The sequence below is a fragment of the Pinus tabuliformis genome, chromosome 2_2 (genome assembly GCF_031772625.1).
Source record: "Pinus tabuliformis cultivar Carrire ecotype Pingquan chromosome 2_2, CPIR1, whole genome shotgun sequence".
In the NCBI taxonomy this organism is placed as follows: Eukaryota; Viridiplantae; Streptophyta; class Pinopsida; order Pinales; family Pinaceae; genus Pinus; species Pinus tabuliformis.
In genome coordinates, this window is record NC_142300.1 from 40,449,845 (window position 1) to 40,521,933 (window position 72,089).

At 37.1% G+C, this 72,089-nt stretch overlaps 1 protein-coding gene across 1 annotated transcript; it reads right to left on the reverse strand.

Moving 5' to 3' along the window:
* Window positions 1-3,602: 3,602 nt before the first annotated feature.
* LOC149191396 (glucose-6-phosphate/phosphate translocator 2, chloroplastic-like) lies at window positions 3,603-5,820 on the reverse strand. The gene is made up of 5 exons (XM_089404204.1): window positions 5,076-5,820; window positions 4,735-4,960; window positions 4,382-4,610; window positions 4,018-4,231; window positions 3,603-3,919 (listed from the first exon to the last, which is right to left on the reverse strand). The coding sequence occupies exons 1-5, from the start codon at window positions 5,718-5,720 to the stop codon at window positions 3,908-3,910; spliced, it is 1,326 nt and encodes a 441-aa protein (XP_089260330.1). The 5' UTR covers window positions 5,721-5,820; the 3' UTR covers window positions 3,603-3,907.
* Between the last annotated feature and the right edge of the window lie 66,269 nt (window positions 5,821-72,089).

A 72,089-nucleotide genomic window follows, 5' to 3' on the forward strand; every position in this document is an offset into this window, starting at 1 on the left:
TCTAAAGGTAAGGAGTACGGTTTAATCCATACTAGTACCGAAGTGAAGTTTTCTCATTCTAGCATGAAGTTCATCGTCCATGGCTGCATATAGAGACCAGCAGTTGCAAAGAAGTATGGTCCTCCTTCAAAAATCATGTCTCTGTCTTCCATCTTCATAAACACCACAGTGAAAGAACCTTTGGATCCAATATGTATATTTAAACCCCCTTGGGTTTCCAGTTGTATTTCATCCAGGTGTACAACGCTTTCTTTGATGGCTAGATTCCCATAAATTTGCATATGATGGCATAGTTTGCCATGTGATCCCTGTGCGCTTGCAGAGTTGGATCATTCAGAATAACCCGAGGTTTAGTTATGGTCTTGGGTTTACAGGGCCCCATCTTGGCTCTGTTCTCTGTTCCCTGACCTCTGTCTTCCTCTTTCTCTTCCTGATGGTCTTCTTCGTGGGCCCCTTGATTTGCATGGCTTTTGATGCCTTCCGCCTTTTGAGTTTCGATGTTTTTTGTCTTGACCTCCAAGGGTTGTGGAGGTTTTTTCTTTTTGCCTCCTATTCCTTTGTTTGCTACCATATTACTATAGGAGGGAGTGGAACTCCCTCCTCCCTGTGCCTCCATGGGTGCCTATTGCCCTCTGTCACTCGCTTAGTTAAACCCTAAAACTCTCTGCGGAGCAAGCTCGCCCAAAAAGATATATAATTCTTAAAAACATAAGAATTTTTTTTTATTTTCAATTGCTTTATATAATATATACAAGTCTCCTTTGTCTTGGAAACACCTCTCTCTCTCTCTCTCTCTCTCTCTCTCTCTCTCTCTCTATATATATATATATATATAAAATATTTCATTTTAAAGATATATATATATACATATATATATATATATATATATATATAATGAAATATTATATATATATATATATATATATATATATATATATAATGAAATATTTTATCGGTGGTCCACACTGAATTTTCTTATGTTATTAATATTTTTTAAATGTTACATATCAAACTTATGACAAGCAATGAAGGAATGACACATCTCCTTTAATTTAATTATAAATAATCATTTGGTACATGGTAAGCATTTTACATCAAAATATCCATGAAATATTTAGTACTAGTCAAGATACAGACTTGCTCTTTATGTCAAATATAGTTATGCCCTATATATATATATATATATATATATATATGAGATTGTTTTCTTCTTCTAAAGTAATGATCCAATGACTAAGCAAGAGCCAAGATGTACAAAGTGAGAACTCATTGGGGGCCGCCTATGCCTAGCTAAGCATGTTATTTTGGGGAATCATACAAGAGCGGTGAGGATATTTATAGCCCTCCTCAGCCACTTTGTCTACATTTACTTACATACATATAAGATTTTGATTACAACTTGAGTAATGGTTATTTTGGCATGTAACATTGATAAGTCATATTAGTGGTCCACAATATTGTCACAAAATCTATTGACAAATAAACAATATCTTTTATATTTAGTTATTATTATTATGTTTGTCTATTTTGAGATAGAGATTCCATAATTTTAATTATTTCTCAATGACTAATAGATGGATGATAAGGATTTACTCCTTACTGCATATTTATGAAATATTTTTGTAATTAATAATAAAAATTGAAGTTATAATTTAATTATTATTATTATTTATTTTAATAATGTAAGAGATATCATAATGTAAATGATTTTTATTTCTGTCATGGATTAATGTTTATTAATATCTATCAACCATTTAATTAGCATCATTGCATTAATTATTTTTTCTCTCATTAAATGTAAAAATATGCTTATTGGTAAAACAATCAATTAAGAATAAAAAGTAATATAATCAATATTATTTATTGTGTGTCATCTCCCTCAATATAAAGTAATCATATAGAATTCTTAAAAACATAAGATTTTTTATTTATTTTTTCAATTGCTTTATATAATATATACAGGTCTCCTTTGTCTTGGAAGCACCTCTCTCTCTCTCTCTCTCTCTCTCTCTCTCTCTCTCTATATATATATATATATATAATGAAATATTTTATCGGTGATCCACACTGAATTTTATTTTGTTATTAATATTTTTTAAATGTCACATATCAAATTTATGACAAGCAATGAGGGAATGACACATATCCTTTAATTTAACTATAAATTATCAATTGGTACATGGTAAGCATTTTACATCAAAATATCCATGAAATATTTACTACTAGTCAAGATAGAGACTTGATATTTATGTCAAATATAGTTATAACCCTTTTAACACACACACACACGAGATTGTTTCTTCTTCTAAAGTAATGATCCAATGACTAAGCAAGAGCCAAGATGTACAAAGTGAAAACTTGTTGGGGGTCGCCTACGCCTAATCAATAAAAGCTAAGCAGGTTATTTTGGGGAATCATACAAGGGCGCTGAGGAAGTTTATAGCCCTCCTCAACCACTTTGTCTACATTTACTTACATACATATAAGATTTTTATTACAACTTGAGTTATGGTTTTTTTGGCATGTAGCATTGATAACTCATAGTAGTGGTCCACAATATTGTCAGAAAGTCTATTTACAAATAAAAAATATGTTTTATACTTAATTATTATTATTATTATTATTAAGTGTGTCTATTTTGAAATAAAGATTCCATAATTTTAAGTTATTTATCAATGACTAATAGATGGGTGATAAGGATTTAATCTTTACTACATATTTATGAAACATTTTTGTAATTAATAATAACTAGTGAAGTTATAATTTAGTTATTATTATTATTTACTTTTATAATGTAAGAGATATCATAATTTAAATGTTTTTTATTCCTATCATGGATTAATGTTTATTAATATCTATCAACCATTTAATTAGCATCATTGCACTAATTATTTTTCCCTCATTAAATCTAAAAATATACTCATTGTTAAAACAATAAATAAAGAATAATAAGTAATATAAATCAATATTAATTATTGTGTGTCATCTCCCTCAATATAAAGTAATCATATAGAATTCTTGAAAACATAATGGCATTTCAATCTCAGTTATCATTAAGCTGTCAAATATCCATTTTTATAAGATATCAATTATCATTAAGCTATTTTATTTTATAAAATATCAATTATGGTTAAGCTATTTTATTTTATATTTTATTTAAATAGGATTAATCCTTAATTTCTTTTAAATTGTTTTATGTTTTTCTTGTATATATTTTTCTAATATTTCAATGTACATTATTAATTATTTTAACCTGTGTCTTTTATTAAATATAAATTTATTAATGTAGTTTCACTTAAAATTATAATTAAATTGTATTATTATTAATATAAATACATTTTTATAAAATAAATTTACAAATAAGAAAGTATATTTATCATAAAAATAATATTCGGATTTTAAAAAATTGAATAAAAAATAAATTAACATTATTATTATTATGAAAATAATATTTTTTTTATTTTTATTTAAATTTTTATACGTAAATTGATAAAACTTGTAGTATATATTAATGAAACTGAACAGGAAAAAAACACATTATTACTAAAATCATAATAATATTTTCTCAATATTAAAAGTCATTTTCTCCAAAAACATCAAAGTTAAGAAAAAAAAAATAATATTATAATTAAGAAAAAATAAAATCCACCATGGAAATTTGGAACATATGTGAGGACAACGCAAGGGGCACATTTGGAACATCTGTGAGGACAACACAAGGGTCACAATGGAGTCGAACATGGAAATGACCTCACAATCAAAGAAATGGCCTCACAGAAACTTGAAGTCCACCGTGGAAATGACCTCATTGGACTTGGACGTCCTTCCATCTCATTTTGAAACCTGTGAGTCCATCGTGGAAATGACCTCATTTCGAAAAAAGCATTGTCTTTTTATATCAACTCCCTCATTGCTTTGCCTGCAAATGGAAATTGAAGTTAATAAGTCTTATGATTGTTTTCCATTTACCAGGATAAAATATGCATGATTAAGAAGAATATATACATAATATGATACCTGTGAATAGAGGAATGTCCCCAAAATGGCCACAGTTGCCCCTACAGCGCTGATGGGGTTGAGTGGTGTGTGAAAGATAATGATGGATGAAACAATCACGGAAACCCTTTTCATTGTGTTGCCTATGCTGAATGTTAATGGCGATATTTCGTTGAGGGACATGTATGAAACTTGGTTGTACAGATGGTAGAACACACTTTGAGCAACAACCCACCTGGTAAAGTCAAGTCAATGGTTGGTTAGAAGAATGATCAAAATATTACGGTGCCAGAGAAACTATCGGCTACATTTCGCATATAATGTAATGTCATGTCATGTGAGGGAAGGGAAGGAAAAAGAAAACATAGAATATAAGTGAGTTTACCATGCAAATTGAGGTCCAATGGTGTGCAGAGCATTGTGCCATCCCGTGGCCCACAGCCTGGGACCCTCCACAGCAAATGCAAAGGGTGTTAAAATAGCCAGCGAGAGCATAGAGAGACATGCATAGTAGTTCATTCCCCCCACTGACTTCCCCTTCCCCTCCATGCCTTTCTTGGAGAATATGTTTCGGAATACAAATGCGAGGTTGGATATCATGGCACCCATAAATCCTGCAATTATGCAAACATTTTCAGTCAATCCTCTTTGCTCAGCTTAATTATGCAGGCCAGAGCGAAACGCTATGAATTAATAAGATTTGTGTGCGAGTTTTGCTGAAACCAATTAACAACTTACCTATAAGGTTGAAATTGAGCTCCGTGGCCGCAGCGAGAGAACAGCCCCCTACGATGGGTAACAGAGACAGGTAGACAGGCAGTGGAAAATGTTGTCCCAGGAGGCACCGTGACACGACTATACTAAACGCTGGTTCTGCGCTCTTGATGACGTGGGTGAAGGAAACAGCAACCTTCGACATGCTCACTGTGGCTGCTACGTGTCCTATGGTGTGCGCAATGGCAACCTGTACCAAACATATATATATTTTTTGTTTGTTATAAATAGCAATTTAGCACCAACCTCGAATGTTAAAAATTCAAGCAATTAATGAGTAGAGAGATGAGGGGGTTACAACTTACAGGGATCAAAGCCTTCCAGAACTGGAGATCAGTTTCCGGAGCCTCCACCACTCTGGTTGCCCAGGTAGCGAGCATGATGGCTGAACCAGCAGCGAGGGATAGGGTGGAGGTTAACCATGGGTATGGGAAGACATTGAGGACTTTCTTGTTGTAGATATTGAAAACCACATTGAGAGCCCACCAAGTAGCAAAGTAAAAGGCAATCTTCAATCTCTGAGCAGAAGATTCGCTTTCATCTTCTTCTTGCTGCAGAAGCAATTGATGTACAATGTTATCTGATCTATTGCCTTCGTACGCCTTAGCTTCAATCATTAATCCGCTGTGCTCTCTGTCTGTCTTGGATGGTGTAAAACCCAGACCCTTAACGGATCTATTGGCTTCGTACGCCTTAGCTTCAATCATTAATCTGCTGTGCTCTCTGTGTGTCTTGGATGGTGTAAGACCCAGACGCTTAACGGAATCGATCTTCAGATGGGCGCAGCAGAAATCAGGTTTTTCCCTGATCCCTTGGGCATGCGAGTCATGTGGACCCTGCAATCTCCACTTTCCTGGGCTCGAAGTTGTTGTTGACAAACTGTACCGAGGAAGGCTAAGGCTGTTTACGCGGTTAGTCAAGGGTTTTGTGACATATGAATTCATATTCATTGAATGTTCGTGCTAAGGAACTAGGTAAATGAATAATCTAACAATTCAATAGAAGTTACAGAAAAGAAGAGCTCAGCTAATCGAAATCGAAATTGAATGCATAAGAGCTCAGCCCTTGTAATGTATATATAGATGATCAGTGGGTCCGGTTGATATTGAAATTGGAAAGGAATAGGAATGGCAGAAAATCACGGGGATTGGAGCGTGGAGTTATGTGGCGGAAGGCGGCAAAAGGGAGAAGGGTCTATGAATGAGACATATTAGAATTGTATGGGATTTTGATTAGGCCATATGACAACAAAATAATGATCGTGTTCAAAGGCGGTAGGTTTTGTTGGAAGATGGACCGTAGAATTATAAGGTGACAACGTTGCTGCAGAAGAAACAATGAAGATAACGTGCACCGTTGAGAGTGTCCATAGCCCACGCGGTTCGACCAGGTTCCACGTGGGTGGACTGTGTATCATTCCCATCGGTCGATTCGGGAGCCGCGCCTTCAAACTTTCCAACACCATTGCATTCCCCTTTCCTTTCCAACTCACAAGATATTTTTACAGCTCCAGCAATGAAAAACCGATGTATACATGCACGTTTATCATATTTTCCCAATTTATGTATACATTTCAAATAAAAGATGTCATGCAAAAACACCTGACATACACGTTTTTCTTTTCTAATTTCCCCAATATTGGTATTGTGTCGAAGTTCAATCGATGTAGATATTTAGTTTTTGAATTAAATGTTGCTTGTTAACATTTTAAACTTTTAAATTTAGTCATGAGAGGGGAACTTAAAGCGAGCTTATTTTTTTTTTCCAAAATAGGAAAAAAAAATACTTTTTATTAAATTGAAGAGAAAGTACATATGCGTGTGAGAAGAATTATTCTCGATCATCATCTCATGAAACCTAAAGGCCAAAAATCTAGACCTTTCCACAACAGATTGACAGTTACATATAACGTTTCACTTGGGAGAAACACAACTTTTGGAAAAACAGGGGACTTTGATAAAAAATTGCATTGGAAAAAAGAACACTTATATCAAAAAAATGCATAGAGAGTAATCAACCCAAGAGCTAGAAAGGGTATCTAGATCGCAAAGTGACTCGTCCCCTATAAAATGTTATGACCAAAACACTAGAAGAAGATCCAATCAGGGTCCGATTAGCATCCATCCTTTGATAGTCGATCTACTTCACCATTTTGGTTCTAATAGATATGGGAAATAGATATGAAGTTGAACTCTTTCATTAGGGACCCTGTTTTGAGTTTCCAGGTAGCAAGCACCCAAGAATTCAAGGAACCCCTCTCATTTTCCCATTCAATGATAGATTTGGAGTTTCCAAATATAATTAGTGTACTCAAGCCAAGCCAGATAGCACAGTGCACTACACCCTAGAGTGCAAGTAGCTTAGCACGCTTGTTGGACCTATTGCCACAATGTCGGTTGAAACAGAATGAGCGTGCTGGCCCTAAGTGAAACGCCATGTCACATCCTCAGAGACCAAAAGAAGAAGCCCCATCAAAAAAACCAACAGGAAACTCAGCCCATATGTTGAGGGGAGGGGGAGGACACTTGGGGATGGGAGACGATGAGGATGAAAACTCCCGATAGTAAGATAAGATACTACAGCTGGTTCACAAAATATCAGGCTTCACTTGCTAAAAAATAAGAGCATTCCTAGACCACCATATGCCCCAGATGATGAGGAAGACCAATGTCCGGAGGTGTTTATGATCCACTATCCAACTGCCAAGGAAAGAAACAATGTCTGAGTGATCCCAATCTATAGGAGTGTCGATCAAGTGAAGCACCTGTGTCCAAACCAAAGTTGCAAAAGGGCAGTGGATAAAAAGATGATTGGCATCCTCACCATGAGATTGACAAAGGCGACATTTTCTTGGTCCATGGTAGCCTCTGCTTGGTCCCATCTGGTTATATGGTGAAAGCCACCATTGGAAATGTCTCATATTTGTGTTGGTTACAAAACATACACAAATGAGTGCGGCAACTCTTTAGGGCAGCAAGTGCGTAAGCTTTGTGAGACAACAGATGTAATATGCACAAGGAACTTCCATAGCTGGTGAAGGAGAACGAGCCTCTGGTTAGAAAAGTTATAGTACTATCCTAAAGGGGGACATGTGAACAAAGAGAAAGGCTTGTTGATTACCTGCTAATTTGTCCACGTAATAAACAACAATCATGGAAACATAACTACACTTATTCAATAATAACCATATCTAAGTAATGAAATAGTTCATTAGCCTTAGTATGTAATTAAACCAACATATACCATAAACATAACAAGAATAGTCCTACTACATTCATGATACATGTATGGAGAAGTGTCGGCTCGTAGAGATTCTAATTGTGAATGGAAGATCCCAAGTACATTGTTACATAAATGAAACACTAGATCCAATAGTCGAACATGAAGCCACAACTTGCTTCTCCAAAGAATGATATATCTCCTATGTAGTACAAGAGAAGCCAAGGAAAGACTCCAAGAATCCAAGCCTTTAGCTTGAGTTATGAGGAACTATTTATAACAAATGAAAATGACCTTTGGGTCTCCTCATGATTCTTCAACTCCTATGACCTTTCATATACATGAATTTTTTCATTCCATGTGTGGCTATTCGCATTCCACATGTGTCCCTTGGACTGCATTACATACAACTTATTACAAAAGAAAAATTACATATGAGACGGTGGCTATGTGAGACAAAATTAATAATACGACAAAGTCTTATCAAATTGACAAGTCATTTGCTTCCTCATGGAGCTCATTGGTGATGTATGTGTGCCATTCTCTGAACTCTGTTGAGATGACTTTGACCCAAATTGGCAAGTTTGTTGCATACTGCATCTTCACCTCCAGTGCCTCTGTCAATATGGTCTTGGAGCTTGATTGGACAATATTCCATAGCCATGACAATTTCATGTGGCCTTTGACTGGTGTGATCACATATGGTAGAATAACGTCTTTGGTGATTTCCAATCCTTCCTATTTTGATGCTTGCTTGATCTATTCTTTTTACTGCCTTATTTCCTAGAAGATGATTTCCCTGCCCCTTATTTCTTCAAGTGTTCCTACTGAAGGCATCCCATGTTTCTGTGCTAGAGACTCGAAACCATTGTGCAGGTGACTATATGCTGCAATAATGTTAGTCGTCCATTCTCCAAGATGGTTATAATTCTGATGGTGGAGTCTCAACTGCACTTAGTCCATTTCGACAATAATCCTATCCTTTCTAACCAACTGTGGCACAACATTTGGATATTTGGAATCCCATTCCTGAAGTTGATCAATTGATTTTCTTGCCACATTCAAGAGCTTCAAGACTTCTCATGCTTTCTTCTGAATGCCAATGAGAGGATCCACCACTTTTTCTATGAGTATCATCTCATCATATAATCATGCCATGATGTCCTCCATTGTACCTAGTTCCTCCTGCATGGTTGACTGCAATTCTACTATATTAAATTTATGTGAAGATAACCATTGATTTTCCATAGCAAGGTGTTTCACCTGTTGCTTCACTACAACTAACTCTCTTATTAATATAGATTTATCATTCATTAGATATTCAGAGTTGTCTTACGCTGTTGTAGAAAATAAACATTCACCGCCATGATTTCCCTAGGATTCCTAGTTCTTGTATTGACAGTTATCACCTTCTCTATCGATATTGAGAACGAGTTCTAAGGATCATTTATGAAATATTTGTAAGTTCTTCTTCTTCCTCCTAGGAACACCTTTGTTGTTCCTCTTATTGTCTCCTTCTTTATTCTTCTTCTTCCTATTTCTTTCTAAGCACCTAGAAAGAAAAGATTGCTTCTTTCTGAGTAATTGAAGGGAAGATGTGAAGAGACTGCTAGAAAAAAAATTAGTGCCAAATGAAAATCACATTGGATCTCTTCAGATTTTATCATGTTAGACTTCTTCAACTTATGAGGTAGTAGGAACTTTCTCAGCTCCAACTCCTCTAGAATAAGGGGTGTAGAATTATGTTCAATGAAACACTACTCATGGAACTCTGCATCCACCTTATACCTAGAATGTTTCTCTTCCCATATCTCTATCTTGGGCAATAATTCCAGCTGTCTCTATATCACTTCGATCTGCTATCAGAAACAAGTGTCCTCATTCTTTTCTAATTTATTGTTGTGTATTACACATAAATGAGTTAACATCTATTTCCAAGTAATTTCATTCACCATATCCATTTCTGCAACTGGTTGCTTTAATAGACATTGATGTAGAGAATTATAGCGATCTTCTCTTTGCATTTCACTGTTAAAAAATGTGAACCCAAAGTGCGATTGGTGAATGCCAGTGTATCTAAACATGCACATTAAACCTTTGACCATCACAGTTTCTCTCTCACGCAAACAAAAGGATGTTAAGATACTCCTTACCATTCAAGAATCCATCTATATGATAGTTTCAATCTCACATGAGCGTGAGGATAGGATGTTAAAATACTCCTTACGATTCAAGAATCCATCTATATGGTAATTTAGATCTCAAATGAGTGTGAGGATATAAAGGTATTATTCAAGATTTATATATATACATGTGTGATGTAAAGTGCAAACACATAGCATTGCGTGACATCTCAACATTGTTGAATGTCTAATTCAATGCGAGTGGCATCTCAACATTGTTGAACGTCTAATTCAACGTGGAGTGTTTAAACGACCACATCACACCACATCACTGAAACACAACAAGGTGCATATTTCATATCGACAAGTCTCGATTGAAGGCCAAAGCCACCCGCGAGCTTATATAGTCTAGATAATGAACATCTAGTAAAGGGTTTGAATTCTTGTTTCTCTAATATAAACCATTTATTTTTTTCCTTCCTAAAAGAAAAAAGAGAATATATAAATATATTTTTTAAATAAATTTTGATATGCTTCTCTTTTTATGTGGAATGTAATTTATATATTTTTTAATTGAGATTATAATAACATTCTAGATATATTAATAACCATTATTATTTCATTATTGTAAATAAATAATTAAAATATTTAATTAATAAAAAAATTATTATTAATATTTTATTACTAAAAATAAAAAATTCAATTGATATAAAATGAAAAAATAAATAAAAAGAAAACAACTGCTATCTTTCAATGCCTTGTACTATTAGATTGAATACATTGCAAAGTTGTCATTCACGATGACTAATTTGTATATAATATAATATGATAAATCATTAAATTGCCCCTTGCAAGTAGATCATGTCTTTCACAATAAATAGTTTTCATATGATTTAATATGTCAATCATAAAAACAATTAAGTAAACTCTATCTTTTAAATCGATTTCTGAGAATATCTCATATATAAAAATAAAAATAAAAAATATTTTTATTCATATAAAAAAATAAAAGTACAAACCTCCCTTTTAACCGTGAGAAAACGGCTGACATGTAAGCATTATAATAAAAAAGCAAAGTAAATTTCTCACAAGCATTTATTTGACATTCTGGTGGAGGTAGGGGATATCCCTATTTATCTTCGCAGTAATTGTATATCATATAGTTTTTTTCACCCATTCCAGCTTGCTCTTCTCAGCAAGGGGTCAGGGCTTTTTGGATATGCAATGCCCAAGCCCTTTTTCTCATAAAATCTCTAACGAACCTCATCCACCATAAATATGCAAGTTTATCACTAATTAATATTAGAAAACAAAAATTTGAGAAATATTTATAACTATATATATTAAAACTAGAATGAATCTATAATTTAAAATAGAATTATTTTATAAATATTATACATGGATTAATCACAATATAATATGTCTAGAAACTTAAACCCACCCAAAAAACTACTTAAATGAAATCTAAATATTTTAATATGTTATATATAAATTAAACATTATACACATACAAATATGCAGTGTTTCAGATAACACCGTAGGTGTGGAATTTAGTGGCTGAAATATTTCGAATTCTTATATTTAAATTGAACATTATATGCATACAAGACACATGCGCAAATGGAAAAGGCAACTGCGAGCATCTCTCATCACGGGGCTCGAACCACTACGAGCTGGATTTTGAGTTTTAGGGGAATAAATCTAGAGAGTCAATCATTTTTCAAACTCGGTGAATATACCTTGAAGTTTTCATCCCAATCCTAAGAGTAAGTATATTTTTAGTTGTAATCATTGTTATCACATATGGCAGTTTCTGAACTTTAAAAATGAAACTATAATGTAATTTTCCCCTAACAACAACAACAATAAAAAAAATCCAATATAGTTATACTTAATCAAATTAATATAAAAAATAAAAATCTTGAAATATTACTAATATATAATAATAAAGAGAAAAAAAATTCCAATATAATTGATCTTTCATCAAATTATAACCAATAATAAAAATCTTCAAATAGGACTGATCTTTAAAAAATTGTTCTAAATTGTTCAATCCTAATTCTCTTTATTAGTGTGAGGGATGCACTTCCTATTATGGAGAGAGGATTCAAATAATGTGTGTACATCAAGATTCCTTTTTTATCAAAAGATCCATAAGGAATCGCCTCTTCTATACCTTGTACCTTACTTACCTATTTCATGGTACCCACATATATCACTGAAAGAAGTCACAACAACGGCCTCAATTCCTTGAGACAAGATTCGAACCTGAGACCACAATCAGGAAATAGCACATAGTCACTTAGAGATCTCACAACAGAGAATAGCATTGAACGTAGGGTAGGACAGACACCCTCGACCATAAAGAAGGAAAAAAAGGGGCACAATGAATAACAGAGAACCACTCATGTCGCATCACAGCCTAGAGCAGTCAAAATGTTAGAATATGTCAGTCGTGTCCCCTGCATAGAAATGAGCATGAGTCTTTTGAAGGAACACACAAAAACTTGCCTGGTAGTAAAGATTTTTGGTTTTCTTAAAGGGTCCATCTCCCAAAATGATATTCCATATTCAACATTGAAAATTTATACAAGAGAAATGTTTTTATGGAGAAACCATCAAGAAACCGTTAAGCCATCAAGAAACTGTTTAGCAAGAAACAACTTTAACTATTAGTTTTTTCTTAACTATTAACTATTAATTTGATAGCTTAAAAGTCTTCAATTGTCTAACATTCCATCCAATGGTGTAGAATAGTACATAGTGGCAACTGGGGGAGTTGTTTTCAAAGAGGAATGCCTTAGGACGTAATTAAACAATTAAATCTAATAGAATTCATTAATTTAATTGAGATTAACATAGCACTTAAACAATGAAACCTCGGCTTGATACAAGGAGATCTATTATCCTAATGCCATTTTTATCATCTCCAATCACTATCGTCTATAACCTTTTCAAATCAGTCTCACTTAGCCTGCTATCTCTTTGCATGAGGGCCTATGCCTCTCCCGTGCAACTATACAAGTATTGCAACTATGAGCAATGGAATTAAAAGCCTATCTCATTGAAATTCTAGGCTTTCACTTTCCTAGTCAATTTGGAATATATGTTGTCGAGTTCATTAGTGTGACTACAAAGGAAATTCTAGCAACCTTAATAACTCCATTCCCTTTCAAAGGTGATAGCTCATTATCCATTTATCACTTTACTTCGGCTCATCCCTGAATACCATACCCATGCCATTATATTTCCTTTAGTTTCTCAATTGGAATTTGCAAAGACGAAAGTCACCTCATAAGCGAGCTACACTCCAAAAAGTTGGTTTTTTCGCCTCTCAACCAAAGTTGGAATTCAGTTACATCCTATTGACGATGCTAGACTAGTCAACATTTAGGGGATCTTCCCAGTGTGAATTCTCAATTAGACCTCACACCATTTGGTGTAGGAGTCCCATCTGGTACAATGGATCGGTTACCATTATCGTAAAGGTTTGCCTTAGTTATTTCTTGTCAGCACATGAGAGTGGTCTACTTTGTCTTCAAACAATGAGTTTCACGTGCTTAGTGAGTGCTTAGTGTTACTTGTATCAATATTCTTTCATCACAGAGGGAGAGGGTGGAAGTGAGTCTCAAGTCGAAAGGGAATAGTGCCAAGTCTGTCAGAGACACACAACACAACAGGACATGCACAACTTCCGGTAGAGTAGTCCACACGAATGCGGAAGTCACAAACACACAATTAATGGATAGCACGTACAACACCCAACGGAGTAGTCCACGTGAGTGCGACGGTCATTATAACAAGTTTATGGGAATGGTTATGTCGAATGTCCGACACGATAGCCCACACAGGTGAGACAACATTAACAACTTATACGACCCATTTTAGTAAGCATATTTATTAGAACATATGGACATAGTGGTTCGACCATGTTCCATGTGGATGGATTGCGAATCATTCCCATCGGTCAATTTGAGAGCCGCACCTTCCAAACTTTCCTCCACCATTGCATTCCCCTTTCCTTTCCAACTCAAAAGATATTCTTACAACTCCAGCAATTGAAAACTGATGTATACATACACGTTTATCATATTTTCCCAGTTATGTATACATTTCAAATAAAATATGTCATGAAAAAACACCTAACAAACATCAAACCAGTTCACATACACATTCTTTTTTTCTAATTTCCCCATTATTGCTCACATACACATTTTTTTTTCTAAGTTCCCCATTTTGCTATTGCTGGCCAAGTTCAATTGATGTAGTTATTTAGTTTTTGAATTAAATATTGGTCGTTAGTTAGCCTTTTAAACTTTTAAATTTAGTCATTAGTCATGTGATGGGAGGTATTCAACTTCCCTACAATGCAATCTCACATTATTTTTCACTAAATTTACTGTTCAAGCTTACACTACTTTTAAGTAAATTTACTCATTAGAAGGGAGGTATTCAAATTCCCCACAAGCAAGATCACATTACTTTTCACAAGTAGGCAGATACTACCTTCTACAAGTTAGGTAGGTAGAATTATATAATGTTGATTAACACATAAGCCTTTGCACTAGAACAAGTGTAGGAGGTTAGCTATTATTGGATGAGAAGGAATAAAAGAAGGATAAACAATGGTATCGAAATTGGTTATAGCAGGTAGTCTAATATCAAACAAAGGCGGACACTACCTCCACCTATAGGTTAGGTAGGTATAATTTGATTACATATTATATAATGCTAAGTGACACATAAGCTTTTGTACTAGTGCAGGTGTAGGAGGTTCACTATAGTTAAATGAGAAGGAATCCAAGAATGCTAAATAGGAGATCCTGAGCTGGCTATAGAAGATAGTCTAATGTCAAACAAAGGTGGACACTACCTCTCTAATGTCAAACAATGCTAAATAGGAAATCCTGAGCTGGCTATAGAAGATAGTCTAATGTCAAACAAAGGTGGACACTACCTCTCACAAGCAAGTTAAGTAGGTAGGCTCTAAATCTTGAACACAATGTGAGGTTGAAAAAGTCATCGAATAGAAATAGGAAAGGACACATAACAAAGGGAAAAAATGGGAAAAGCAAGGTTTGTGTAAAAGGGGGACCCAGGAACAAAGAGAAAGGCTTGTTGATTACCTACAAATTAGTCCACACAATAAACAAAAATCATGAAAACATAACTACGTCTATTGAATAATAACCATATCTAAGTAGTGAAATAGCTCATTAGCCTTATTATGTAATTAAACCAACATATACCATAAACATAGCAAGAATAGTCCTACTACATCCATGATACATGTATGGAGAAGTGTCAGCTCGTAGAGCTTCTGATTATGAATGGAAGATCCCAAGTACATTGTTATATAGATGAAACACTAGATCCAATAGTGGAACATGAACCGACAACTTGCTTCTCCAAAGAATGATATATCTGATATGTAGTACAAGAGAATCCAAGGAAAGACTCCAAGAGTCCAAGCCCTTATCTTGAGCTATGAGGAGTAATTTATAACATTTGAAAATTACCTTTGGGTCTCCTCACGACTCTTGAACTCCTATGACCTTTCATATACATTACCTTTTACATTCCATGTGTGGCTATTCACATTCCACATGTGTCCCTTGGACTGCATTACATACAACTTATTACAAAAGGAAAATTACATATGAGATGTTGGCTATGTGAGACAAAATTATTAAAATAAGATAATTACTCTTGCATGAGGAGTTGGCTAAACATAGAGAGTTAGTTAACTAGGTGATTGAGTGTTGAGTCAAGTCGAGTTAAGTGATAGATGACTTTTAGTGTGTAGTTGCATGTGGTTTCATGTCAAGATATTTTAGGCAAGTCACTAGCTAGAAAAGGATAAATACCCTTCACCGAGTTCATTGTAAGCATCATGTTTTTTGTGATCAATAGAAGATCAACAATTCGTGTTTTATGTGTGAATTATTTATGCTTTGTCTCCTCCACCTTTCCAACAAATTGGAATCATAGTGACTTTACAAAGAGATACAGAGAACATATTTGCAGTAGTCTGTGTGAGAGGAGAGAAATTCATATTTTCTTATTAACAATGATTACCTTATGTCGTTTTGCATGCACACAGATTCCATCTGTGATTGGAAGAGTTAGAGGACTAACGCGGTAGTTAATTAACGTCGAAGGCACGTTAATAAACCGAAGAACACGTATTTATAAATTACGAAGTCAATGTATTAAGATTTATCATAAGTTTATATACGTTGAGTGGGAATCATAGTTTATATGCGTTGAGTGGGAAGTATTTTATTAAAAAGAGAGCATGTTAAAAACAAAGGGTTTTATTAAAATATTTTTTTATATAAAGGTTTTCAGAACTTTATAAAAGGATATTTTTTGATTTTTTTTTTATGATTTTTATAAAATAAAAAATTTAGGGTTTGATTGAAAAGTTTTTTTTTTTTTTAAGTTTACGAAAGGAGAAATTTTTTTGAAGAGATGTTTTTTGGAGAAAGATGGCTTTCTCAAATTTCTAGCCCCAATTCCTACTATTTGCATGGAAATATTATGATGTGTGGGCCATTAAGATGGTGACCACGTTGCAGGCACATGATGTTTGGGATTATGTCCAATTTGGGTTTTCAAGACCTAAGAATGAAGTAGAAGAACAAGCTCTCAATAATACAGAGAGAGAACAATGTAAGAAAGAAAAGAAGAAGAATGCATAAGCATTGTAGCTTATCCAGTAGGGAGTGGACTGAACAGTGTTTCAGAAGATTATGATCATGGCTTCAACAAAAGTAGCATGGGATACTTTGGTGACAAACTATATAGGTATGGCCAAAGTCAATATTGTTAAGTTGCAAAAGACTAGGAGACATTTTGAAAGTCTGTAGATGAAGGAGACAGAGGATATCAATTCTTTCATGAATCGGGTCAGAACTATCATAAATTAGTTAAATATTTATGGTGAAAATATTAAAGATCAAACAGTGTTTGAGAAGGTCCTCAGATCTTTGTTACCAAATTTGATGTTGTGGTAGCAGCCATAGAAGTAGCCAAAGATTTAGCATCATTGCCAATTGATGAGTTGATGGGATCACTTGTATCACATGAGGCAAGGATAGATAGAAATATAGATTCCACTTTAAAGACCACCTTCAAAAGACAGGTTTCTATTTCAAGAGACAGAGGTCGAGGCAGAAGTAGATCGAGAGGCAGAGGATGAAGAAGAAGATATGGTGGTCAAAGAGATGGCTGAGAAGAGCATGAACATGAAAGTGGAAGCAACTACAAAAGCTTCAACAATAATCACAAAGTTGAAAAATCAAAGATGAGATGTTATTATTGCAATAAATTTGGTCACTATGCTTGTGATTGCATGAAGAAGATAGCTGATCAAGGGAACCAGAGAGCTAATGTCACTACCGAGAGTACTAACTCCATGTTCCTAGCTTGTCATACCATGCATGAAACTTCTTCTAGTGTGTGGCTATTAGATAATGGTTTTAGTAGCCACATGACAAGTAAGAATAATTGGTTACTAATTTCGATCAATCTATGAAAACAGAGGTAAAGGTGGGGATTGACAAGACTATGGAAGTAGATGGAAAAGGAGTGGTCAACATACTGACCAACCAGGGGAGTCTAAGACAATCTTAGAGGTATATTATGTTCCTAGTCTCAAACATAATTTGTTAAGTGTTGGTCAATTGACACGGAAAGGATACAAAGTTATCTTTCAAGGTAAAGAATGTGTTATATATGGCAAACCCCTAAGAAAGTAGCTTATACAAAAGGTGTAGATGACAAGGAATAGACTCTTTCATCTAATTATGAATTATAGTGGTCAGGTGAGTTATTTTATAGTTGCATGTTATGATGATTGGTTATGGCACTTTCGATTTGGACACTTACACTTTTTTGGTTTAAGATTGTTGCAGTAGAAACAGATGGTCAGAGGATTACCTCCCATCAAAGAACCTGCTAGTACTTGTGAGTGTTGCATCTTGGGAAAGCAACACTGTGAAAATTGTCCAAACAGAGTTTCATATAGAGTGAAGAATCCTCCTGAGCTAGTGCATACAGAATTGTGTGGACCGATGAGGACACAATCGATTGGTGGAAGTTGTTACTTCCTGACTTTCATTGATAACTACAACAAAAAGACCTGGGTTTACTTCTTGAAGCAGAAGTATGAAACTTTTGAAAAGTTCAAAGAATTCAAAGCCTTAGCAGAGAACCAAAGTGATCGACAGATCAAGGTATTGAGCTCAGATCGCGGTGGAGAATATGAATCAAATACATTCCATGGTTACTATAAACAACATGGAATCAGAAGACAGTTTACAACCAGGTACACACCGTAGTAGAATGGTGTAGCGAAGAGAAATAACAAGACAATTATGAACATGGTAAGAAGTGTTGGGTTGTGTTATATTCTTTCCATGTAGTTAACAGGGCATTTGAAGGGCACCCGTAACCCCACTTTATGGAGTCCGGGGCAGTGCCCCGGAAAATTTTGGTTTTGGACCCTATGTTAGGTTGGATGGACCCACCTATGGTTTTGTGCATGATTTTCGCACATGTTTTTTGGATGTGATGGTTTTCAGTCCATGGTATTGGACGTGATGGTTTTCGGTCAATGGTATTAGACGCGATGGTTTTTCGTCCATAGTATTGGATGCTTTGGCATGTATAAATATGTATTGTAACATTGAAAGGAACATATAAAAAATTAAGCTGGTAGTCCTGGTTTTGGGATCGAGGGGAAAATCCCTGTGTATATGTGTTTTATGTGTTATGATCTCGCATTGTTTATTTTATGTGTTTTAGAATTCGTATGTAGGTAATTTCTGTATGGGGTTAAAACCTACATTTGGTATCAGAGCAGTTTTGGCTTCAAGGGGACGCCTTTGTTACTGAGGGGTTTCGCTCGGGCCTGTGGTAGACCCTGTTCAGTGGGAGATCTGCGAGATCGATTCTGGTGGTGAAAGAAGATGGAAAGTAGTGGAAAGATAGAGATCGAGAAATTTAATGGTCAGATTTTTGAGTTGTGGAAACTCAAGATGGAGGATCTGTTGGTGGATAATAACCATTGGATTGCGGTAGATCTGGGTACTAAACCAACAGGAGTATCCGATGAGGAATGGAAGAAGTTGGATCGAAAGGCAAAGAGCATAATACGATTGTGTGTCTCAGATTCAGTATTGTTGAATGTATCAGGGGAAGCTATGGCGAAGGCTTTGTGGGACAAGTTAGGGACTTTGTACCAATCTAAGTCTCTGGTGAATAAACTGTTCCTGCGGAAAAAGCTGTATAACCTGAGGATGAGAGATGGAGACTTGGTGATAGAGCATTTGAATGCATTTAATACTGTGGTAATTCAGTTAGCATCTGTTGATATTAAAATTTCAGATGAAGATAAGTGCATCAGTTTGTTGTGTTTTCTACCAGATTCGTGGTATAGTCTGGTTATTGCAATAGGTAGCAATGCAACTGCCTTGCATTTTGATGAAATTGTGTCATTCTTGATGATGGAGGAGATGAGATGGAAAAATATGGAGATCCAAAATGGTGATGCCTTTTCTGTATGAGGGCAGACCCAGAACAGAAACAAAAGTAAGTCATCGAGTGGGAGATCTAAATTTCCAAGAAATCCTGTAAAGGTGGTGTGCTGGAAATGTGAAAAGGAAGGGCACTACAAAAGGGACTGTAAATCTAAAGCTCCTGAAAAAGGAAAGGGATCTGATGAGGCTCCTTCTGCAGAGGTGAAAAACACCTTAGATGAAGGTGGGGATGTGTACTTAGCTTCTTCAAGTACACATGTATATCATGAGGCATGGTCGATTGACTCAGGTGCATCCTTTCACCTCACTCCGCATAGAGAATGGTTCTGCGAGTATTAGAAATATGATGGTGGTGATATCTTCTTGGGGGATGACAGGAAGGCTAGAATCATTGGTCATGGAAAAGTAAAGTTGAAGTTGCAAGGTGGAAGGGTTAGAACACTTCCAGGTGTTCTACTATTCCTGCATTAGCTAAAAATCTGATTTTTGTTAGCAATGTAGATGATGTAGGTGTAAAAATAGTGTTCGAGAAGGATACCTGCATGATGGTTCGGGGAGCACTAGTATTGATGCGCGGAGTTTGGATTGGAACTTTGTACAAGCTGCAAGGTAGCACTGTTATTGATGGGTGCAATAATTTTATGGTCCCTGAAAGTGGAGTAGAAAATCTAGTGGTCTCTAGAGAGTAGACCATGTTGTGGCATCAAAGGCTTGGATATATTGGAGAAAAGGGCCTTCGGATACTTCATGGTAAAGGTATGGTAGAAGGTATGAGTAATATCTCTCTGGATTTTGATTTCTGTGAAAATTGTGTATATGAGAAGAAGAATCGGGTGAGTTTCCCCTCTTGTAGTAAGAGGGAAAAACAGATATTAGAACTTGTGCACAGTGATGTGTTTGGACCTGAAGGTTCCATCACTGGGTAAGTCTATGTACTATGTATCATTTATAGATGACTTCTCAAGGAATACATGGATATATTTCCTTAAGAAGAAATTTGAAGTCTCTGACATGTTTAAGGAATTTAAGGCTCTGATGGAAAACCAGACAGAGAAGAAGATAAAGGTGCTGAGGACAGATAATGGTGGAGAGTTTTGCAGTAAGGAATTTGAAGAATTTCGTAAGAAGTGTGGTATAGCATGGTAGAAGACTACTCCATATACACCTCAACAACATGGAGTTGCAGAAAGAATGAATAAGACATTGATGGAAAGGGAAAGAAGCATGCTTAGTGGTGTCGGGTTAGGACAGGAATTCTGGGCAAATGTGGTGGATACTGCATGCTACCTAGTCAACAGGTCACGTTCATCAGTGTTGGAGGATAAGACTCCACAAGAGGTATGGATTGGTAAGAAACCCTCTCTTTCACATCTGAGGGTATTTGGATGTGATGCATATGTACATGTTCCAAAGGAGAAACGAACCAAGTTGGATAGTAAATGTGAAAAGTGCATCTTTATTGGGTATAAGGATGGTTTAAAGGGTTATAAGATTTGGAACCCAGTCACACGAAAGGTTGTGTACTGCTGAGATGTGGTGTTTAGAGAGGTGAAAGATGTTATTAAACATGAAATCCAACCAAAGGAACCCGAGAAGATAGAATTTGAGCTAAAGGAGGAAGAATCAGACTCTACAGCAGAGGAGGAATCAGAAGATGACAGCCACAAACTCCGGCTTTGAGAAGATCAGTTTGAGAAAGAATGCAACCTGAAAGGTATAGTCCATCTGCTTTCTGTTCAAATTTTACTTTATCTATTACTGACGATGATCCCATAACCGTGAAGGAAGCAGTAGATTTAGAGGATGGAAAACTCTAGAAAGAGGCCATGGTTGATGAAATGGCATCTTTACACAAAAATGAGGCTTGAGATCTAGTGGAGTTGCCCACTGGAAGGAAACCCATTGGCAGTGAATGGATGTTCAAAAAGAAGACAAATGCAGAAGGAAAAGTGGAGAAATACAAAGCTCGGATGGTAGCAAAAGGCTATTCCTAGGTGCCAGGAATTGATTTTGGTGATATTTTTTCTCCTGTGCCAAGGTAACTTCTATTAGGTTACTTTTATTTGTTGCTGCTACTTTTGATTTTGAGTTAGAACAGATGGATGTGAAGACAAAATTTCTTCATAGGGATCTAGAAGAGGATATCTACATGAGGCAACCTAAATTCTTTGCAGTGAAGGGTAAGAAAGAACTGGTATGCAAGTTAAATAAGTCTCTCTATGGGTTAAAACAGTCACCAAGAACGTGGTATTAGAAATTTGATACATTTATATGGGGACTTGGCTTCACCAGAAGCAAAGAAGATCACTGTGTGTATTTTAAATTAATCAGTGACCATGTTATTTATCTGGTCTTGTATGTGGATGATATGTTGTTGGTTGGAAATGACAAAGAAATTATCCAGGATTTGAAGACCCAATCGTCCTCCAAATTCGACATGAAAGATCTTGGATATTTTGGGCATGGAAATTAAAAGAGATCATACAAAGAGGAAGCTCTGGTTAAACCAGAGGAAGTATGTCGAGAAAATACTGCAGAGGTTTAATATGCAGGATAGTAAACCAGTGAAGGTTCCTATTCCTGTAGGTGTGAGGTTATTTGTTGAAAAGTGTCCCAAGACACAAGAAGAGGAAGAGGACATGTCCCATGTTCCATATGCAAGTGCAGTCGGTAGCCTGATGTATGCAATGGTCTATACTAGACCATACATTGGACATGTAGTGGGATTATTGAGCAGGTTTATGTCAAAACCAGGGAAGGAGCACTGGACAGCAGTGAAGTGGGTTTTCAGGTATTTGAGTGGCACTAGTGATTATGGTTTATGCTACCAAGGAAGACCAGGATTGGACAGAGTGTTGGATATTCATGGCTTTGTTGATGCAGACTGGGCTAGAGATCTAGATCAAGGAAGATCTACAAGTGGGTATGTGTTTAACCTATTTGGAGGTGCAGTCAGTTGGATGAGTAAGAAACAATCTGTAGTGGCACTATCAACTACAGAGGTAGAATACATGGCAGCCACTCATGCAAGCAAGGAAGTAGTTTGGTTGCAGAGATTGTGTTCAAGTATGGGGTTAGTATAGGAAGCTATAAGGATGGACTGTGGCAGCCAAAGTGAAATTTTCTTGGCAAAGAACCCTGCATATCATTCAAAGACAAAGCACATTGATGTTCAGTATCACTCTGTGAGGGATATGATAGAAGACAAAAAGGTGTTGCTTGTAAAGGTGGACACTTTGAAGAATACTGCAGATGCATTGAAAAAATCCATGAGCTCTAAGAAGTTCTCTTGGTGTAGAGAGACAATGGGCATTTCAGGGCTGGGAAAATGACTAAGCTCTCTTGTGGCCCCCTGTGGAAGGAAAATAACAAGTGGGAGAATGTTGAGTTGTGTTATATTCTTTCCACGTAGTTAACAGGGGGTTTGAAGGGCACCCGTAACCTCTTTATGGGGTTTGGGGCTATGCCCTGGAAAATTTTGGTTTTGGACCCTACGTTAGGTTGGGCGGACCCACCTATGGTTTTGTGCATGATTTTCGCACATGTTTTTTGGACACAATGGTTTTCGGTCCATGGTATTGGACGTGATGGTTTTCGGTCCATGGTATTAGATGCGATGGTTTTTGGTCCATGGTATTGGATGCTTCAGCATGTATAAATATGTATTGTAACATTGAGAGGAACATAATAAAAAACCAAACTGGTAGTCTCGGTTTTGGGATCCAGGGGAAAATCTTTGTGTATATGTGTTATGGTCTTGCATTGTTTATTTTCTATGTTTTAGAATTCGTATGAAGGTAATTTCTGTACGGGGTTAAAACCTACAAGAAGCATGTTGAAAGGTAGAAACTTGTCTAATGAGTTTTGGGAAGAAGCAGTTGCATGTGTTATTTATGTGATCGACAGATCTCCTACAATGAGTGTGATGAATAGAGTACTAGAAAAAGCATGGTTAGGTATGTATTGTAGTGTATCTCATCTCAGAGTATTTGGATGTGTATCTTATGCACATGTGCCTAAGGAGCGAAGAGGCAAATTGGATTATAAAAGTGAAAAATGCATATTCATTGGTTATAGTGAGAAATCAAAATCTTACAAATTGTATAACCCTGTCACAAAGGAGACCATAATTAGCAGAGATGTTGTGTTCAAAGAACAAGAGTCATGGAATGGAACTGTAGACAGAACAATTGATGCAAAAGTGCGACAGATGGAAGAAGATGATGTAGCAAAAAAGGAGCAACAAGAATCACAGGTGAAGACACCAAAAAGAGACACACCAACAAGACTCCAAGTTTTTCATAGTAGCATGGATCTTCAAGTAGATCGACAGATAAAGATTCTCCCAACAATCAATTAGGTGATGCATCACGCAATGGTAAGAGAAAGATGAGAATTTTGAAATATATTTAAGATGAATTGGATGTTAGTTCAAATTTTGCATTATTGTCATTCCAACCTTCTTCGTTTGAAGAAGAAACCAGAGATGAAAATTGTGTGCAAGCCATGGATGGAGAAATTGAAGCTATTGAAAAGAATGATACATGGAATTGGGTTGATTTACCAAAGGAAAAAAAATCTCATAGGTGTGAAGTGGGTGTACAAGACAATGTTGAACGAGAAAGGTGAAATTGACAGATTTAAAGAAAGACTTGTAGCAAAGGATTCTCACAGCAACTGGGAATAGATTTTGGAGAAATGTTTGTTCCAGTAGCCAAATTGGATACTGTAAGAGAAGTTTTAACCACAGTAGCTCAGAAAAAGTGGAAAGTATATCAGATGGATGTAAAATTGGCCTTCTTGAATGGAATTATAGAAGAAGAAATTTATGTGCAGTAGCCTCCAAGATATGAAGTTGAGAGTAATGAAGAGAAAGTTTACAGGTTGAAGAAAGCGCTCTCTGGACTGAAGCAAGCGCCTAGAGCTTGGTATAGCATAATTGGCGGCTACATGATCAAGAATGGATTTTGTAGAAGTAACATTGGACCTTCCTTGTACACAAAGGTAAATGAGCATGGACATATTTTGATTGTTTGCTTATATGTTGATGACATGATTTTTACAGGTGATTTTGAGATAGATGAATTTAAAGCAGCCATGATGAAAGAATTTTAGATGATAGATCTTGGTCTCATGAAATATTTTCTTGGCATAGAAGTTGAGAAATATGAAAAAGGAATTTTTATTTGTCAAAATAAATATGCCAAAGATTTGTTGAAAAGATTCAAGATGGAAAATTGTAAACTTGTCCCTACACAAGTTGCAACAGATAAAATGTTAAGAAAGGATGATGAAGGATCAGATATCAATCCAACTCTATTCAAAAGATTGGTGGGAAGCCTCATGTATCTGACAGCTACAAGACCATATATCATGCAAGGAGTGAGTTTGATTTCCAGATTTATGGAAACTCCAAAAGACACACATTGGAGTGCAGGAAAAAGAATCTTGAGATGCATAGAAGGAACTAGAGATTATCGCATAATGTATACAAGCACAAAAAAGAAAGATTTGATTGGGTACATAGATAGTGATTTTGCAGGCAGTTTGGATGATAGGAATAGAACTTCTAGTTTTGTCTTCCATCTTGGTTCAAGTGTGATTTCATGGGCATCTAAGAAGCAACCTATTGTGACACTTTCATCAGCGGAAGCAGAATCTGTAGTAGAAACATTACCAACATGTAAAGTAGTGTGGTTAAGAGGAGTATTTAATGGACTCAAGTAGAAACAACAAGGATCACCAAAAATATATTGTGACAACACCTGAGTGATTTCACTATCCAAGAAAAGTGTGTTTCATCATAAAAGCAAGCATATTGATACTAGATATCACTTTATTAGAGAACTTGTGAGCAATGCAGAAGTTCACTTGAAACCTTGTAAATCTAGTTATCAATTGGTTGATATATTTACTAAGTCATTACCACAAGATGTGTTTGAGTTTCATATAATAAACTTGGGTGTTGTAAGCCTAGCTGAGACATAGACCTGTAGGCATGTTTGAGTTGTCATGGGTCATGTTTTAGCTTAGCGGTCATAATTAAAGGGGAGTGTTAAAATAATATAATTACTCCTACATGAGGAGTTAGCTAAAAATAGAGAGTCAGTTAACTGAGTGATTGAGTGTTTGAGTGTTGAGTCAATTCAATTTAAGTGATAGATGACTTCTAGTGTGTAGTTTCATGTGGTTGCATGTCAAGATATTTTAGGCAAGTCGCTAGTTGGAAAAGGATAAATACCCTTCACTAGGTTCATTGTAAGCATCATGTTTTGTGTGATCAGAAGAGTAGCAGCTCGTGTTTTATGTGTGAATTATTTATGCTTTGTCTCCTCTGCCTTTCCAACAAAAATTAATAATACGACAAATTCTTATCAAATTGAAAATTCATTTTCTTCCTCATGGATCTCAATGGTGATGTATGTGTGCCATGCTTTAAACTCCATTGAGATGACTTTGAACCAAACTAGTGAGTTCCCTGCATAACGCATCTTCACCTCCTGTGCCTCTGTCAATATGGTCTTGGAGCTTAATTGTACAATATTCCATAGCCATGAAAATTTCTTGTGGGCTTTGACTGACACGATCACATATTCTAGACTAACGTCTTTGGTGATTTCCAAGCTTTCATATTCTAATTCTTACTTGATCTGTTCTTTGTACTGCCTAATTTCCTAGAAGTCAATTTTTGTGCCCCTTATTTCTTCAAGCGATCCTGCTAATGGCATCCCATGCTTCTATGCTAGAGACTCGAAACCATTGTCCAAGTGACTATATGCTACAATAATGTTAGTTGGCTAGTCTCCAAGATGGCTATAATTCTGATAGTGGAGTCTTAGTTGCACTTGGTCCAGTTTGGTAGTAATCATATCCTTTCTAGCCAACTGTGGCAGAGCATTTGGATATTTGGAATCCCATTCCTGATGTTGATCAACTGATTTGTTTGCCACATTCAATAGCTTCAAGACTTCTTGTGCTTTCTTCTAAATGTCAATGAGAGGAGCGACCACTTGTTATAGGAGTATCATCTCATCATATAATCATGTCATGATGTCATCAATTGTACCCAGTTCCTCCTACATGGTTGATTGCCATTCTACTATATTAAAGTTATGTGAAGATAATCGTTGATTTTCTGTAGCAAGGTGTTTCACATGTCGCTTCACTGCGGCTAACTCTCTTATTAATATAGCATTATCATTCAATATATATTCAGATTTGTCTTATGTTGCTATAGAAAAAGAAACATTCACCACCATGATTTCCTTGGGATTCCTTCTGGTATTGACAGTTATCACCTTCTCTATAAATACTGAGACCCAGTTCTGAGGATCATTTATGAAATATTTGTGAGTTTTTAATCTCCTTCCTAGGTCTACCTTTGTTGTTCCTCTTCTTGTCTCCTTCTTTTTATTCTTATTCCTCTTTCTTTCTAAGCAACTCATCTTGCTTCCTCTTCTCCTCTTCTTCTGATTCTCGCCTTTCTTGTTCAACTTGAATAACTCCTATGTTCAAAGGATCAACTTTCCATTTCCTGCTGCTTTATCTTATTGAATCATGTTTGATCCTCTTCCTCGGAGCTACTGTCTTTGCTTGAGGGGTTATCTGTGTTGCCTCCTGTACCCGCATATTTGGAGCTGGTGGATCATGGGGTGAACCAAATTCCATTCCTAAATGTATCTTTCTAACTTCATTGTAATAAGGCTCATCAATAAGTATATCATAAGGGTCATAATGCCATTCTCCATCTTTAGAATTATCTCTTTCTCACATTTATTTACATTTTTTGTTATATTATGCGTAGTGAGGAGGATAAAAGACGTGTTGCTATGTCATGTGGCCTAACATGGTTTAAATGTAGGAATTGGGACAATTTGAGGTAATTTCAATGCAGGAGCTCAAAGTAGATAGTAGGGAGAGATTCTAAGAGGTTGTCTCCCTCATTAATTCCTTCAATTAGCCAAGATCACCACTTTGTCTCTCCTCAAATAAGAGTCATTGGCATCTACGTAGGGCAAGGTCATTGGCAGCCAAGCCAGTGTCGTTCAAGAAAGATCTAGATCTACCTTTCTCGAGTTTTGGGAGACAAACACCTCTATTTTCTAGGGAGTTGTTGGTAGCTACCCTTTTGTATAAATAAACATGCCAAGGAACTCATTAGGATTTGAATATTGGTTGAAGCTAAGAAGCTATTAATATCAAGCACTTATGAATTTCTACTGTTGACTTATTATGTGATGTATATGACATTTCTGCAATGATAAAGATTGTAACATCCTCCTCCCACATCTACCCAAGCAACTGGCCAGCCATGGGTAAACATGCGACGAGAGGCTACTATGATAAGACTCGACCTCCTAGGTAACCTTAAGAAAACAAAGTCGACAAAACAAGACCTTATAGACCTCCCTCAGAGGCTTCAGGACCCCCATGAGCTAATCCACCACTCCATGTGCCAAACCCCTAAGTTATCCTAGCATTTAAATTAATTAAACCCACAGTCGCTCCCATGACAAGGCATGCATGTGACTAGAACCCTATAGTAGCTCCCATAATGCCTGCAAGGGAGAGACTGCAGCCTTTTTCAACCCATTTTGTGCCAGAGACTGCGATATTTAAGCCACTTTTTTAGGGATAGTCTCGAAATTGATGCCTAAAACTTGATGAGACTTTCCAAGACATTAAATGACACCAAGGAAAAGCCTCTAACACAAAACTCGATCAAGGGCTTGACCTAACCAAGCCTAACCATGACAAACATTTCGTCAAACAATTAGTAAATATGAAACCTACAGGTGTAAATAACAGATTTGAGCATAGGGGTATCATAATTATCTGAGATTCTCCATGAAGCATTGTTTCCTCATGTAATTTTCTGCATTATCATCTATTAGGTCATAGATACATTATCCATTCATTTACAAGTAAAAATGTGTTGAGATCCATAAATAGCCGATGTCATAGATATTACATGTAACCAACATAATAACAATAGAAATACCATAAATATATCATCCATAAATCCACATATACATCAGCAAATTTACACATGAAAGCCAATGGAATTAATGTCTCATTAATAAATGCAATAAACCGACAAGAGATGGGACTACCACATTCCACCCCACCATAGATTGGTTGAGCCGAGTCTCTCTTCAGCCAATCATGCCTGTGCCATATTCCAAGCATGAATGTGGGACTCAGAACACACCAAAAAACACCAGAAAAGGATAGAGTCAAATGGAGTTCTCCAGCTACAGTATGAGGAATTTGAGTGCCTCCTAGTCTCTCAGGTTTTATCGTAGTCCATAGTTCAATCCAAGGATCGCTAGGCCCTACACAATTACACACTCTCCAGGATTTACAGTACATCCCATCTCGGGACTACCAAGCCCAATGGAGATAAATCCACCTCTTGGCTTTACCGTATATCCTACTATTCACTAGCAAGGATTCATAGGCCGACCGAGGCACACAATCCTGCATTTACTACAACCCAAAATCCAATTCATGGGTTACTAGGCCAGTCTCTTTACCGTGATCCATAGTCTGGTTTAGGGACCACTAGGCCATGTGTTTTTCATTTCGGAGATCCACCCCACTCAGCTTCGAATCCATCTGGCCATCCCACATTAACTGAATATGAGAACCCATCTCATCAAATCTATTAAGAAATGGCAAGGCTAGGTTGAAGAACACTACCACACCTAGAAAAACCCATTCCATGATATAAAAGAACCACATGCAATACCATGCATAGCAAATCTAGCAAGGAAAATACACATGCAAGTTGATATTGCAATGAAGCCTAATGTAGCTGCTTGATCCTGCCTTTCCCTGCATGATCTTTACATCCTCTTGCCTTCTTTGCCTTTCTTGCCCCAATGCCAAAGTGCTCCAAGAAACTCTAAGTTCCCAAGAGTGAAAGAGAGAGAGAGGGAGAATAATGAGAGAGCTCCAAAACTGAACTGATCAAGCCTGCTCACTGATCCACAAAAGCCTTCTTATCAATGAGGCCTCTATTTTCTCCAATTTCCATTATTTACCTTCAATTTACTCCTCACATGCAACCTGTGACCTTTCATCTTCATTTTCTCCTATTTTCCTTTATTTTCATAAATAAAATGTCAATAAATGCCTCACTCCCTTCCAAGTCCTTAGTCGTTTCCTTTGCCAATTTCCTTAGCCATAAATAACCAAATGAACACCCACACCAGGATGTCCTACCCAACATTCAGCTTGGAATACCTGTCCCATCAACTATGGTATTATATATTTTTACATGTAATTCTCACCAGGGCTATTATAGAACCCTCCCCCTTGGGGGACAATGACCTCAGTGTTCAATCACACACATAACCAACAAGACTGCTAAAAACAAACATACTACCCATGGAGCTTTATAACATATTGTTATCAGGAAATCTAGTGTCTATTCAGAGCTGCTAGTCCCACTAAGATGGGTAGCTATCTTAAAAACAAATAGATTAAAGTCACTTGTTTTTCCTTTACGAGAGAGAGATGAGAAAGAAGCAGAGAGTACCAACCTTAGTCTTCCGCTTGGATCCCTGCTTGTTTCCTTTCCCCTTAGACAGAATCTCACCACTACTTCCTTACTTATCCAGCTTCAAAGAGCACCTGTAGATTCACAATAGCATAATACCATCAAAGCATAGAGATTTTTCACTGTAAACAATATAGGATCAGATATATATTGACCATATAAATGCATATAACAACACACCATTCAGAGATACACAAGAATATGGAGGAAAACTCAAATAACTTTATTAGTAAAAATTCATAGAAGAGAGGATTACAACCACTTGGTCTGACCCAGTGCCATCCTCCCAGCTTGAAAGCCCTCTTCACCTCACACAAAGCAAGATCACCCAACAATGTCTTCAAAGGGAAACCAGCAGCACCTCTTTGCAAATTACCAAATTCAAACCTCCGAATCCCTTGGATGAGGGATCCATTTATAGATATTTGCAGAGGTGTGAGTCAACTATGGGTTTTTGATTAGTGTCATTCCACTGATAGTTCTTTGTTCCACTTGGAGATTTCATTGATCTCTTACTCATCCCTGGGTGAATTATGAGAGGCAAGTTTCATATGAGAAGTTTCTAGAAGATTCCTTGATCATCCACTTAGCAAACTGTCTCTACCATTTGTCTATTCTAGCTCATCACACCCTACAGAAGGCCTTTTCAATATGCATCGCACCTCCCATGTGTACAAGGTGAGCTGCATCACACCCTGGCCATGGAGCAAGTGAGATGATCCAGTCTTGACCAGTTCTGAGCAGTTTTTTAGGGAGAACTTCTTGGAGATGATGTAATCATCTGACCTAGCTCCTTTAGGGTATGAAACAACACTTTTAGGGACTTAGAAGCCCTTGGTTTATGGACATATGTTATTGGGGTTGCAGTGCCCAAATATGCCTATAACAGATGCCCCCTAAAGCATGAGGTTGTAAATCTTTTTGGTGTCGGGTGAAATGCTTTATAATGAGGATCCAAGGTTTTTCGAACTGGAAGGTGATCTGTAATAAGATACAATACAATACATTATCTTCATAATATTTTAATGATCTAGCTGAGGCGGGCATTCCCATGCTCTGCTTTGATAAATTCATTTTCATGTACATAGGATGGACAACCATCTGTGTGCAGACTGATGATTCTGGTAGAGCCATCATCCCTTAGTTTGGATGATTATCTATGCAGTAATGATGTAAATTCGATGTTTTTATTCTCCTGAACATATCGCAGCTCGAATGGATGAAACTAGATCCGGGGTCTTCAAAACTTGTTCAATCTTCTCCCGAAGTACAAGTCGATCCATGTGAATAGATGTTCTGATGTCGAACATGGAAAGACATCGCTTGATTACCAGCCAATGATGTAAGATATTAATAGGCGTGAGAGGAATCACTGATGATGATGATGACCCTCAAGGTACTACAGTACAATTCACGTGGTGTGAATACATGAGTTGATGTCGAACAGCACGCAAAGTCTTTCAGTCGAAGGCCATTAATGTAAACCTTTCACCGGAAGTGAGAAACTTGCCATTGAGGCATGCAAGCTTCAAAGTACTGAAAGGGTTGTTCCTAGGTCGGCTTATTGGATAATGAGCTAATGTCAACAAGAAGTGACCCGTCGTAGGAGGGCATTGATGGATCCAACATTTACGACACGGAACGGAGCAAATGATTTTGTAGAGGTGAAAAAAATCTGATGATACAAGGTTCAGGGTGGTGGTCATGAAAGGATGAAGCATGAAGGTATTGTAGCGGATGAGAAACAAGCTGAGTAGGTGAATTCTCTGAGTGACTTCTCTTGAGCATATCGGCGACACTGAAATGGATTGGTAGCGTTAACCCCAAAAGTGGATGGTACGGTGGACCAATGGTAATGTGACCGGTGAACGGAATAACCCAACCCAACTCAATCATGGTGATGGAATGAAAGTGTCATGTTCAAGAGTGACCTACTAGCAATAAAGTTTCTTCAAGTTTTCTTCCCAATTTTTCCCAGTCATTTCTGACCAGTACCTCTTTATTCTTGTCAAGCTTGAGGAGGATAACATATGCTTGTTCTATAATTTTCCCTTCGAGCAAACCCGTCGCTATGTTTTAACGAGCCTAGTGACAGTGGAACTCTCTCTTGTTTGAATGGACAAGTTTGTCACTATTTCTTTAACGAGTTTAACGACAAGGATAACTCAGTCCTTTTCAATCTTAGAGAGTCTGAAAAGAGATGGAAAGAAGACTCCAATATTCCTTTTTTGTAATATAATCCCTTAAGTCCAAAAAATTATAGAACAATGTGAAAGGGACGACTTTTCGATAGTTTTAATGAGCCGAACAAGACAAATGCTCGATCTTTTTGTGTAATAATCCCTCAGGTCCAAAAAGATTAAAATCTAGAGGAGGGATAGCACTTCCAATCACTTTAACGAGCTGAAGAGGCCAATTGCTCGGCAATCTTTTCATATTTTACGAGTCAGATGAAAAGAGCTTAAAGGAGACTTGTTTTTTGAGGAAAGAGAAATGTTTTCAGATAGTAGCTGGTTCCAGGTAATGTTTGGAACTTTTCAATCATGACAGTGTAAAGAAGGTGGCTAATAGGATCAATCGTTGCAGTTGTTCCTCAAAAGGGGTAAACAATCAAATGGAGGCGAATGATCAACTAAAATAGAGTGGAGGTGATGGTAAGAACACGACCAAGGCTCAAAAGCTGATAATAATTCGATCTCAATGGTTATTTACTGGTGGTGGGTTCATTTTTTAATGAGCTTAAACTCTGGTGGAACATATGCTCATTGCTAGGTTTAATTTTTAATGAGCTTGAACTTCGCGTAAAACTGCTCGTTGCTAGGTTTATTTTTTAACGAGCTTGAACTTCGTGTAAAACTACTCATGATAAGTTTGCATGCCCCCAGCATAATAACGCAAATCGAGGTGCATGCCCCCCAAGCTTTATTGCATTCAACACGGTGGTTGGAATGAAGGTTTACCTCCAAGATCTTTGAAAGACTCGACTTTGAAAGGGAGTTGTTTCATTTTTTAATGAGGTTGACACAGTAAAAGAACTATCCTCATTACTCGTTTCATTTTTTAACGAGGTTGACATGAGATAAGAACTATCCTCAGAATCCACCGTATTTAGAATATTTGATAGAAAATCAAAAAATGAAGAATGATTAAGGTCACTGGAATAATTTTCATGGCAATCAAGAAGATGGGAACGATGGTGGTAATCTTCCAATGGTGCCTCTCCTATCATCATTGACTGCATGATTCCTTTGTCTGTAGAATGTACATGCGACCAAGGGTTTGAAGAGGTGCCATATTCCTTAGACCTATTTATCCAAACACTCGATGAGCGTTGATTTGGGTTTGCCCCCCAGGCCAAGAAAATTGATTGCTACAATATTTCTAAAATGGCTATGATCCATTCTGACAAAATGTTCAAGAATCTTTTGAATCTTTTAGATATAGAAGATATCATATTGCAGGTTTCCACCGTGGCCACTTCCGCTAGGTTACTCGAAGGCAGTAGGGTGAAATTACCCATTAAATTAGGGTCTTTTAGGAGGCCTACTCCGATATTTTGAAGTGAATGAGGGCTTCCATGGATCATTGGAATGCTTCCCGTAACTTGTGAACTGTTGGGGAGGAAGGTTTGTTGGTCGACGATTGTAATTCCTCCTTGGAAAGGAAATGCAATCTTTCTAAAGTATGTTGACACAACAGCAGCCATAGAAAAAATCCAGGGCCTTCCCAGTAGGATGTTGTAATCGAGTTTTCCATCGACAACTTCAATATCAATTTCTACTGTTTTTCCCCCCAGTTCAACTTGCAAGTTATTTAAAATCCCGTATGGAGTGTATCTTCGTCCATCGAATGATTTTAACGTCATTGAAGGTCGTGACAAGGGTGGTGATCCTAATGTTTTCCATCAACTCATTGACATAATACATGTAGATGCCCCCTCATCAATAATTGTTCGATGAATAGTTTTGTTGAGGGCTTTCACTTGAATGAGGAAAGCGAGTTGAGCTGGTAACTAAGGTTCATATCCTTTATGATTAAAGGCCATAAGATTGGAATCCATTGGGTCAATCTGACCTATTGCTGATAATAAAGCTTGCTTTTGGGAGGGGAAATTTTGCAGTACCTCAAGCGTCGACATAGTGTACGGTGATTGGGCCAGGTCCTCTACTATATTATAATTCTGTGTCGCTCTGGCATGAGGATTAAATGTCAATTTGTGTACAACTCCCTTTGGCGGCTTTATCATTAGATCAGGAATGATGGGTGGCACAACTTCGGTCGAAGTCGTTGTCAAACTACTAGGTTGATTAGTAGCATTGTTGTTCGATAGCTGTGGATTCCCATAATCTTTATTCCTTATCGATATCAAAGCATCTTTTTGCTATTTTGAAATGGACAGCATAAGGACTTGGGATGGGGAAGCATTGTCACTAGCAACCAGACTGGTTCCTGGGTTTGGAAATGGATCAATCAATACTACTAAGGTTTTTGAATTCTTAAAGAATTTCTTAACTTCAGCTTTATATGGACAATCTCTCATCCGATGATCCTCATCGCATATGAGGCATGGCTGATTAGGTTTCTTTTGCCCAGAAGGGTTTGCAGAAGATTTTTCAGGAGACTAATCATCCTGTTTCTTCTTTCTTCTCTTCCGTTTCTTCTTGCCTCCTAGTTTCTTTGATTTTTTGCCTTTGTCAGTTGACACAGCATTAACCTCCAAGGCGAAAATTTCTTCATTTGCATTTTGATCAAAAATCTTACGGGCTTTCTTAGATGTAGCCTTTGTCAATTTCGTGCTTGTTGTACCTATCACACCGTCACTGGTGTGAGAGTCTTTGTTTGATTTAGGAGGAGGAGCGGAAAATTCTGGTCTTGGAGCATCAGGGATTTTCTCATAGAGTGTGCCAGACTGAGTATAGATCAAGTCTAGATATTGCGCATGAGCAATCACCAGCTGTTCAGTGACAACCCCTCCCTTCGCCACATCTTCTGTTATAGAAGGTAACAAAGACTTAATAAACCATTCAGCTAGTGGCTGATCAGGGACATATGTTTTTACCATTCTACGATGACGTCGCCATTCATGAATATGATCAGATATGTGAGTGGCCATCGTTTTCTTAAAATTGGTAAGAATCTCTGTTCCTGTTTCATACCTTATTGGTAATTGAAAATGGGTTAAAAAGGTTGTGGCAAGGGCACTGAAGTTACCAAAAGAAGCTCTAGGCAATTCGATGTACCATTTTGCTGCCAGACCAGTTAATGTTCGCTGAAAAAGGCGAAGCTGAATCAAATCATCATTGAGAGTGATGGATGAACACCACAGATGAAAGGTCATCACGTGATTCGATGGGTCTTCACCTGAATTTCCATTAAATTTAGGAATATCTAACGGAATTTTATGAGGAATCGCTGGCCACCAAGGGGCATAAGCGATTGGATCGTTCGTTAGCCGATTTAGATCTGGTAACTCTAGAGTCGTGACGAAGGGCAACTGTTGATTCAGGTTTGGCGAAGCATACCTAGGATAAGATGGGATCGCCTGAGCAGTGGGTCTTTGCATACCAGCATAATGTATTTGATGCTGATAACTTTGATAAGGTTGTTGGACATAACCAATTTGAGATGATTGGTGATAACCGTTTTGAATATACAGCTACCCATTACCTGCAAAGTTTTGCTGCTCAGGTCCTTGGTAAGCTTGTTGGAATTGCGGTTGTTGATGTTGCACCAGCCATGGTTGTGAAACCATTTGTTGTTTCCCAATACTGGACATTTGACCAAGATGAGGGGTAATAGTACCCATTTGAGCCTGAGTCGCTCCAGTTAAGGAGCCACTAACTGGCGATTGCAGTTGTGTCGCGGAGACAAGAGGCTGTTGTACAATGAATTGAGAAACTTAAGGTTGGCATACAACATGCAATGCTTGTACTTGCGACACTGTCATAGTAGCTGGTGTAGTGGGGATGTTTGACACAAGGAGACTTGGTTGCATTGAGTATACAACTCTTGGTTGTTGAGGCAGTATTGGCACCCAACCGTTGGATGTGATTCTAATTTGACCTGAATTCGGTTGTGAACTCTCATATGGTTGTTCTCCCAGAGGGAACAATGAAAGGGTGTAGTGCCCTCCATATGGCAGAAATCCAGTTCTCAAGGGAATGATTAGACTTTGGAGACTAGACTACCCAAATTGATATTGTTGTGAAGGATCAATTTGTTGAGATTCAGCATAAGAGATTCCAGATATTATTCTGGATGAACAAACAGGAACAGACCATACTGTCGAAACAGTGCCCGGATGGACTCCTTCTAGCGGTTGAGAGCTAGTTGGGACAGATGGTATACCAACGAACATTGTTGGAGTGGTGGTAGGAGGTTCTGCTACCATTGTATCGGACGAGACAGTCCTAGATGTTGATGGTTGTCCAGACATATCAAGTCTATCCAAAATACTTCCCAGCGCTTCTACATGAACTTGCGATGAAGGAGTATTAACTTTTGAAGTAGAAGTATATAGGTGGGTCCCAATCCCAAAATGCGATGAAGTATTGGATGGAAGATCCTCTGTAATATCTTCTATAGAAATCAATCCAGGTGAAAGAGGTAGATCATCAGGTCCGTAAAATATTTATGGTGCTGAAGAAGGTATAGATTCTGTAGCGACATATGTTGGAGGGGTAACACCTTCTAAATCAACCGTGGATGGAGCTGGTTCAGAAATAGAAGTGTTTATTGTTACATTAGGATCAATTCTAATGTCCTCTGGTAACTACGGAACTTCTTCTGTAGAGGCAGGGATACCAGAAATGGTTGGAGTAACTAGAGTATCAGAGGATGTTGAAACAAAAGTTTCAAACAAACCAAGAGAATTTGACCCAGTTAAACAAGTTCGCTTGACCCGGAATGGTTTGGTTTCTGGAGTCAAAGACGGTTGACTCGTCAGCCTCCGCAAACGACAAGGTTTTGATTGAATTTCTTCCACAATTGCGGATTATTTGATCAACTCAAAATAAGAGGGGAAAATGTTATTCCGTATTAAATGAATTTTAGACACTTTGACACAACTTGCTTTTTCACTTTTTAAGAGTCGAGAAAAAGCTAAAGATGACTCTAGTCGCCTTCGATTTTTAATGAGCCTGAAGTGACAAGTGCTTAGATGGACCTTTTCCTTTAAGGAGTCTCAAAAGGAATGAAAGAGACTACTCTGGGAATTTAGACAGAGGGATTACCAAACCAATTGCAAAAATGCAGAATATTTTTTACGGTACGACAATCAATCTTCCTGAATGTTGTGTTCAATGCATTGTGATCGATAGGGTGGTAGACACTGCTTCCTAAGGATAAAGGATATAGCCTATTGTGGTCTCCCAATATATACTTGACGGTACATGGGAGCACAAGTCTGTACTGGCACTTGTTGTCTCAAAGAGGGGGAATCACCCAACCTACGATGAAAGCCACAGTTACCAGGCTTTACGATGTCGGAATACGTCTCTAGCCTAGACTTCTAGATGTTGTGCGTTAGGTTCCAAAGCATTTTTATGTTCATTAAATTTATTTTATAGTTGATCTTTCTTAAGAAATTTTCCTTTCAGGTTCACCGCGTGATGTAGCTATACAATTCCTAAAATCCAATCTAAGATGATAAACAGTCATTTAATCTTCGTTTTGCAATGAAAATCCTAGCTACTAAGGAAAGAGAAATGAAATCCTTTCAACATAGAGCAGAGAGCACACACTAGATGCACTGCCCTAAATGAAAATCAACAAGCAGTCTAAATGCAAATGAATGTGCATGTATTTGTTTTCCGCTTTCTTAACGTGTGAATGACAAAAAGAATGCTAAATACAAATTTGAATTATTTATTCTTTGAAAGGGACAGTACCAATGATTTTCTTTTCAAAAAAAGATAGGAAGGCAAGAAGACACTTTGCGATTTTGAATTGAAAACTGCTTTCGAAAGTTGAAATACTTATAAATTCAGATCAAATACAAGAGTAACAGTATAATCGGCTATCAAGAACAATGGGATTCTTTTCTTTGATTGAAAATGACACTTGCGACACTTCCAGATCAAGAGACAACAGTTCGATTAAGCTACTATTTTTAAAAAAAGAACTGTAAATGGCGCACAATACATAAAAACATTCACAATTCTTTATACAATAGAGGTTGGATGATGCAAATAAGGGGGTTTCAATAGTGGTCTATTGATCACAGATAGAAAAAACTCCTGAATAAAACTGAAGACAGTGAAGAAAAAACCAAAATCTGGAGGCAGATCTAGTATTGTCTGATCATCGCACCTATAACACAGGGAAACAGGGATGCATCCCACCTACTGTACATGGGAGGTGCGATGTGTTAACACCCAGGTTTTTCCCTTTGACTCCCAAGGGAATACGGCCGGGGTAACCACTAACCAATCTTTGGATTACAGTTTCTAGCCAAACTGTAATCAGAGAGGGCTCTCTCTTTATGATTTGTCTCTGTTTTGATAGTATTTTAGGCTAGCTATGATGTTCAGGGTTTGGTTTTATGTTTTGGTTGAGGGATGTCTTCTGTACCTAAGGTGTAAACCTTCAGATAATTCTAGTCCATTGGGCAATGGAGTCTTTGGTTACTGGTTGTTTGAGAGGAAGATTAGGATTGCTGAAACTGCATGGCCTTTTGAATATTTCATGAAACAAACTTGATATTATAATGATGAAATGTGTGTAACTAGTGAAAAGCAATTAAGAATTTTCCACTAAGCTCGATTGTGAGAAAGAGATGTATTGTAGAGGAGCAGACTTGAATTCCTAAACAATAACTCCTGTGAAAGATAGAGTGTAGAGGTGCAGCAATTAAGAATCACACCTTTATAACCATAATTGAAGAAAACATTTGTAATAGCATAGATTGAATTGAGGGTATTCTATGAATAAATCCTGGAATTAGTCTTTTTCTCTGCCATTAAATGTGAAATCTAGAACATGGATGAGTTATGAGAAAAATAACAGAAAGAACATAACAAAAGTTTAAAGGAAACTTATTGAGCCATGACAACATGCAGGAATCCTGTAGCACTCAGCAATCGCATTACAATCCCTTAGACAACACAGACTTTGGAAATTCCATCGGCCTTTGTATTTAAACTCTGAAAATTTACATCAAAAGAACTCTTGAAGAGAAATCAACAACAACCCCCACAAGCTTATGCCAGGGGGAATATATACAAACGGTCATACAAAATATCTAAGGCGTTGAGTCATCTGAGAAATAAATGTTTTCACCAACTTGTACAGAACAGTAGATAAGAAGTTATTACTGCTTTTAATACAACATAAATGCTCTTTATGTCTATCAGAAGATATTTTGGCCTTTGGAGGCCACTGAGTCGGTCTTACCGTTCTGCTTTAATGCTGGAAAATGCGTCTTTATGGTTGTCGTGCTGTAACTTTCGGCCCTGCTACCTGTTAGCTGTCAATTGTGCTTTGTTGGCCGAATAGTTTTGCTGAGTTGGCTCAGCCCTTCCTTTTTCATGCATGCTAATCTTTCCAAGTTTTCCTATGCATGATCACTTGTAAATTTGAATAATAAATAACAAAACTTGATTTACAGTTTCTGGTTTATAATATCATCTGTATTGCCTTAGTCCACCATTCCTGTGTGGGCAATTGATGTCTGAGAATTGCATCCAAAGTCTCATCTGCCTCTGTGTATTTATAGAAATTGGGAGGCACTTCAAACAGATGTTTGATTTCAATCATTATAAAGAATAAATTCTCTACCCTGTTGTAGAGAGTTTGTCCTGTAGCTGGCCCTGTTTCCTCTGAGGTGCTGGGCCTTTCAGTGATCTGATTTGTGGCGAATGTATTGACCCTCTTGGCATACTGCTCATGTGTAAGTAGTCTTCCTGCGTTGTTCAGTAAGCCAGGGAGACCTCTGTTTTGCAATGCCACATACTTGTCCATGAATTTATTGACCTCTGTCTGCATGTCCTGGGTCCTTCTTTCTAATGTTTGCACCAGGTTTCTCAGTGTTAGGACCCTCTTTATTAGCTGGATGGTCTCAGTTCTGTTGGAGATTCCCATAGTAGCTAACTGAGCACTCGTTCTGTTGTTGAGCACATTGATCATTCTATTGGCAACCTCAGGCATATTGCCTAGAGATGCCCTTGATCTCTGGATTTCCCTCTGTGCTTTTGCAATGAGCTCCAACTGCTCATGGATTGTCTCAATATACTGCCATTTGTCAGTGATGGATTGGCCAATGTTGGCCCATAGCACTGTCTTGAGCTCAACTATCACTTTATCCAATGTGAGCTCCTTCTCCAGCTCCTTTATCCTGTCCTTAAGGGCCTTTATTTCCCTGCCCTTTTCTGCTACAATCTGCTTGGATTTGTCATATCTTTCATTCAACTTGACCAAATTTTCCCTGGCCTCTTTTAACTCTGACATTTGGGCTTCCAAGGCTTGGATTTCATTCTTGAGCTTCTGCATATCTAGGCTTGGAGCCTGCTCTGTTGTTGGTGCTGGTGCTGAGGTAGAAGGTGCTGCCTGATCTGTTTGTTGAGTAGGAGGAGCAGTAGTTGGAGGAGTCTCCTCAAGATTAATTATTTCAGGAGGAGGCTGAGATGTTTGACCTCCTTCCTTTTGCTGTAATGATGCCTGCAATGCTGCCTGGGCAGCCTCTGACTCTCCCAACTTCTCTTAGGTCTGGATTAGCTGTTTGTATAGGGATACCAGCAAAGCTGTGGCATCTTGATCATGTCTCAGTTGAGCAACCTTATCTGTTTGAGGGTGAATTGTTGCTGGGATTTTGACCTTTTTCCTTAAAGCTGCCATGTCTGCATCCCTCAATTTCAATATTTCTTGTATGCCCTTGATGTCCTTAGGATCATGTCCAATATCTATGATTATATCTTCTAAGGCCCTGATCCTGTTATCCTTTGCTTGGGAGGATGCTCTCTCCAACTCAAGTTGGGCAGCTGTATTATTTAGGCTATTCTCTAGCCTGTAGTTATCCAGTGTTTTGTCTGCCAAGGAGGGATACACCATCTCACCCGTTTGTTTGTGTAATTCGATTTTGTCCATTGGGTGGATGTCCTTGGCAAGGACCTCAAGTAGTCTGAAGGGGACTGTGGCTGCAATGCAGTTGGCATGAAGTGACTCATGATCATTTTGCCCTCCTGAACATCATAGGCAGACATCAGTCTTTGCTGGTTGGTAGGAGCCATTTTCAGCAGATGATTATAGAGCTGTATTTTAAGTGGCTCATTTTTCCTTTTAATATCAATAAACTGCTGTTTGATTCCTCCTTCAGCTTCTCTTTGGTGGCTTGAGGAGCTGACTTCTCCTCCCATTGTTCTGTCTTGTCCCTGCTGGAAGGAGCTAGCAGATGCTTCTCTACTAGGTGGGCCCATGCCCAGAGACTGCCCTATTGGCATTTCCTCCTCAGAGAAGGGATTCATTCTATGCCTTTTCTCTCCCTAATTTATAGATGATGTGAGGGGAGTCTCTCTGTCCCTTTTCCTACTTATATCCTCCTTTTGTGGAGTTTGGAGGACTGAGGCTTTAGTAGTAGTCTCTTGCCTAGGAGGCACAGTGTTCTGAGCCTGCTGCTCAGTGAAAATTGGGGCCTCAGCTGCCCTTTCTTGCTGTAATGGCTGCTCTTTGTCATGCTGCCCCTCTTCTTGCTGTTGTTCTTGCTGTTGTGGCTGCTGCACCTCCTCATGAGGCGGCTTTTCTGTTTCCATCTCTTTTTCCTTGCCTTTGCTAGAGGTTTGCTCACTAGCTTTGGCTGCTTGCTGATTTGCAGTTGAGGACGAGGCAACTGCTCCCACTTGTGTGCTTGGAAGAGTGAGTACCTGTGAACAAAGTTCAAGGTCAGCCATCTTTTTTAGATTTCTCACTGCTCTTTGATTCAACTCTTCTTGTGTAACAAGCTCCTCTAGGGTTCCTCTCCTCCATTTTACTTGATTTGCATATTTTTCTATGTGAGGAATCCTCACATGATCATAACCGGACAGCCTATACTTGACCCTTCTTAAAGTTATGAAGTGATTGGGGTCATATGGTTTCCACAGGAAACTGGTTTGCAGGCCAAGGGATTCTAACATGCTATCTGCCTCTTTCCAACCTTCCTCCCTTTTGTTGTAGATAAAGTGGCCAAGTTGGTTCCTGACCTTCAATTGTGCTTTCTTGCCTCTGCATGAAAAGTGCAGCACATCAGCATTCCCAAATTGCCTGAAGTATTCCAGGGCAAACAATCTCATGGGCACATACTTGGGCAATCTGTAGGGAGGCAGTTCACACCCATAGATCCTGATGACTGTGTGGTTCTGATAGAAGTACCAGTCCCCAATGCTGTATGATTTAGACAACTGGAGTATCCTTTGCATCTCATCAGTGAGCCTTGGAGGAGGTGAGCTCATTAGCATAGACATGGTTGGGTGGATGAAGAGATCTATGAACTCACAGTAAGTGTATGGGGAATTAGGTCTGTAGTGGAAGACAGAGGACCAATAGACCACTGACCTTGGATTGCCTTGAGCATCCACCCTTTTCATAGCAAAAGAAAACTTTTCATGTTGATAATATAGGATTAAGTGGTATATGTAAGAGGTGTATCTGAACACCTTTTCCCTTGCCAAGTTCATCCATTGCTCATGTATCTTATCAGAGATGTAGGTGGCATAGTCATAGCAGATTGGAGACTTGCCAGGAGCAAACATTAGCATCATCACCAGCACAGTTTCATCAACAAATTCAATCGAATTATAGCCCAAAATGGGACTAATCATGTCTGCAAGATCTCTGCCCAATTGGTTGAGGTATACTTGGTTAATAGGAGGATACTTCACAGAGTCAGAGTCAATGTACAGCTGATTTGATTTGGTGATATGAGCATCTGTCAACCTGGCTCCTTGATTTATCAAGTCTATGAGTGATAGAGGGACCAATTTCTTTTCAGTTTTCAAGCAGAGCATCTCTTTGATAGCTTCTGGGGTGATATAGAACACAGCTGAGTCTGAAGGGTCAAGCACTGCCCTCTGAGTAGGGTCATAGTTTTCAGCACATAGGTGGATCAAATCAGGGAACTGATTGACCTGAGGGAGCTTGAATATAGGGAGAAAAGAGTCCCATATGCCCAGCACATCTGTCCCACTCTCATGTTTAGCCTTTAATTCATTTAGCAGGTGGATGTGGAACTTGGTCCTCATCAGCATTTCCTCTGAAATTTGATAGTCTAGGTCTGCTAGAGGTTGCCACTCCAATTCTCTCTGAGGGGCATTCAATGGAGCAACGTTTAATGCCACCGGGGCTACTGGTGGATCCATGATTTCCTTTAGGATTCTGTTGTTTATGGACTAGTGTTACTGTGTAGAACAACACCAAAGAGTTTTCTATGAACAGGAAGGTGAATTACTCAGGAACAGAGGACAAAAGGTGAGCTGCAGCAATTGAAATACTGCTTAGAACACGAATAAGGCAAATGTTTGGCCTTGCTCTCTCTTTTACTGCAAATTGGTACAGTGTAGGTAACCAGTTCGCGATTGCGCGAACAGAATGCAGTTTTCATAAAATTTCAGGTGAACGAGGCTTAGCTGGTGAATTTCGATGTTCTGGGTGCAAATGGGGACCAGGCAGAGGGGATTTGCCGGTCAATTATATATTTTTTCACTGTTTTAAGTTATTTTGGCAATTTATAGACAAAACCAGGCGCAGAAAGGATTTGCACGGATAAATACCTGATATACAGTCAGCAATGGTCAAGGATGTGGGTGAAATGGCGCGCCAGCGGTCTCGAGGTTGAATTCAGCAGGTTGGCGAAGGCTCGGACGTGAAATTCATGCAGAGGATACAACAGCGTTTTGTGCAAAAAGTGCAAAAAACGCAACATTTCGGCCAAAATATGGTTTTTTTAGGACTTTGGCGCCTTTTTTGGATGACGTCAGCATGACGTCATCGGGTGGGGTCAAAGTTGGATGACATCAGCATGACGTCATCGGGTGACATGGCGGCATACAAGAGGTCCACGAGGATGGTGAAGTGGCAGACAGGTGGGGCAACCGGAGGACAGGGCGCTGACACGGCGGTGACGCTGGCGGTGACGCAGGCCGGGCGGATCAACCGAAACCAGAAGTGGTTAGCGGTTTCATATCGCACCGCTTTTGATACGGAAGTAGAAATGTCAGATGTACCTCCGATACGCTGTGGGGGTGGCACGTGGCAGAGGCCTGACGTCACCCTCTGACAGATATCGGAAGGTAACTCTCGGACGTCGGGGCCGGTCCGATATGCACGAGGGCCGTCGGATCAAAAGGGCCCGATCCGACGGTCGACGGGACGTTGAGGTGGCCGAACGATACGGACGGAGGGTGGGAATAAAATAATGTTTCTTTTGAGATTTGCGCCCGGCGGGACCTTTGGAAATTTGGCGGATTACATGGTTTTTCCAATGTTTTTTATGCAAATGCACTTTTGCGCCAAACTTTGGGTAAACGGGAAAAAGTGGGTTTTATATGTTTTTTGCAAACGAAGCGGGTTAGGGGTGGAAATGGGTTTTCACAAGGTTACTTAGCAAATGAAGGGTTAAATGGGTTAAATCACTTCAGAAGGGGAAAGAGGGGCAAGGGTTAGGGCTCTTAAGCTAACCAGATGTCAATTTAATCCTTGATAGTGAACATATGGCTATAATGCCAAGGGGAGGGATATTTATACAATGCTTGGGGTTTATACACCATAGTGTTATAATAGTAGGGAAAGGGTAACACAGGGGTTTATATAATAGAAGTTAGGGGTTAATATGGATGTAAAGGGTGAATGAGGGATGATATCACTAAGTTTATTTTGAAAATCACTTAGTTTAGGGAGTAGATCAAAATGAAAAGAATTTTAGACAAGAAATGTGGCTTTTAAAGGAATAAGAACCACCATAAAACCACAAATTCTTCCCTGAATCTCAACTGATGAAGGGATGTTAGAAATGGGAGTGAAAGGGGAAACTGGGAAGTTAGACATGCTCCTTTTCTTTGCTGCAACATAATGGAGAAGAGGTTCTTCTCAATCCACTGATTTTCCTTTGTAAACAGGTTATCAAACACTCAATTAGAAAGGACAGACACTTCTGCAACCCCAACTGCCTACCCATCTATTTGCCTAGCATTTTTTATTTCTTCATGGAGGGTGCACTTAGACTTGCAGACCCTTATATGCCCTTTTCTTTTCCTTGGCTTTTTCCTTTTGATTTTCTATCTAATGCTACCCTTATTGCTTCCAAGGTCCCAGATTAAGCAGTTGGGAACCTTAATTCTCTACCTAAGCTACTGGTCTGCCAAGATTAAACAGTTTGGACAGACTTCTTCCTCTATTCTACAACAAAAAATTGAAACATGGCATGATCCAGATTAGGCTTTTGGATCACCCATCAAAATTGAGTCAGCAAAGAACTTATGTACATACATTGTTTTCTCTAGGAAATATGGGATCTTTGCATCACCAAAGAAGAGCATATTTGGACCTTTCTTTGCCAATCATGAAATATGAAACCTATTGATATAGGTAGCTAACACGATGCATCCAGAGTTTCTAAAGGAGAGGGTGCGATGGTTAAGGAACGAGACTTCAACTTGGTTTTTGGTCACAATTTACAGTTTAGTCCAGGGATTTAGGCCGGGCAAATGATAGTCAGTAAATACAAAGTATAGGGCTGATCTAATGAGGTTACTGAATCTACCTCTAGGGCACTTAGGATGTTTTCAAGTCAATTGTTTAGCTCATAAACAAACCCGGAGATTGACTGAAGCAGCATTGATCTACTTTGCACTTGCATAGCAAATGCAGTTCGAAGGCTAGTTGGCTTAACTTCAGGCTCTGTCTATGGTTTATGAATAAAACAAATAGAGACAAGCAATCAAACTAATCGCTTCCCCAGCGGAGTTGCCATTTTGTTTTCAGGAAATCTAGTGTCTATTTAGAGCTGCTAGTCCCACTAAGACGGGCAGCTATCTTAGAAACAAACAGATTAAAGTCACTTGTTTTTCCTTTACGAGAGAGAGATGAGAAAGAAGCAGAGAGTACCAACCTCAGTCTTCCGCTTGGCTCCTTGCTTGTTTCCTTTCCCCTTTGACAGAATCTCACCACTGCTTCCTTACTTATCCAGCTTCAAAGAGCACCTGTAGATTCACAGCAGCATAATACCATCAAAGCATAGAGATCTTTCATTGTAAAAAATATAGGATCAGATATATATTGACCATATAAATGCATATAACAACACAACATTCAGAGATACACAAGAATATGGAGGAAAAATCAAATAGCTTTATTAGTAAAAAGTCATAGAAGAGAGGATTACAACCACTTGGTCTGACCGAGCACCCATCCCAGCTTGAAAGCCCTCTTCACCTCAAACAAAGCAAGATCACCCAACAATGTCTTCAAAGAGAAACCAACAGCACCTCTTTGCAAATTACCAAATTCTAACCTCCAGATATCTTGGATGAGGGATCCATTTATAAATATTTGCAGAGGTGTGAGTCAGCTCTGGGTTTTTTATTAGTGTCATTCCACTAATAGTTCTTGGTTCCACTTGGAGATTTCATTGATCTCTTACTCATCCCTGGGCGAATTATGAGAGGCAAGTGTCATATGAGAAGTTTCTAGAAGATTCCTTGATCATTCAGTTAGCAAACTGTCTCTGCCATTTGTCTATTCTCACTCATTGCACCCTATAGAAGGACTTCTCAGTATGCATCGAACCTCTCGTGTGCACAAGGTGAGATGCATCGCACGCTGGCCATGAAGCAAGTGAGATTATCCAGTTTTGACCAGTTATGAGCAGTTTTTCAGGGAGAACTTCTAGGAGATGATGTAATCAGCTGACCTTGCTCCTTTAGGGTATGAAACAACACTTTTAGGGACTTAGAAGCCCTTGGTTTATGGACATATGTGATTGGGGTTTGTCATGCGGAAAGAGTCAATTTTGCGGACAAAACTGACCTCCCTAGAAGCTAAGGCTTTCTAGTGACAAACAAAACAATCAAGCACCATCTTTCCCTAAATATGCATTTAAAATACAAGCAACCAGGTGTTTAAAGCATACCTTTAGTTCAACGCTGTTTGTAGCAGCCAAGCCTCTCCGATCCAGATGAGCTCCTCCTTCTCCTTGAAGCCTGCATTCACTAACAAGCAAACGATTACATAGCACCTAAATAACTCATATAATAAAACATATTCATCATAAAGACCAAGGAGTATATGAAACAAATTATATATAACAACTTGTTGAGAAAAATGAACTTAATTGTATTAATTGGAAACAAAAGAAACCATTACAACCAATGCCTTGGTGTTGTGCAGGTCCCTCCCAGGGTCCAGCAAGAGTTCTCCTTTACTTTGATCAGCTCACCCACTTCCAAATGAAGCTAAGAAAGGATGGGAATCTATCCTCTCAAGCTCTATAAGGAAGTCCTAATTTCAGCAGCATCTACCCTTAGGAATGTTCAGCTTTCAACCTCCCCTCCCTCTGGCCCAATGCCTGTATTTATAATGCTTTGGAGGAAGTTAATCAGGTCCACCATCAATGGGATAAGCCCCTCTTTCAATGGGATAGCTCCCCTCTTGATGCGATAAGTTCCTCTTTCTTTGGGATGCATGAACCATCTGGAGGCGCTCAATCCACGTCAAACCATCTTCTAGAATGCTTTAGATTCGACCACAAGTAACTTTTTTGAAGTAAAACTTGCGCCTTTTGACCTTTACAGGAGTACACACCCACCCCTTTACAGACAAAGCGTACAAGTACGCAGGTATTGTGAACTTGAGGTGCGTACACGCAGGTAAGGTTAAGAGAAACTACGTAACCAGAGTTATATTGATTTTTAAGGACTTTCTCTCTTTCTTGGACTTTGACATGAGGAGCAGAGGTATAAGACTTGCCAAGGAGGATAGTATGACAGTTGATGGAGCCATACTAACTGCAAATAGTCATGGTGACAAATTTTAGTGTAACAGGGTTGCAGTGCCCAAATATCTCTATAACACATATCTTATTGCAGTATTTACAATGAACGATCCACTCAAAGGAAAAACATCATGACAACATGACCAGATAACAACCATACCACATACTGGAGCTTTAAAACACAACTTATTATGGTATTTCTAACCACATATACACATATGCACATTTGCTAAACTAGAAAATAAAAGATACAATGCTTGCCTATCCAAAGGCTTACACCTCTACCCTCAAAGTAGTACCGGGATTCACCTCCTTCCCAAGAAGTCCAGAATCCACTGCAAATTCAAATCTACACCTATTGTCCAACGCTATAATCCAACACCAATTGTCCTCTTAGTGAACGGTTACAGACTCATTATTTTAGGGTGCACCCCCAATGTGCATCTGATTCCATCTAGAAATGCTAATGTCCAAAAAATATATAGCCATGACCTTCCCTTTTCTCTTATACAGTCCCTTAGGCAATCTGGTCATCCCCTTCCGTGCAGTCGCTCACCTTCCAAGTTCTGCTGGCACCCCTATCTCGGGTGGTCCATCCCTTGGCAAGGCTTCCTCACATCAAAAGATAAAAAAACCAAGGCATATCACTTCGTCAAACCATCATTCCATTCATAGCATGCTCATGGAAATCAATGGACACTATTAGGTACCAGTGTTTGACAATGGCCCTGTTGCTGAAGTTCTTTACCAACATACTGCTACATTTTTCAATTCCTTTCATTGTTGCTGCTAATTCTTGTAGCCTATTTCGGCTATTCAGCCGAGAATGTTCATGCATTCCTATTCTAAGCACATAACTTCCATTAGATTTAAAATGGATAGAAAAAAATTCACATCATACCTCATTAGTATCTTTTCAATAAGGTACACTTGCAATTTTGTTCACTTCCTGTCACAACAAGTCAAACTAACATCTTTGACCAAATCATCATGTATAAACATATCACATCAGGTTAGATCAAAACACAATCATCATAGATCAACATCATAAATCACATATAACCATAATAACCCAGAATGATAGATCACATATAATCATCATATACCATAATCATAAATCACATGCATAATAAAAATGAAATAGAATGTTGATACTTATCCTTTCATCAATCCTTGTCTTTTATCTTCACTTTATTCCGTACACACTTCGGAGCAGTTGCCACACCAGACACATACCCAAGGCCTTCTCCTAAACCATGAGCACGTACACATAGTGTGCATCACACACATAAAATCGTACACTGCATACAACACCATGCAATACATGCACCTATGCCTGACATACAACACACACACCTACACCTGGTGTACAACACAACACAAATATGTATATAGAGTGCAACACAATGAATGCATATGTCACAATACAATGACTACACAATGCACATACATAGTATTGCAGCCCTCAACACAACATGTACGACATGCACACAATACCAGACATACACCAATACCATATGTACAACATGTGTGCAGTACCACCTATACATTGCACCACCTGCGCAACATGTACACAACATTAGATGTACATGGCACCACTTGCACAACATGTAGACAGTACCACATGTACACTGCATCATTGTACAACATGTACATAATACCACATGTACACAGTATCACACACACGACATGTACGCGATACCACATGTACATAGCGCCACATTTACGGCATGTACACAACACCACCTACACACATCACCATTTGTATAACATGTACACATCACCACATGCACACAAAACCACTTGTACAATCAAGCACACAACACCATATGTATATAGTGCCACATGTACAACATGCACACAATGCCACCTGTACATGTAACTGCACCATCCTTATTTGTACCATTCACACATCATTATTTGTACCATCCTCTTAATAATATTGCATAAAAAACATGTGCACACACTATATATACACAACACCACATGTGCACACATCATAGTTGCAACATGTAAAACATATACAACATATGCACAATGGTAGTACCACACATCCAAACCACACTGTCCTTACCAAGAAACCTTGCTTCAAATGTCTTATCCATGCTCATGCTAGCGTGCCATAGACCACATTGCTTTCACTTTGCTGATGTATCCCTCAATAAAACCTATCCATAACATAAGGATAGGCATAATAAAAGAATACAATATAAATTCATACTCATATGATATTGGCCTCATATATTTGTCATGACTACTCTTCCCACTTGATTCCTCATAGCCAGGAAATTTTTCATGCCACTCACCTTCATAATCAATCATTCCACCCCAAGAATGATTCTTGATGATCTGTCAGAAATTGACATAGACACATGGATAAATACATACATTTATGTAAACATTAGAATAAACAATCATGATCTTTTAAGACAACGATATGCATACATAAATATATATACACATAAATGTTAGTGTTAGTAATCATGATCCATGACAACCCTATCAAACTTGACATACATACATACCTACATGTATACATGTATAAACATCAACATAATCATGATCATAACATAATTACCAGATATCAAGGTCAAGGATTAAGAGAACTTCCTTTATTCATGCAATACATGTGCAACATTAAGACTAGTTGTTCCCAACATAGCCAAGGCATTTGATGCCTCAAATCCATTTACTTTACATTTTTGGTTAGATTTCTCATGAATTTACTACCACCATCCATTTACCACAATGGACACATCCAGTCCAACCGATTGTCATAGTCTTATCTTCTGCTATGCTTACTCATGAACCGAGCTTCATCTGTGTCTTACATTACCTATTGGGGTACCACACAACTATCCCTGAGCTCCATTAACTTTCCTCTTTCCCAACCAATTCCGAAGACTCAAAAAAATAAAAGGTAAGAATGGAAACAACAACAAGAACACCATGAAAACCCAAAACCAACACGACACCACAACAAAGTGGCATAGCTATGCACTAGGTACAATAAAAATTTCAAATCAAGCATAAAAATTGCAAAAGACCAAAAGCACAATACTAATAATAGACACCATGACTCAATCCCCATGGTTCCCAAGGAATGATCGACTTGAGCCTTCTTTGATATTTCATGGAAACCTCTCTTGCCATGCAACTCCCTGCATCATGTTGTCATTAACACATAACTGTTAGTGCATAAATAACATAACAATACACCAATTACCTCATCTTACTATGCCAAGCACGTTGCTTGCAACTGAACACATCCACGCAATCCCTCAAGGGACTCCAATCCTTTGACAAGTCCACCTGTAACTAAAGACTAGCTAATATACCTTTCAAGTACATGTTCATGAATATAGCATGTATCCACATAATGTTAGACAAGATTAATGTTAAGAAGACTTCATGTAGGCAAATAACTCATTTTTTTTGAATTAGGGTTTCCAAACGTAGACAAAGGGATTCTTTCCCCTTTCTTTGACCTTTTCCTTGCTGCAATTGAGTGTTACTATGCATTGTCACATCACCTGACTGTTAGTGATATAAGCACATCAACTATTACCTTGTCAGGCTAATACTAGCATGCTTCCTGCAATTGCCCACACGTGTCAACCATGTGTTCCAAATATCAAGACAATCATATCTATCAATTTGAAAGCAACATTTAGCAAGACTAACAATCATGTCATAATCCATAGTCAACTCATAGTCATTAGACATAATGCTACAACTATCAACTACTTACACGCAAGTACATATCAACTGTATTGACACATATGTATTAGTACAGTCATCTTAAAACAAGATCATTTCTTCATGCAACCCTATAGACTCATACTCATATCATGAAATTAATCAAACATTCAAGAATTGAGCTATCAAAGCACCACATTAGATAAATCAACTAGACGACATAATAGGCACCAAACACTCAAACACCAAATAAATGACATAATCGATGATGAAGCACCCAGTATACTACATAAGAAAACTCATAACTTAGTGTATTTCAGGGGAGGCTATCTTGTTTGCACAATCAATCTAGTTAACACAATATAACATATCAACTCAAACATAAATAAGATCATGATATCCAAAATAGTCACTGGCTAACATGTTTACATCATAACTCATACACAATTATCATTCATACATAATAATCACATCTACACAGTCATTCTAGATTAATATGACATAATATCACAACATATTAATTCATACCTGAATGTCATAACCCTAACCATTTGCATAGACCAATCCAACTTAGTATGATACATATAACATCAAGATCTTAATGTAATAACCCTAATCACCAAGTATATAACAACAATAAGCTATATCTCATGGTCATCAACAACATATAACCTAATCATCAAATTATCTAACATAAAACAATAATAACCATGGATACGACCATAGGTTCACTACAAGAAAAAAGGACATTGGTTAGGGGCGAAAAATGTCACCATAAGCTCATTGGTGATGGTCAAAAGAGTGTTCGTCACCAAAAAATGAGCGTCACCAAAGGTGGCGTCGCCAAAAGTATAGATGTTTTGGTGACATTCAAAGTCTGCCACCAATAATGATTTATAATGACGGATAGTGACCGTCACCGTTTCATATGAGCAATGGTGATGGACCATAGCCTCAGTTACCAAAAATTGAATGTCACCAAAGGTGGCATCGCCAAAAGTGTAGGTGTTGGGGTGACATTCAAAGTCCATCACCAATAATGATTTATAATGATGGATAGTGACAGTCACCATTTCATATGAGCAATGGTGATGGACCATAGCCTTAGTCAACAAAAGTTGAACATCACCAAAGGTGGTGTCACTAAAAGTATAGGTGTTATGGTGACATTCAAGGTCTGTCATGAATATTAATTATAATGACGAATAGTGACCATCACCATTTCATATGAACTACAACGATTTATTGTGATGGATATTTCACGGCCGTCACTATTGTGCATATATATGGTGACGTTCATTGACCGTCACCAAACAATGCATTGTCAAAAGTATAAGTGTTGTGGTGACATTCAAGGTCCGTCATGAATAATGATTATAATGATGGATAGTGACCGTCACCATTTCATATCAACAACAATGATTTATGGTTACAGACCTTTCATGGTCATCACTATTGATGCATATATATGGTGGAATTCGTTGATCGTCACCATTTCATGTTCTGGTGAGGGTTGAAAAATGTCACCATAAGCTCATTAGTGATGGGAAAAAGAGCCTTCTACCAAGAATCGATCGTCATCCTTCCATATGGAAATTAGGGCACGATGGAATCAAACCACCAACCTCCTTCTTGTAAGCATATGCTCTTCCATTGAGCTAGCACCCTTTAAAGAAGTAGACTTTTAAAAATTAGACCTTGAAACTTCATAAAATATAAATTCTATAACTTTCAATAAATTAAAGTCTCGGAAATCTTTTTCTAAACAAGCAAAGCAGCATTGAAGCTGCAAGTCCCTATTTAATGGTTATGGAAGTTATGAAATGTGGGTGGAGGAAAAAATAATTACATATAAGAGAATCAATATGTTAAGTTGAATACTCAATTAGAAGTGAAACTTTGAAGACATTTATAACCTATAAATGACCTATAACTAGCAAATGAACCAAATATTGCAGGAAATGTCATAAGTGGATAGCATATGGAAGAAGAGCATTGATGAAGACAGATGCAATATGTTATAGGTTGAGTGAAATAAAAATCTCAATGTTGTTGTTGTTGGGTGTTTAGATATTTGAATGATATCTAAACTTCTTTGCAAATGTAACATGGATCTCCAGAAACCATGAACATCATAGGATATATATATATATATATATATATATATATATATATATATATATATATATATATTCCTCCTTCACATAAACTAACATGCAATTTGGAATTTCACAAACCTGCACTCAAAACAAAAAAACAACCAACAAATAAAAAAAATTGATGTAGACAGAAAGCAATAGCTTCACCTTCGTTCTTAAGCTACTTCTATTTATTTGAATTTGACTTGTGACATTCTTTATCTAACAAGGAATCAAAATCATCACTAGTATTAAGTTCATCCAACACAGACTTTGGAGATCCCACTAACATCTGCACTTTTGTTTCCATACCTAAAAACCATGGAGATCCATGTCAATAGTAGAATAAGACATGTGTGTTTGTTTCTCAAGAACACATTCATTATTAACCATTGTTACCTGACAGAAACCAAAGAGACAACACAATATCAATGCAAACAAAATCCTCGACCAAAATATAATCATAACTTAGCTAGGATGTCTAAAAGATGTTTTTAATTAATAAACTTTGTATTTTGAAATTACGTTTCTTTATATGTAAAAAAGACTACGTTGTAGAACACTTCTATCTATTTATCCAGGCAATTATATCGTATCATATGTCATGTGGTAGCAATCTACAGTACCTAAAGTAAAAAGACAAATTTTATCAAGAAAATAGATTTAGAAAAAAACTTTGAAAACTATATGTTTGTCATCAAAGCTTTAATTAGTTTAACAACAAACTAGTTGGAGTTTGAAAATCAAAAATATTTCATAGGAAACAAATAGGACAATGGCCAAAGTCGTTATTCACACAAATAAATCTAGAATCACTATTGCCACTGCATATAACTAAAATTTGGGCAGTGGTCTAACAATTAGAGCTTATTTTCAAGGAAGACTCGTCAATACCATCATTTTTTTTCCAGGGTTTGTTGTGTCTCTAGATCTGGATCAGATAGCTTTCTATTCTCAAGTTCTACCTTTCAAGTATTGATTTTTGGCTCACCCTTTAAAACACAATTCTACCACTCCATTTGATTTTATTTTGACAAGAGAATTGGTAGGACCTTCCCATCCTCTATTTTACATCAATAAATAACCATCCATCAGTGATATAAAGAATAAAAAATACACAAAAAAGGCCAAAGATGTCTTGGTCGTATACCTATGTTCTATGAATCATCTCACCTTACTGGTGCAAATAACTCACCCTGAAAAAATAACATCCACGTGGAATTTACAAAACTTTTTAAAATCAAACTCTAAGTAAACCAATTAAAATATGAACATCATTTTAATCAATAAAAGCTCTGACTTAAAATAAAAGTGGCCTAGAATTGAATGTTATATCAACCATGTCATGTAACTAATATCGGATGAGAAATGCAGGCCATGCATATTGGATTAGTGAAATAATTGATCTGATAAAGCTCAAAATCAAACAGATGACTTACAACTAAGAAACGCAAATAAATGACTTACAACTAAGACATGAGGTTTCCCTTTCAACCATGTCGTTAAATGACTCTTCTTTATGTCACAGACCATTAAACCTTTTCTGATACCAGGTGGAAGTGGTATTGTAACATTAACCACTGATAGAGTCTGGGTCCACAACTACTTCTCAAGATCCACTCCATTACCATCATTTGGGGCTAGATAATATTCATGAAAAAACCATCAACATGAAAATGAAATCGACATCCTTGTAAAAAATGGGAGGAAAAAAAATCCACAAATTGAAACAAATTGTAGGATAACTCATTCCTACAACATGATTATCTTGTCATGAACAATAAAAAAAGAAATCAAGAGAAATGTAATTTTTGCCACATTTTGACAATCATTTCCTTTTTCATATTCTATGAGCAATTGATGAAAAAATTCAACTAAAACTTGTCAACATCAGGATTATAGTAAAACATAAAGGAACTGCTCCAACACATATATAATCCTAAACATAAGTATTTATTGAGATCATTGTATTTTGTGAAAATATGGAAGTTGAATCTTTTAATTAACACAATTTATGGTACCACTGCCTTACGAAGTCCATTCATTCGAGTATTTACAAAGTCCATTCAAAAATTTCTTCAAGGTTCAAAGTTCAAACAATTAACATGTAGCCTAAAAAGGCTCAGATTTGAAAAAGAGATAACCCAAAAATGTAGAATATATATCTCACATTTATATATCCTAATTTCCAGACATTGAAATGACACTTTTTAGCATACTATTGTGAATTCAGCCTGAAATGCTATAAAAAAATATTGATGGTTATTTTTGTTAAAAATGGAAACTAGGGCCAAATTCCACTTTGAACAGCTCCTTTGGGACTAGATAATTGTGGCATTGAATTCCTCTTTTTGAGAGGACCAAAATCGATCTAAAGATCATCAAATTTGGATAAGTAGAAGTGGAATTTTGAATTCATGTTTCTCTCATGTAAATTATTTAGGTTGGCCCTAGCTATACATTGGCTTAAGAAGATCAAAAGTCACATCCCCTCAACTTCATTGAATCGTATATATAGAGGATCATTCCCTCTCATTTGGGACACATCAATCAAAAGAAAAATATATCTTTGTGGTAGCGAAGATTAAGGAGGATAAATTCAACTACAGGTCAAGGGGACCGAGCAAACAACCACATAAGAAGGTACACTTATACGTAACATAAGTTTCATTTAGATTAAGGTGCATGAAACACTTTCAAACTAAAAAAAATTCAACGGGAAATCTCACAGGTGACATACTATAATTTTACAATTAGCAGTCGGCATTGTTTCTTCAAGTCCATAACTGAATGATTAATCATTCAGATTTGGTTAAGGTGCAAAACTTACAAATTCACTTTAAGGACACTTGTTCCATTTAAAGAGTCATAAAAGCTAAATTTAAATTTAAGATGTCACCAGCCGGAAAAAGTATTAAGCACTCAATAATCCAAAAATTGTAACACTTTCAAGCCCTTTTAAATATTCATAATATTGACAATTGTGAATCATTGGGATAATGCATTCCATTAAATTATAATCTCAGTTGTGCACATTATCTTTTGGATGTATATAGACCTTTACAAGCTAAGTCAGTTTATTAGCAAAAAACTAGTTTCATCAACATTCAGAAAATGAAAATGAAGATAGAAATGAATGAAAAGAGATATCTACCTTGCAGGATAGTTTAGAAACCAAAGAATATAATTATAGAATTTGGACATAGCGTTAACCACACTTTTGGGACTTTAGCATCCGAATTAATTCACTTTCTTGTCATCGACACCCTCTACAATGAGGAAAACTTTAATAACTGTCAAGGTTTAGATTTAGAAAGATTATGTGAAAGTTCCTGTAGATGGAGATCTTGCTCCCTTATTTCAATCACTGGGTAAAACTACAAGTCACGCATAAAAAAAGATCGATTTACCGATGTGAGTATTTATTCCTTTAGGTATCATGAAGTATGTGGGCGCTACACACACACGAATATATATATATGTGTGTGTGTGTGTGTGTGTGTCGTGTGTAATTAAGCCTATAGGTTGCATGTAAGCCTTTCAATGCTCTTTACACCAGATATATTCTTACAATGGTCAATGGCTCGTAGGTAAAACCATTGGATAACAAAAGTCAATGTTGGATAAAGCGAATAAAAATACCAACTGCAGAACAGAAGATGATAGCCCCCAAAAGTTTGCTACCAAATTTGCATTTTCTAGTAGACCTTAGGATATACAGTAGTTGCAACTATTTGCATGTCATAGTTAGGATAGAAAGAAACAAGGATAAATTATAAGTTGTCATCACTAATTGCATCAATATGTTGATATGATTATCAACACATAGTGATAATGGCTGTAAGGTGACAAGAAACAGTGCATATCTAATTCACAAATTGTAGTTATGTATGCTTCAAGACTAAACTCATAGGCTTGTAATTGAGCTCTTACAACCATCAAATGAATTCATGCACTATCAAGCAATATCACCAATGATATATTTCCTTCTAAAAGATTATCCCTCATACCTTGAATTTGACCTAGAGTTTAATGCATATTCCAATCATAAGAAGTACTAATCCCAGATAAAATGGGCAACTAAGTTAGGGACTAAGATTTTCCACCTAGCCATAGATTGGGCAGCACTGTGGTCTTTCTTGCTGCCCAATCACCCCCGAGCCAGATTCCAGTGCATAAGGAGGTTGCTCAAGAACAAAAACAATCAAGAATCCAAAAAAATATCTCCACCCCGGACTATCAAGGGGAAATTTTGAAGATGCATTTGAACTCATCAAAAAAATGCTTGATTGGGATTTTGTGTCTTGAAATGCAATCATTTTAGCTTTTTCCCAGCAAGGCCACAATAAGGAGACTCTGAAGATTTACTTTTAAATGAAGCTTGCAAGTTTAAGGCCAGACCAATTTACATTGACAAGTGGTCTAAATCCATGTGCCAACTTGACGTGTTCGTAGTGTGGTGCACAAGTTCAAGCTAAGGTAATGAAAGTGGGATTTGAATCAAATGCCTTTCCAGAGCTTGCTCTTATTGAAATGTATATTAAGTGTGATAGAAAGGAGGATGCAATCCAAGTGTTTGATCACATCTGCGTGCCTAATGTTTTCACATGGAATTCTTTGGTTGTTAGATATGCCCGATGCAGTAGGTTAGAGCATGCAAGGTAATTGTTTGATATGATTCCTGAGAGGGATGTGGTCTCTTGGAGTAAATTGATTGGGATCTACACCCAACATGGGTATAGTGAGGAATCCCTCCAACAGTTTCGTGAAATGCATAGGTCTAGCATGAGGCTAAATTTTATTACCTTCAATAGTGCCCTCAATGCTTGTTACCTTACACTCGATTGAGCAAGGAAGACATATACATGGGTTTATAATCATAAGTGAACTTGAATTGGATGTATTTTTCGGGAGTTCCCTTGCAGACATGTATACTAAATGTACTAAATGTGTTCGAGTATAGATGATGAACACCTTCTATTTGATAAAATGGTTATGTGAGATGCCATTTTGTGGACATCAATCATTATGAGTTTGGAAACTTAGAGAGTGCACACCAATTATTTAATATAATGCCTACAAGGAATGAAATTTCTTGGAATGCAATGATGGCAACATATGCCCAAGTTGAGTATGGTGAGAAAACCCTACATATTTTTAGAGAAACATTTTTGGCATGAATGAAAATAGATTGGGTCAACTTTGTTAGTGTTTTAAGTTCATGTTCCCATTTAGAAACTTTGAAGTAGGGCAGGCAAGTCAATGTACACACTATCAAAAGTGAACTCAAGTCAATATAGGAAGCCACCTGACTTCAAGACTACCATGCACATCAAACTAGTGGGCCATGAAATCTAGCGAAAGCTAGCTGCTGTTGGGTTTGAACCTGCAACCTGCCGATAACAACACTCGCATATGAGTTTGCAACGGAGTGGTATTCCTAGTGAGAGATTAGAGTTTGCAAGGGAAGTGTTTGTTAAAATTCCACTAAGAATATGTGTTGAGGCGGTACAAATGGTCTCACTCTCAAGTTTGCTCCCCAAGTTTAACAAAGGGTGGATAAGCTACACAAGTAGCACGAAATGCCTCTATATTCAGACATTCAATTTTATTTCAAGCTACTCAAAGATCAAACATAGCTTTGTTCTTATTAAATATCCACTTAAGATATCATACGATTGTTGCGTCTTATCAATTTACAATTTGGCACATAGCAGTCGCCTTTAATGTTTATGAAGATCCAAAACCATTGTAGTCTCTTCCAAATTTTTCAAAGAAAACTTTCACCAAGTTGGTTATATTTCTATTTCGAAAAAAATGAAGACCCCCTCTTCAGGTCTATAATGTATTTTGTTATTGGAATGGTTCATGTCTATTTTCAAATCGTTGCAATATTTGTCAGATTGGTAAAAATCTGTGCAAAATAAAAGTTTTATTGCACTAATTGCATAAATATGGACTTGAATTCCATCTGCGTCATTGTAACTACTTCCTGGTTCTATTGCAAAAAAACATATTATTAGAGTGGCACTTGAATTCTAGCACTCGTATGAAAGTGGTGGTTCCCTGATATTTTATATTGTGAATGGATGACTGAAATATAGGACCCTTGACCCGCATGAAAAAATATTTCATTTCAAGGATTTGGTGATATACCCAATGTGTATATTGTAGACTAGGATGTATACACATTAGTTGTCGAGATTCGACAATGAAGAACTTGTCATGTCTTCATGGCCCAAATGCAAGAATTTTGAACCCACATGTCCAAAATGTCATTTTTGGTATTTGGATAGATATGTAGTAGGCTGAGTAAATATATATGACATATACTAAGTGGTTGTGGACATACAATTAAGTACTAATCAAGCACACTATGAAAGACAGGCCACTATAATGTCTAAGCAATTATTCAACCTCTTGTCTTGTCGAGAACCAAGAAAAAAAAAGTATGAACAAAGAAATTGAATGCATATATATCTTGAGCCATGATTGTCCTACTTTTGGGTTAATTTGATATGGACCATTTTAGACTTTGCAATCGAATGAATCAGTGAAGCTAAAGGGGAAGTTTAGAGTAGGTAATGAGCATAGGATGAACATTGCCATCATATCAAGGGAAAAATCTTCCCATAGTAGGCCTCAAAACCAGGTGGATATACAAAACATACATGGGTATTTGCTTTGTTATTCTGGGACGTATTTATTGTCTTAGCATGCCTTAAAATGGTGTGGTAACTTTCAAGACAAATGAGTATTAGCCTTTCCTATCTTGTTATTTTGGCCCTTTTGGGTTCATGGTTGCCTCAAGTCTTCTCGATTAGAGTGTTTTCTAATGTAGCCCAGGTCACAAGGAAATGCAATGAAAGTTGTGGGAATGCCTCAATTCCATATCCTTTCTATATCAATTCAAGGCATTGTCAACTAGATGGATTCAAATTGCAATTCTATAAAATTAATGTGAGGATTTAAGTGAACAACCTTTATTATAAGTTTCTCATGAGATGGGATCATCATCAATCCTCTCCAATCTTCCTATCCTAAAATCCTCAAGGGCTTCAGTGTCAAAGGCATGAAGAATTATGCAATTTCTGTCAACAACTTTCTCCAGTTATCTAACTGTAAGAACACTCCAGATTGTCTGCTGAAGTGCAATATTCCTTATATGCAGAGCTGCAATGAGCAGTGCATGTTTGATAAGAAATTTTTCTATCCCCTTCTGAATGAGACAATATGGCACCATGGAGATGATGACTTTGCTCACTTCTCCTAGTTGCAGTGCCAGAGTTTCATTAGTTGGATACTCACACCCATATTGACCTGTTTGGATGCAAATTGTGGGCTAAGTGGGAATTGGGTGTTATGGCCACTTTTTGATGATGTTCACTATGACCCCAATGTGGTCTATCAACATGCAGTAGATGTAACTGACAATGTGAGGTGTGCTTCTAAAGATGGCTATCAAGGAAATGAATTTTGTCAAGGCACTGGATACGTAAGAGTATGCAAAAATCATGGTGAGAAGTCATACGGTAAGGACTATCGAAGATATCACAATGCAACAAAGAGAATAGTCCTTGCCACTGGGCCTGTGGCTTCGTCAACACTTGTGGCAGCAAGTCTTATTGCACTTTCTTTACACAGACAACATAAATAATCTAGTTTTTGAATTAGACAGTCCAGGGAGGAAGCCAACTTGCAAATATTCTACCTATGCACTCTGAAGAATTCAAACTTGATCTATTCTCTTATAAGATGTTGGAGAAGGCCACTAAAATCTTTGCTACTATGAAAAAAGTGTGGACATAATGCTTGTGGGACTATATATGTTGGGAGGCTTACTGATGGTCACCTTTTTTCTATAAAAGGGATCTATTTTGGGAGTTCTCATGGAGTAGATAAAATATTAAATGAAATTAATATATTCTCAACAGTGAAACAAAATAAAACTTAATACAAATTCTTGGTTTTGTTTATTAGTTGAATTTGTCTCTACTTGAACTGAGGGTTTATATATACTAATGTTGATGAAGCGATGATATAATTGCCTACATTGTTTACCTTGTTGTTAAAGTATGTTAGAATTCTAGAACCAAGTTAGTAAGAAGTAGAGTTCATCTCTGTTCTACCTGTGATTATCATATCAGGTTGAGTACTCCCTACTTAGTGTTGTTATTATGCTAGTATCAGATTCTGCAAATCAGTGTTCTAGAGATTAGATTATTTCATATAGGGTACAAGAGCTATGTGTTATCATTTTTAGAGCAATACATTCAAGCAAGATACATAAAGGGTTGTGAATGAATTGAAGTCATTCGCTCATTGGGTAGTGAAAAATTTGGATAAAAGAGAGCAAAAACCATATTCACAGTTGGAGCACTCTAATGAAAACCATAACCCTAGACTCTATTTATTCTCAAGCATAACTACTGGATCAAATTCAAAGGTTGTACAAGATAAAATGAAAAATGTTATAGATCAGTGCAATTCCATTTTTTTGAGCAATCTCATCAGATAATTGGCATTCAATTTAAGTTTCAAGAACAATAGTTTGATATGTAGAAGACTGTGGATACTAGTATGGTTGATCTTCAAAAGTTCTATGTAAGATTAGGACAAGATATAGGGTACCTTCAAAAATTAACTTCATAGATATAAAAGCAAATCACTGAAGTGGCTAGCACTATATCACCTCAATTAGACAATATTCAGAATAAAACAGATGTCATTGGCAATGCAGTGACTTTGTCATTGGGTCAACAGAAACTATTACTGGATGACCAAAGTATTGCTTTGCAAGGCCTTGATACTCTTACACAAACTCAAGCTGAAGCATTTGAATAAAGAAAGTATCAGTACAACAACTTGCTGATAATGCTTGCCAACACTAGCTTGAATTCACTACTTACCAAGAGGAGCTTTAGCCAACTCATAATTGCCTAGCACAGAGCTCCTTTGTGGTTTTGTCAACTTAGGAAGCATTTGAGTCAAAGAAAGCCACTATGGTCATGGCTCAAAACAAGTTATCTTCATTGCAAAATTCCATTCTTCTTGAATCTTGGGCTATTAATACCATCTTCTTCTACTTGATTATGATGTGTGTGCTATATATGTTGATAGAAAAAAAAGCAAACAAATAAGGTCAGATGTGTTTTGTACTCTGTACTTTGCATATCATTTGCCATTGAGTTCATCATAGCCCATTTTAAAGGCAGTGTCTTTCACAACAAGGCTGGATTGCCTCAAAGACATTTTATGTAAGAACGACATTTTCATATACTCTTGCTCTCTTGCGAGTTCAATATTTTTTACTCACATACCATCAACAACAATGGAACTCAAAAGATAGCACATAAACTTTTTTAATGTGCTAAATATTCAAAGGCACTATTGCTAAATATTTTGCACTTCAATGTTGCCAAGTTAATATGCATTTATATTAGGAATATAACACCCCATGGGATCACCATCGCTGATGCATTAACACTCATGAAATTGACCGATAAACTTTTCTTGGGGGTTCAATATTTTTGACTTGTATCCAAATAATGGAACCCAAAAGATAGCACATCAATTTCTTTGATTACTGGAACCACAAAACAACACAATAATTTTGATTAATTAACAATATATGATAGGTTTAAGATTCTTGGGGATGGAATATATGGTTGTAGGTTTCCTGGAGAATTTACTAGTGTTCATCTTGAAGATGAATCTAGTTGAGGATTCAAAACATCAACCATTCTGGAAGATGAACACTAGTAAATTCTTTGGAAAAACCTACAACCTAACAATAAATTCTTTGCTAATTCATCAAGAGGCATGATATAAACAAAATATACAACATGATAGAATCAACACATATAGAAGAATGGCATCACATGATTGATAGGTTGCAGATTGATTAGCCAACCCACTGTATGTGAAGCATCTCAAAGGCACAAATCAAATTGCATACAACATAATATTTCAGGTTCAATATGTTTCACAATGGCATTTTCTCTGTGTGAATCCTATGGTAGATACAATCAACCCTATAGGAAGACTTGATGCCTAATTTTCCCCACACAAGAATTCTTGCAAAATCTATTAAAATTTTCAAAATGATATGCTGACTAGAATAGGGGCTAGATTTTTCTATAATGTGCCCATAACAGATCAAGGCACTAGTCTTCTTCTCTTTTTCACCCCATTTTGTTTCATTTTGCAATATAGAATTTACCAGAAAATTTTACTTGATATTAGAGTCTGTTTGAACCATAAAAATCCCAAAAAATATATCATAAACTTGGCCCTACTTCCCTCAATCAAATCATGTGAAATTGACCTAAAAATCCTAGGACATTTTGCTTGTAGGGGTCCTTGAAGTGTGCTTTGTTGAAATATCTTAATAGGGAAAAGATGGTAAAAGTTATAGACCATGAGGGTTACTCATCCACTAGGTGAATAAATATTCACTTATAAAAGTTCCCTACTCAATAATCATAGAAATAGACTTTACATTCTCAATGCCAATGAAAAGCTAATAAACACTGTGCAAAATTTGGCTTCGATAAATGCTTGTTATCTCTTTTTAGTGATATGTTATATAATTATTTATGTTTGTTTGGAATTTTTTCATAATTGATTATAAGTGTCATACTATGGTTTGTTAATATTCTTAACATGCACATGCAAAAAATATAACTAATTAGGTCACACATAAAGCTAATGGCATTTATGAAGTCTTGCAAAACTAAAAATCAACGTGTATCCTAGGGTTTAGCAAAGAAAATTACCTTAAGATGTTGAAAAGAGCATCGAGGTCCACCAAGCTTTGTCATATATCTCTATAGAGGAATCCCAAAAACTGTAAAACCAAGGTACAAATTATAAGTTTCTTTGATCACAATCCAAAAAAATTCAAATAAATTACATGAAACACCATTTAAAGAATTTGTATCCCAAACAAAATGGGTAACTACAAAGAATTATTTGTCATAAAATGTAATAAAGCATCTAACTTATTGAAGTTTTGATTTCAGATTGTCAATTTTCTTCTCATAAAATGTAATAAAGCATCTAACTTACTGAACTTTTTATTTCAGATTGTAACTTTTCTTCTCATAAAATGTAATAAAGCATCTAACTTACTGAAGTTTTGATTTCAGATTGTCACTTTTCTTCAATTTTTTATTTTTTAGTGTGAGAATGTATCTGGTCATTGAATACAATGGACCTATATGTTATAAAAGCTGATTTTAGTGCTAGGGTGGACTGAGGATGGAATGCTATTCTTTGGCTTGGAAGTGGAACCTGCTTTTCACGATGGGAATGGATAGGTTATTGGTAGAAAATTGGTTATTCATTATGATATAATTTTTTTTTTGATTATTTGTGGGTATCATTCTAACAATTTTAAATTGAAACTTTGGGGAATCACACCTGCTTCATTGCAAAACCTGAAAAGCTGCTTGTTTAAGAGAAATTCTTCGGCGCAAATCACAATATAAATCATTTGTCGATGCGTTTCGAACCAACAAGTGTGGTTCATCATCAGGACAAGTTGAAGAAACAGATCCAGCTTAACATGCTAAGCTGGATCTGTTTCTTCAACTTGTCCTGACGATGAACCACACTTGTTGGTTTGAAACGCATCGACAAATGATTTATCTTGTGATTTACGCCGAAGAATTTCTCTTAAACTTGATATGGATCACAGTAGCCTCAATTCAACAAAGGTGCTTGTGTCTAGACAGTTTATAAGTTCTAGAGAAAGAAAAGTTTGTTAGGATGCCTCTTATCATGCAAAAAACAAGCTATATGGTACTAAAATTTCTTCCTTGAGGTCAAGTAGAGATTTGACAATAAGCTATTTGAAGCTCCATGCCCAAGATATTATAAAGAAGATGTATAAGTGTCAAATGCCACCATTCCAGAATTAGAAGTACCAAAGGAATCTCAATTCTAAAAGCATTTCATTTTTGAAGAACTTCCATAGTGATAACAATAACATCCTGAAAAAGATCCTAACGTGCATCCACACAAACAAATCATTCAACAAGCAGAGGTTAAGTGATAGAATAATGCAAGAGATTATGAGAGATGCTCGAGAAATGGTTTTGATCTTCCACGTTATAGTCGATGTACCTTGGTAATAATCAAGTAGAAGTCAAGTGGAGGCTTTCTCAGGTTAACACTATTGAGTTTTGGTATGAACTGTGTAAAAATATTTAATCTGATACATTTTTCTTGAAGAGTTCACTTCTTTGATGATGAGTGAGTTGTTAACTCGAAACAAGTTAGATTAAAACATCTTCACACTCCCAACTAAAAACTCAGATAAAAGTAGTGGTAGTTATATTAGTAATAGTGTTGGTTACAATAATTAATCTTCAAAAAGAGTTATAAAGTTATGATCCCTTGCTAAGATAAACAAGAGTGCATATATGCCTTGGATCTCATTGTTAGTGACCCTCCATCAGTTGACCTATCTGGATTAATTAAACAAAAGTTTCAACTTCTGCTTGCTTTCCCATTGTATGGGACTTGTTGGCCTTGATGAAATGAAGGATTGTGGACCTTGAAGGTACACCATATAACAAAATTGTGGTTGTTAGAAGTTCAAGGTCTTTCATTTTGTTTTATTTGTGCAACTTTAATGCCATTGAATTTCATAATGTAATTGAGTACATGGTGTGCATGTTAGCCATGCTGACTGAAACATACGCCTAGTAAAGAAAGACTAGACAAGTACAGACTTGCCTATTTCGCTAAAAATGTAGGATGTGGATATGTAATAAAGGGTATTCTAATTGAATCTCGGGGATTGATTTGAATCATGGAAGGGCTTTATCTACTTGCAACTGATGTTGCATGGAGCTAAAGTAATGGTCATCTTCTTCACAATTTTAACTGTTGAAATTTTGTTAAAATTGGAAACTAGGGCCAAATTCCACTTTGGACAAGTCTCTTGAAGAAGATAATTATGGCATTGAATCCATCTTTCCGAGAGGACAAAAATCAACCTAAAGTTCATCGAATTGGGATAAGGAAAAGTGTGTTTTTGAATTTATGTTTCTATCATATAAAATCATCAAGGTTGGCCTCACTTATATGTCGGCTCAATAAGCCCAAAACTAACATCTCTTCAACCCCATTGAATTGTATATAAAGAGGTGCCTTTCAACGTCATTTGACACAACTCAAGGGCTCTAATATATCTCTGAGGTAGCCGTAGCTTGAAGGAGCTAGGAGGACAAGTATTGGGTATGTTTTCGGTGTGTTCTTCCTTCTATAGGTTCAATCTTGAAGCAGTATGGCAGTCGTAGGTCAGGGCAGAGAATTTTGGTGAGATTTCTCCTCTATTAAAGAATCATCTTCTTGTAATCATTTCAGGAGGGCCGCAAGATTTTTGAGTCTTGGACAGGGGGCCAAAAGGTTGTTCTAAGCAGTTAAATAGGCCATAGTACAAGTAGACATGAAACTTTGATGGAGGCTATTTGTAGCACAAAACCTTAGATTAGGTTTGCTTAAGGAAGGACCACAGCAAGTGTCTCAAGATCTGAGCTAATCTACAATCCCTAAATGTAGATATTCAACCTCGGAACATGTCAACTCTTTGACCAGGCTTCACTACTCAATTTGGGACTGTCTTGGCCTCTTTATAATCAGCAAAGGAAGCTGCTTGAAGAAAACTAGGACCAAGCTCATTTTGGAAGTTGGAACCTATTGAGTTGCAGCGTTGAATACTATTATCTACTGGTTAGGGCAAAACCTGTCTGCTATTATTTGAAAATAGAATTGAAAACCTGTTTGGGTTGTCTATTTGGCACATGGTTAGTGGTTCTAGTCATCATATTGACAAGTCAACCTTGACATTGATTGTACTCCCTTTCTCTCTTTCTCTGTTGAACGTTTGATATTGATAATAAGAATATTTGAACAAGGGTTTTCCCCGTCTTGGGGTTTTTCCCAATCTTGTGCCAATTATTGTATTTAGTCATGGCTTGTCTTCTGATTTGATCATATGTTCTTTCTTAACTTTCTATCAATGTAATAATGATTCAATGCTAATGAAAATGAAATGGACTAACAAATGGGCTAATATAGAATTTGAAGCATCTATATTAAGCAAGAACATGTCATCGTAAACTCAACTTGGTATCAAAGCTGAGGTGAGGACAAGCCCAAACAAGAGTGAAAGAGAAAGCATCACTAAGTGAAGTTTGTTGATCAATAGTAGAAAGAAGGATGAATTCGTTTTTTTGAATCAGAAATCAAAGAAACCTTGTACCAAACCAAGTCTCCACAAGGTCTGATTTAGAGCTCCTTTCTCTTGAAGAATATGTATGGAAATAGCCACAGTTGAGGTTGCAGATCTATGGTTTGTTAGAGTTTAAGAGAGGGCTGAAAAGAAGGTCAGTTTCATAGTAGCATACCTAGAACCAAGTTCCTATTTCAAGTCAAGATCCAAGTGCATTATTCCAGAGATTTCTGATCAAAGTGAATGGTCCAAGACAAAGAATTCAATTATCTCTAAACATTTGCAGTCTTGGGATGCTAACGCACAACAAAAAAAAATCTTTTGTTTTTCTTCTAGACCAAGGAGCTGTATATTTTGTAGACCTGTATTTTGCTGAGGTGTATTCCTCTCTCTTGCTGGTAAAGAATCGAAGTATTTTGAGGACATCCTCTTATATATCCCAGACTAAAAAATATCAAGCAATCCAATTGGTATATGGGCATCCTTGAGGTATAATAAAGAAGTCTCATTGACCTTCCCCAATTAGGGCATCAATTGCAGAATACCGAAGTTTTTTAATTTTATTTTGCAGACCTAAAGACCTAAGACACAACATAATTCTCTTGTTTATGGGAAGCTATTTTGCAAGGTGAAGAATGAAGTTTGTGTCTAACCTTTATGGGTTTGGATTTGAGAATATTCTATAGGTCTTGAAGGATCGTTATAGGTCTCTTAAGCTAAGTCTCATCTTCTGTAGGTTCAACGCAAGACTATATATGACATCATTCTTGTGTAGTTGTGAAGGATCTGTGACAATTCTTCTGTATTGTCTGGGTAGCAAAGAGTTTAGGGCACCGATTTGGAAAAGAGCTTGAAGGTTCAGGCCATTGAAATGCATTCTCCAAGCTCGGCCTTCATTGCAGAATTTTTTATTGAGAATCATCATGGAAAGTGATTATCTACCTACAAAAATGTAAGAGACATGTTGAAGTCATTCTCTTGAAACTTGAATAAACAATTCCTAAAGAAACCTATAGTGCATGTTGGCATTATGACACAGGTTCGGAGCTATGGCACAGGTGTTTTCCTTGATGGCAACTCTCTTTGGTAACAGATCTTAGTTCAGGCTTTCAGAATGAAGGAAAAGTCATATACGCAGGTTCATCTAGACAAAAGCGCGTACACATGCGGTTATACGTTTCAAAGGCGCGTATGCGTATACACGCACTTTCATGCAAGGAAAAGCACATATATGTTGGAGAACTTACCTTTGGTCCATGGTAGTTAGTCCTTGGTATTTGAACCTATGGTTTTGGACCATGGTACCTCGTCAGTCGTGTTGATCCCAAGTATTGGGTCCGTGGTATTGGTTTATTATGGTTTTGGACTGTGGTATTGTGGAAGGCCTAAAACTATAAAAGAGGAAGGAGATCATGTGACAAGGGATCATCTGAATTATTATTGAATATCTGATCAAGTGCTAGATTTGGAATACTGGTAATTGGGTTATGGTGCAGATCTGGATGAAGGAGGAACCTTAGCACAAAGAGAAGGATAAGTTCTATTGATGGATCATAATCTTTAAGCTTGAATGATAGTATCTTTGTATGATTTTGATCTGTTATTTGTGGCTCTTGCTTGATCTATAAAACTAACAATCTGGGTTATTTATATCTGAAAGAGCGAATTATCGTTTATAGATTGGTACGCAGGTTCAGAGAAGAGAAGGCGCGTATACACGTTGGTTCATTGAAGGAAAACTGCGTATACGCAGGTTGTTCCATACGCAGATGCGTATGCACGCAGGTTTCAGGCTATTAAAGTAGCGTATATATTTTGAGTTGTGATCTTGTTGCATCTGTTTATTGTTGCAGTGTTCTGGGTTCAGATTTGGTGTGTGGTACTATTACTGTTATCTGGGTACAGTCGTCAGAGAAGTGTTTATCTTGATTCAGTTTTGATTGGTGAAAAGGTGATTGGTTGATGCAGAAATTTTTGATGATTGATTGATGTTATTTGTGGATCTAGTCTGAAAATTTATGAAACGTGGTCCCTGAAAGAAAGAGAAGGTTGTAGCCTTCTGTAGGCCAGCACCTACGTACTAGTGTCTTAGCTAGTGCAAGAGCTAAGGGGGTTGTAGCTCCCTTTCAGGAGAAGCTGGAAAACGAGAGAGGGTTGTAGCTCTCTACAGGTTGTAGCCTGCGTACTGGTAAAGGACTGTACCAGTACAATTGTAAAAATAAGTTTCTAATTAAAGAGAAGATAGAGACGAATTGCAGCAGGTGGTTTTCACCCACATTGGGTTTCCACCTTATATCTTGTGTTCTTGTGTGAGATTGTCTTTCTGCTCTATTTTACTGGTTCTAGTTACTGTTTATTTACTTCTGAATCATAGATTAACAATCAACATCAGAAAGATAAAGTAAATTAAAAAGTTTGCATCATATACGCGGGTTTTCTTCTGCATAGTTGCGTACATACGCGGGTTTAATTAACGGAAGTAGCGTATATCATTTGATTTTGAAAAAGGAATATTTGACTTGATAATATTGATTCACCCCCCACCCTCTCAGTATTATTTCCAACAATTGGTATCAGAGCCGGTTCTTCAGAAGAAGCTTGATCGCTTGAAGAAAGATCTTGCATCATGAGCAACTACGAGAGGGAAGCATCAATTAGGCCATCGATTTTTGATGGGATAAACTTCGTTTATTGGAAGGTAAGAGTTACTACCTATCTTCAAATCTTGGTACAGAAGTCTGGGATATCATAGATACAGGGTATACTTTTCCATCAGTAACTCCTACGGATCCGGCTGAGAAGAAGAAATATGAAACAAATGCAAAGGCGGTTAATACTCTATTAGGATGTCTATCTCAATCAGAATTTGTCAAGGTAATGCAGTTTAAATCTACAAAAGAGATATGGGACAAGATTGTTCTGAGCTATGAAGGAGATGATCAGGTAAAACGAGCAAAACTTCAAACCCTCAAGATTCAGTATGAAAATCTCAGGATGTATAATGATGATAGTGTGGCTAACTATTTTCTTCGTGTAGAAGAGATTGTTAATTGTATGAAAAATTTGGGTGAAGAAATAAAAGAGGCTGTTGTGGTTGAAAAAGTTCTAAGATCCTTGTCCCCTAGGTTTGAATCTAAAGTTTCTGCAATAGAAGAAAAAGAGAATCTAAAAAGCCTTAAAATGTCACAGCTGCACGGAATTCTAACTGCTTATGAAATGAGGAAAGGAGGTCCATCATATAGGAGAGAAGTATTCTTCAAGGCTTCAGGCAAAGGCGAGTACTACGAGTCAGGACACGTGTCACAAGAAGAAGAAGAATCAAATTTTGTCAGAAATCTTCAACAGGGTACTGGACGGTTCCGAGGTAAGTTACCTTTCAAATGCTTTGCTTGTGGAAGAGTCGGTCACTATGCTGCCAAATGTCCTCACAAGGATAAGATTGACAAAGGGAAGGAACCTGTTAGATGGACAAGAAACAGAATGCAACTAAGAAAAGTTACTAAACTCATGAAGACAATGATGGCCTATCAAATAGTGACGAAGATGAACGAGGTAATGATTATAAACTTTTAATGGCTTTTGAAGATGATGATTACATGGATGCTATAGATGTGGATGACTTTTATGAAGAGATTTCTAGACTCAAGACATGTTTAGAAGAAAATAATGTGATCATTGATACTCTGCAATTTCAACTTGATGAAAAAGAAAAATCTCTTGAGAAGTTAGAATGTGAAATTGTTGGCCTTAGAAAAGAAATTGAGAAAACAAAGGTTCTTAATCTTAAGTTTGTTAAAGGATCTGAAACTCTGGATGAGATTATCAATGTA

Bases quoted from the DNA above. Each gene is read 5' to 3' on its own strand.
- LOC149191396 (XM_089404204.1), bottom strand. From the start codon at position 5,720: ATGAATATGAATTCATATGTCACAAAACCCTTGACTAACCGCGTAAAC. The intron at 4,961-5,075 runs GTAAGTTGTAAC...TGTTTGGTACAG, and splicing joins TCTGGAAGGCTTTGATCCCT to GTTGCCATTGCGCACACCAT. The intron at 4,232-4,381 runs GTAAACTCACTT...TGACTTTACCAG, and splicing joins ATTGGACCTCAATTTGCATG to GTGGGTTGTTGCTCAAAGTG.